Raw genomic sequence first — 72,089 nt, forward strand, 5'->3', positions numbered from 1 at the left:
AGTAACTGGATTATCTGAAATAATTTCAGGATGTTCATGATCATTTTATCCTGGCAGATCACAAAAAGATGTGGATGGGAAGGGACAGAGAGATAAAAAGATTGGTATTTGAACTATGCCAGAATAGACCTTACAGGATATTATTGAAGGGTTCACTATGTATTATTGTTTTTGTTGTGTTTTTGTTTTACTGTTACCTCCTAACCATTTCATAAATAAGCTCTTGCTGTTAAAGACAATTAATTAATGACTAGGCAGCCTCCTATGGCTTCTTCCAGCATTCCTGTATGCACATCTTAAATACATAACTAAGAACAAAATGGCTAACACTTCTTTTATTTATTACAGATCAGATATAAGTCTAAAAATGGATATTGCAGGTTCACAAAATTAATATGCAATATTTGCATCTAACAGTTCTTACTTGAAAAAAATACTTTAGCTATTTCCCATCTGATTCTGTACCTGTAACATTAAGAAATGTAGATCCAGGTGGGGTAGCTGTGTTGGTCTGAAGCAATAGAACACAATTAGAATCCAGTAGCACCTTTAAGACCCACAAAGTTTTATTCAGGGTGTAAGCCTTCGTGTACATGCACACATCCTCAGACAATATGAAATGTAAACAATCTTACATATCTTATATAACTTACATATAATGGGTGGATTATAAATTAACATACAGAATAATGAAGATGCTTTAACAGATTAAAAGAATAATATATGGCCATCTCCTGCCAGAGTTAGATGATACGAAATGGAAATAGAATTTTGCATATCTTATATAACTTACATATACTGTATATAATTACTGAATTACTGCTATTTCGTAGGGCCTGCAAGACAGAGCTGTCTATGGTTGAGGCAGCGGGAGTCCTATTATTCCATTATTTGGCCTCCCTTGTGGTAACATCATGCTTATTACAGTGCAACTGGTTATTGATATGCTGTGCCCTGTCCGCCGATGGTGTGTTTTATTTATTGTTTTTATTGTTAATTTTAACTTGGTGTTTTAACTTTGATATGTAGGCTTTTATTGCTATTTGTATATGTTGTGATCCACCTTGAGCCCGTTACGGGAAAAGGTGGAATATAAGCCTATTAAATAAAATAAATAAATAATTATTAAACTCTAAGAACCCTTTGAAATGCTCTAGGATTTAAAGTGATTTCTTTATCATAGAGATCTTTGGAATTCTTAGAGTGCTGGGGAGAGTGATGCAATTCCACTTCTATTTTTTTTGCCCAAAAGTGACACCACAGCATCAGTGGTGCCATTTTCCAAGGTTAGGCTCTGGCCCTGGAAATCTTCCAGGGTTGCCAGTGGAAGGCTGTTAAGCAACCCATTGTGGGACAGAGTCTGGAGAAGGAGAAAAAACCTGGTAAGATGGAATTTTAAAACTGGCTGGATCTAAGACACAGGGCTGGCCCTAGCCTATCTGGCATCCTAGACAGCAGCGCTGTGACTCCGCCCTGAGCCCATGTGGAGAAAGGACCCTTTTCTGGTGCCAAGTGAGAGAAATCACAATAGAGTAGAAATGTGAACAATAAAGGAAACCAAGCATAATTAGTATTGAAATTCTCATAGAAATATAAACCAGCTCCATCTCAAAATACAATGACCATGATAGGTTGCCTAGCTTTTATCTGTTGATGGACAGCATGCTGGACTCTGCCCAAGATACTCTAGACAGGGCATTAGTGGCCATGGCTGGATGGTTACAACAGAGCCATCTGAGATTAAATCCAATGAAGATATAGGTCTTGTACCTGAGTCACAGGGGCTTGGGATCAGGAATCTGGCTCCCAATAATTGGCAGGGCACTATTGACTCCAGAACCAAGAGTGAAGAGCCTGCAGGTGATCCTGGATGCCTCACTCTCAATGGAGGTCCAATTCACCATGGTTGCCAGGACGGCCTTTTATCATCTTTGGCTAGTCAGGCAACTGGTCCCCTATCTCACTTCCTGGGATTTAGCTATTGTGATTCATGCAATAGTCACTTCCAGGTTGGATTATTGTAACTCACTCTATGTGGGGCTGCCCTTGAACCTGACCCAGAGAATGCAGCTAGGGCAGAATGCAGTGGCATGTTTTCTAATAGTGATGTCTGTGTGGGCGTGCATTCATCTGGTGCTCTGCTAACTGCACTGGCTGCCAACTGAATACCTGATTTGGTTCAAGGTCATGGTGCTGACCTTTAAAGCCTTATGCAGCCTGAGACCAGCATACCTATGAGACTCTGGGGAGCCTTGAGCTCTGCTAATCAACTGGTAGTCTCTGTCCCAAAAGATGGTAGTCCCTGGCCCAGAAGATGTCTGCATAGCTTCAACATCTTAGCTTTTTCTTCCCTTGCCCTGGCCTGGTGGAACGCACTTCCATGTGATATCAGAACCCTGCAGGACTTGTTACAGTTTTGCAGGGCCTGCAAAACAAAGCTGTTTTGCCAGGCCATTAGCTGAGGCGGTGGATGTCCAATCCATCTTGTTTTATTGGTGTTATTATATGGTATTATTATTTATTTGGATCCTAGTTGTTGTGAGCTGCCCTGAGACCATTTTTGGGATAGGGTGGGATATAAACTAAATAAATAAATGGTATTCACACAGAGGTGAGGGATGTTCAAATGTGCACACTGAATCCATGCTGGGCTGTCACTTTCTGTTAACACCCCGCCCGCCCCCCCCCCCCAAACACACACATAAGCAAATTATTGATTCAACAACACTGAACATTGCTCAGCATAGGAGAAAGAACCCCTGTGAGTCCCAGAGAGAATCACATGTTTGCATCAGAGCCCTGGGATTGTGCCCATTTAATTTTTGTTTTTCATTCCATCCTTTCCCTCTTGGGTTCTTCTGAGTGCTCATAGCGTTAAGAGTTTGTGGACTTAGCAGTTTTCATTTCAGACAAAAGCAGAAACTGAAATTCAAGAATAAACTGTGGATTTAGCCAAAAATACCTTGGAGAGCTAGTGCTTGCCAGAAACATGTTAATGCTGACAGCATGATCATCCACTCCCTGTATACTAATAAAATACCAGCTCAGCCTGTGGAAATGTTCAGGAAGAGATAAAGGCTGGTGATAATTCTTACATGGAGACATCTGAGAGAAAATTACCATCAAGCACAACCTAGAATCCAAGGCCATCAAAGCACTCATTCCAATGCTTGAATTTAATGCATTATTTTACATTTAAAGTGATTAACTGCTTCAAAAATAATAAAAATCAGCCAGACCCATTATAACAAAGGAGGTGATAGAGCACATAAATGTTCTAAGGACAGACATGTGGCTTCTTTTTATATCATTACTTCATGCATAGTTAGGAAGAGAGAGAGAAATATACCCATAAATATGAAACATTGGACAGGAGGTATATTTATATAAAATGCTATTGATTTAAGCTCTTGAAATGTGTGTGTTCTGCACATTTGGATTTCATTTGTAAATTCTGAACCCACAGGGAAAAATGTACCAAATAAATATCTGATGAATATGAGCAATGAATATACAATGATATTAAAGACATTTCTCTTTGTTTGGGGTAGGATTAAAGAAACATATAGCCCACTGGATCTAATTGACAGGTAGCTAAACTGCTATTCTCTTTCAGTGTTAAACATACTCCCCCCCCAACCCCACCCCATGCTTGTCTTTTGGATTCTGGGGCCCAGTTACTGAATAAGCCTTGGTTGACTTAGCTGCCCGTTTGGGGAAAATAACAAAAACCTTTTATCTTAGGCTCTGCATATATGTATTCCAAATGTAGTTCACAGAAAACATCTGGATGTTCCCTGGTATGATTAACTCAGTAAAATGAAAGGGCTTGCACTGGTACAGGCCTCAGTGTCCGATCTTTCCACAGTTAAAGCAATATCTGATGTCTGCTTGGTTGTGAGGCATAGGATATTACTTTAATTGTGGGAAGACAGGCCACTGATTCCAGCACAGTTACACCATTTATATAGGGCAAGTTGGAGCCCACAAGCACTGTGGGGGGCATGTCATTTCCCCCATCCCCACTGTTTCCTCTTCCCCTTCCCTGGCAGTCTTCACAGTCTCTCCCTTTTCCTGCTTCCTTCTCTTCTTCCCACACAATGGCCAACCTACCTTTATCTGCTCCATTTGTGACTTCAGCCCTCCCTCCCACAGCCTAAGAAAACTATTGCTTTGTTGTATTATGCTAGCTGCTGGACCAGGCTCACTTGTATGGTAGGGAACTCTTAGGGACTTGTGAAGGGGTGCATCATTTTTTCTTCTTCCCCACATTACATGCCCTCTAAGTTCCACCCTCCCTGTTTCTTTGAAGTTAGGTAAACATTTAAGATTGAGCGGAGACTGGAAATGTATCCATCCATGAACTGGAACAAACCACCACAAACTGTTTGAAAGTTTATAGAAAGTTCATATTGGTTGAGTTTGATGTCTCTAATATGGCAGGGGGCTGGTCCACTGCCTCATAAAACCTCACAAAGCACTAAAAATTGTGACAGTCTGTGGTTCATGAATGGGGCATGTCACGAACCATAAACCTAACCACATTTCCCCGGTTTGTTGCCCATCACTATAGCATAGTCATGCAAATCGGGCAGTAACTGGTCACCCAATAGCTGTGTCAGGCTTGGTCCTGCTAAGTCCTCCCTCAAAAGCCAAACAGCCCAAGAAGGTGCCTCCCCCTTCCTTCTTTGGACAGAAGCTAAGTCTAAAGCACTGTGGTTGCCCAGCAACAGCTACCAAGGTTTTATGTTTCTTAAAGCTACCGGCACTCCTTTAATAGTTTATGGGTTCTTTAAACCTCCCAGTATGTGGAGGGGAGGTGTTAGAATTCAGGTTTTTCTGCAAGCCTGGGCCATATTTCAGGTTTGTAGAAAGATCTGCCAACTTTGCTATTAGAATATACAAGTGGGGACCCACAATTCTTATGGAGAATCCCTTCCACTTCTTAACTTGAACTGCTCCCCCACTCAGTGGCAACTAAGAGAGGGAAGGGATCTCCCTATGAGTATAATGGCTCCTTCCTCCCCCTGCCCCCTCTGTTGCAGCCACTGTCACCAGGCTGTCACACTCCTTCCTGACATAAATGCTGGCAAGTCCAGCACAACTCTAGGCCTCTGCTGCTGGGCCCACTGTGGCTCCTGAAGCCCTCCAGTCTTAAAGCTTCTGTGCGTGTGCTCACATGCGCTAATGCATGCACACATGAGCAGATGCACTCTTAGTTTTTGTAAAAACCATTTCACATTGCCAAGGTACCTTGCTTGTGCCCTTCTGCTTCCAGACACTGAGGAGGCGACTGGTGTGCGGCTCAAAAATTTGCTACCACTTCAAAAATGGTAGCTTTTTGAGCTGTTCTAAGGATGCTGGAGGACAGGGTGAGTATGGGATGGGGACAGGCAGCAGATGTTTGCATTTGGAAGGATTTTTCTAGTCGATTTCTGAGGCATCTCTGAGTCAGCCCAAAGTGCTGGTCTGTGATCATCCATAGATTACTAGTTTGCCAAATGCTATTTAAAAGACGTTTTATTAGTCATGTAAACTAGGGAGGCTAGCAGACTTCCTGGCCTAGACCCCCATTCCTCACTGCTGCTCAACAGGGGCAAGGAGGGGGGATCTGGTATTGTGCCAATGTATGATTTAATTTCTGGCGTAAAACGAGAAGTAACAGCTTTGAATTGGCACGAAGCTCTAGGATTCACCCCAAAACTTTGTGGTTTAACCATACAGTTTTGGTTGAATCCTAGAGCATTGCCCTGATGTGATGATGTTACTTCCAGTTTAATATTGTCACCTTTTCTGGTTGGGATTGCTCTCCTCTTGGAGGATCCAGGCCTACTGCTGGATAAGCAAGAGGCAGCTGTAGCCAGGAGTCTTTTACCGGCTTTGACTAGTTAGCCAGCTGTAACCTTTCTTGGATCTAGTCAATGTGTTGTGTAACATGGTCACATCTAGATTACTGCAATGTGCTGTACATTGGACTGCCCTTGAAAAGTTCAGTTGGTACAGAATGCTGCAGCCAAGACATTGATTGGAGTTGTTCATAGGGACTGCATCACTTCAGTCTTTGCCCATCTACACTGGCTCCCAGTATGCTTCTGGGCACAATTCAAGGTGCTAGCCTTGATCTTCAGAGCACCATATGGTTTAGAACCAACATACCTGAAGGACTGCCTACACCCTTATGAACCCATCTATTTACTGTAATAATCATTAGAGGCCCTGCATCTGATGCCCTTGCCTTCTGAAATTAGGAGGGTACTAACCTGGGAGAGGGCTTTTGCAGTTGTGACACCAAAGTTCTGGAATTCTTCCCAGGGAGATTAATCTGTCTCCTTCTGTTGTCATCTTCCAACAGCCGGTGAAGACTTTTTAGTTTTGTTTGTGTTCCCTCCTTCTTGACCAATATTTTAATTGCTGCTTTTATATCTTTGTATGTATTTTAGCTCTGTTTTCAATTGTTTTAATAATGTGTTGGGCGGGGGATGGTGTTTAAATGTGATTTTTATAATGTAAGGGATGGCCACCCTAAGTAAACAAACAGATGAACAAATGAATAAGAGAGATGAAATCAGATACTGGGGACAAAAGCCATTAGATCTTTCTCTCACAATAATTCTGATGAAAACTGCCACCTCGAAGCAGCTTTTACTTCCTGGGAGGAAAAATATGGATACTCATATTCGGGTTTCTCTAGCATGGAAATTGAGGCTTGTGATTTTTGGCGGGAAAACAGCATCAAGGCAGGAAAACAGCATCAACATATATATTTACCTCCCTCCCTCCCTCCCTCCTCTCTCTCTCTCTCTCTCTCTCTCTCTCTGTGCTTTAGTGGATATAGCCTCCACTATGCAAGACTTTTAAAAGCATACTGAAAAGTGGAAAGACTGCTTATAGTGTTTTGTCAATCCTCCATGCCTGGTATTCCTAAAATGTTGCTGTAGGGCTGTCATTAAATATTTGTTTTCAGAATAGTTGTGACACCCCTCCCACGTTTCACTCAAATCAATTTAATTACTGTGTTCATGACAAGAGTCATAAAAAGAGAGTCATCACATACAACAACATTGATTTTTCCTACAAATTAGCTTGTTTTCTCAAAATCTTTGTGTCCTCCATAACTGAAAATTATCAGTTGCAGGTTATGGTGCTTCACTTTGAAATCTTAAACATTTTTTGTCCACATGGACTCTATTCTGAAACATTCCTGTTTCTCCTTCAGTTCCACAAAACATTTTGTTATCTTGGACCCATGCTAAAAAGAAAGTACTTGTGTGCCTTTTTTCTCTGCGCATTTATTACATCTGTATTTTGGATTGATGTCCTTTTCATAAAGCAGAGCAACAATGGATCATGTTAATTCACAACAACAATTACATGGCTCAGTATCACAAGACTGATATTAAAGATGGTTGCTCATTCGTAAGGTTTACTAGTGTATCAGCATTGTGACTGGACAACAAAATTTATTTATATGAGATGCACATTAAATGTTTGAGCAATGAAATCATTCACTATCCTCCACTACTGTGTGCAAAGAGTGCACCCTGCTGGTTTTTGAACAGAAATCAGTGGCGATATCAGGTACTTAAAACACAACTTGTGTATCAAAAGTACAGGTAGGAGTGCATAACTGATGTTCAATAGGTCATCAGCATCATTCAGGTTTTATGTAGCAGTTTCAAAATGGGAAAATATAATTTACTTCAGCATAAAATACATAAATTACTGTCTTTGCCTAGAAGTGTTTAAATTAACCTAGCTGTTAATAATTTTTAATATTCTCAAAGGGAGAACATAACTTTTCTGTTTCTTTGCCCCAGCAGCCCTCAGTCAGTGCAACTTGAAACCCGTTAGTCCAATTAATTTTTCGATAGATCCTGTATTTCATTTTAAGACTTTACGGGGCTGTTCAGACACACAGTATAATCAGTTGTCACTGCTGTTTCATACCGGATTAAAAGTGGCTGATCAGACAGCAACATCTGCCTTCAGGAATTAACTCATGGTAGCCCCCTCCCAATCCTTCTGGGAACCGGAGTATTTTGTTACCTGCTCCTTTGCAGTGTTTTTTGCATTCTCTGGTTTTACCTCGTAGTTTCCCCGTCTGGATAGTTCTCGACCAGCTTCCGGATGTCTGAAGGCTGTCCTAGAGCAAAAGGAGCCTCATACATCATGTTTACGGTTGCCATTTTTTTTTACTACTTAGCGTTATGCGCATAACTGATTAACCACATAATGGCCAAAAAAGGTCTGCATGGTGCTGTCGTGTGGATGGCAGAAGATGATTTCACCGCAGAGTGATTCAAATTGCAGTATGGTAGTCTGATCGATAAAAACAGGTTGCCTACCTGTAACTGATGATCTTCGAGTGGTCATCTGTGCAGTCACACTGATGGGATTAAGGCGCCTGCGCCGATCACGATCGGTAACTTCAAAAGCTGCGGATTTCCGCGCCCCAGGCCCGGTGCGCATGCGCACAGCCCCCACTGCGCATGCTCACCGAGCCCGGAGCGGACATCCCGCCAGTTCCTTCTGACCGCTGCATGATCCACTGATGGACCGGCAGCAGAGGGGAAGGAGGGCGGGTAGTGTGACTGCACAGATGACCACTCGAAGATCATCAGTTACAGGTAGGCAACCTGTTTATCTTCTTCGTGGTCTCTGTGCATCACACTGATGGGAGACTAGCAAGCCAATGTCCTACCTGGAGGAGGGTGCTCCGGTTCATCAGTAAGACAGCGACTGCAGTACCGCCTGGCCCACCGAAGTGCCCTGATGCCATCTCAGGTCCAACGCATAGTGTCTAACGAAGGTATGCGGCGAGGACCACGTGGCTGCTGCACAAATGTCACTCAGGGGCACTCCCTTCATGAAGGCTGCTGAAGTGGCCATCGCCCTCGTGGAGTGTGCTCTAATGGGGCCAGGCAAGGGCCTCTTATTTATCAAGTAACAGAGTTTTATGGTCTCTGAGATCCATTTTGAGATCCTCTGAGCTGAGACCTTGCTCCCTTGAGACGCTGGGGCGTAGGACAGAAAAAGTCTGGAGTCCCTCCGGAAGGGCCCCGTTCTGTGTAGGTAAAAGGATAATGCCCTTTTGACATCTAGTGCATGGAGTTTGCGCTCCCCATCTGTCGTAGGGTTCGGGAAATACACCGGCAGGTATATTTCCTTATTTAAGTGGAAAGAGGATACCACCTTGGGGAGGAATCTGATATCTGGTCTTAACCAGACACCGTCTGCACTAAAGCGTAAGTATGGGTTGTCACATCGGAGAGCGGCCAGTTCACCTACTCTCCTGGCCGACGTAATGGCTAAGAGGAAAGCCGTCTTCCACGTTAGCAACTGCAGAGGACATGTCGCCATGGGTTCAAATGGTTTCCCCGATAAGGCGTGTAGGACTCCAGGGAGGTCCCATGCGGGGGCTGGAACCCTTACTACAGGGTACAGTCTGGCAAGGCCACGAAGGAATTTCTTAGAGTCTGGGTGTGAGAACACCGAGTGGCCTTCAATGTTCACGTGATTAGCTGATATGGCAGCCAAGTACACTCTAGCTGATGATACTGCTAGTCCCTTGTCGATTAGAGCGAGGATGAAGTCCAACACCGTGGAAAGGCCCGCTGTGGCGGGGTCTGCTCCCTCTGATGAAGCAAACTCCACAAACTTAGACCACTTGTAGTCATAGGACTTCCGAGTGGATAGTTTTCTGCAGTTCAGAATAACTTCTTGTGCCCTGGCTGATAATGGGGCAGTTATAGCCGCCACGCCGTCAATTTCAGGTGTGGTGCATCGTGATGAGTCACCCTTCCCTGATGCGATACTAGTAGGTCTGCGGCTGGTGGGAACTGATGGTAGACCCCTTCGGATATGCTTAGGATTGGGGCAAACCAATGTTGTCTCGGCCACCAAGGGGTGACTAGGATTCCCCGTGGCCTTTCGCTGTGAATCTTGTGGATCACCTTGGTTATGAGCGGGATGGGAGGGAACAGGTAAACGTGCTGTCCCTTCCATGGAAATATCAGGCCGTCTCCCAGCGATCTCGGGTCGGCTCCCCCCCTGCAGCAGAATTTCCTGCACTTTGAATTTCTGCGAGTCGCAAACACGTCTATTTCCGGTGTTCCCCACTTCTGAAAAACTGGTTGAAGGAATTGCCAGTTCATTTCCCATTCGTGGAGTACGGCACCTCCTCTGCTTAGAGAGTCCGCACAAGAGTTGAGAGTGCCCGGGAGATGTGCTGCAGTTAGGGTTGTCCGCGTTTCTCTGCATATCTCCCAAATGCGTAAAGCTAGCAGGCAAAGCTTCCGGGACACTGTGCCCCCTTGCCTGTTTATGTATGCTAGGGCTGTCGTATTGTCTGTAAGAATTGCCACCGATCTGTTGGTGAGTAGTTTCCGGAATGAGATGATGGCGTGATGGATTGCCAACAGCTCTAAAAAGTTTATGTGAAATTCTAGGTGGCATGGAGGCCACCTGTCCCCAACGCACATGCCGTTCAGATGTGCTCCCCAGCCCCATAGGGATGCATCTGTGGTTATCGTCAGGGAAGGGGCCCTCTTGTGAAATGGGGCACCCTCCGTTAGATGTTGTCTCTGGTGCCACCACGTTAGAGAGAAAAGGACTGGTTCTGGAATACGCATCCTGCGTGACGGGGGGTCCCTCAGGCAGTTGAATGCATTGATGAACCATAGTTGTAGCATCCGCATGTGGAACCTGGCAAACGTGATGACGGCTGTGGTTGCGGCCGTCAGCCCTAAAAGGCGCTGTATCTGTCTCGCTCTCACCGTTGGGTTGTTGAAGAATTCTGACACAAGCGAGACTATGTCGTTTGCTCTGCTTGGTGGGAGAAACGCCTTGCATTTCCTTGTATCTAGGATCGCTCCTATGAATTGTATCCTTTGGCATGGTTGGAGATGTGACTTTTTGTTGTTGACCTGTAACCCCAGTTCTTGTAGAAGGGTTAAGGTTATCTGGATGTGGTGTAGTAGACGGTCCTTGGAGTTTGCCACCAGGAGCCAATCGTCTATATAGGGAAATATCACTATCCCTTGCAGTCTCAGATGTGCTGCCACTACTGCCATGGTCTTCGTAAAGACCCTTGGGGCCGTTGAAAGTCCGAATGGCAACGCCCGGTATTGGAAATGGGATTTCCCGATGGTAAACCTGAGGAACTTCCGATGGTCTGGGTGGATACTTATATGGAAGTATGCGTCCTGCAGGTCTAACGTGGCCATCCAGTCTCCCTGGTTGAGCAGAGGTAGAATGTTTTGCAGTGAGGTCATCCTGAACCTGTGATGAGTGATGAAAATATTGAGAGCTCTCAGGTCCATGATAGGCCGGAGGCCACCATCCCGCTTGGGGATTATAAAATATCGGGAGTAGAATCCCTGTCTTTCCTGACACTGTGGGACTGCCTCTATTGCATTCTTGTGTAGAAGAGCTTGTACTTCTTCTTTTAGTATTGGAGAGTGTGTGGTGTAGACGACCGTAGGGACAGTGGGTTGTTGTTGAAACTCTATTTGGTAGCCCAGTAGAATAACAGATAGGACCCATTTGTCGGTAGTAATCTTGGTCCAAGCTGGGAAGAAAGGGTAGAGTCTTGTCTGGTTCCCAGGGGATGGGGATAGGGAAAAACACAGGGGGAGGCAGTCAAAGGCTCTGTTTGGGCTGCCTATTTCCCTTTTGGCGAGGGGTCTGTGTAGAAGTTGGTGAGTATTTCGTCTTTGTACCATACTGAGGCTTGGAGAAAGAGCCCGAACTTTTTGGTCTCCACTGCTGGTCCCCTTGCTGCTTTGAGAACGGTTTCTTGTTCCAAGTCTTTGACCAAGGTCGTTTGGTCTGTGTTTTCGATGAGGTGGATACCCCTAGGTTTCTTGATGTTTTAATGCTTTTATCTAATTCTTGTAAAGCGGTGTCGGTGTTAGCACTGAACAGACCGCTACCATCGAATGGCAAATCCTCTATATATGATTGAGTATCCGGTTGGAGGGCCGTTGACCTTAGCCACGAATGCCTTCTGAGTGTCACGGCCGAGGAGATGGTCTTTGCCCCTATATCGCCGACGTGTTTTGCGGAACTGATTTGTTGTTTCGCCAGTAGGATTCCCTCTTTTTGCAGTTTCCTGACTGCTGTCTTTGCTTGTTCTGGGAGAGTAGGTAAAATGGAGGAGAGTTGGTCCCATAACGCATACTGGTAGCGCCCCATGCATGCTGTGTAGTTCGCCATTTTCACGCCTAGTGAACCCGCTGTATAAAACCGCCTACCCAGGTTGTCCAGCTTCTTGCCCTCCCTGTCAGGGGGGGTCGAATGGGTTTTCCTAGCTTTGGAAGAGGAGGCGACCACCACCGAGTTCGGCTTAGGGTGGTTAAATAGAAATTCAGCAGTCGATTCCTGAATTCTATACATGTGGTCAAGCCTGCGTGACGATATTGGTGTCGACGCAGGTTTGTCCCATGCGGATTTGGCCGTGTGTAGCATGACAGACGTTAGAGGGAGTGCCACTGCCGTGGAGGTGTCGAGTTGCACTACATCGAACACATTGTCAGTGACTACCGGTTGAGGCTGAACAGTAGTCAGGGCCAGTGTCTGGGCCATGCGTTTGATAAGATCCCCATAAGATTTAAGATCTTCAGATGGGGATATAGGTTGTTCTTCCCCGACCTTCTCCGGAGGTGATGGTTCCTCCGGGGAGGAAGGGGTGCCTTGTTCTTCTGAGGCAGACTCCTCCCCTGACTTCGAATCGTCTGGCGATTCTGAGTGCTCTGACCTAGGATGGGGTTCTGGGGTCTTATCCGGTTCTGGTGTCACCTTTTCCTGTCCTCGGGGTCGAGGAGAGCTTTGCTTTGGGGGCTTTTCGATGCTCGGGGGTTTTGCCAGTGACGCCGATGATGCATGCCTCGGTGTATGATAGGAGGTTCTGGATCTCACTGACGCCTCAGATTGCTGGTCCCAGTCTATTTGTCTGGGGGGCAACCAAGGAAAAACTGAAGGCATCTGGTAAGAGCCGTATAAGTATTGCCACTGTCTCTGGTCCCATGGTATCGGGGGTGGTGGCTTCCGGAGTGGTGAAATGTCTCTGGGCTTCGATCTCGGTGAACGATCGACCGGCGATCTGGCCTTGGTCGACTCACGTGATCGGTGCCGACGTCTAGGGCTCCTGGAGCGGCTATGTGATCGGTCCCGACGTCTGCTTCGGGAGCGATGGCGGGGGGTGAGAGGTCTGCGTGGGCTCCGCGACCGACCCCTTGGGGGAGTAACACGGTCATCTCTCTTAGGTTGCGGGGATGGGGTTCGAGGGCGGTGCTCGTCCGTAGGACTCTGTTCCGTTCCCGAGCGTTGGGCGAGTTCGATGTCGGAGTCCGATGAAATCGCTATCTGCGTCGACATGGCTGAGAGTGTCGGTGAGCTGTGACGATGGCTAGGCGAGGCGAATAGCCTAAGCGGTGGAACCTTCCCGATCGCCTGTACTGATGGCGATGTCGGGGCGGAAGAAGCAGAATGCCCACTGGGTTTGGGTTTGTCTGCCTTCTTTTTCTTTGTTTCGGTGTGGGCGACCTTCTCCTCTCTAGGCCGTTTTGCGGGCGTAGAGGAGTCCGACTTCGGTGCCGAGCCCGCTTTCTTGCTGGGGCGATCGGCGTCGGTAAGGGCCCTGTCGGTACCGACCGACTCGGATGCCGACGGTTTTGAAGCGGTCGACATCTTCGGTGAAAGTGCCCTCTCCATTAATGCGGCGGCCAGCCGGGCTGCGCGATTTTTTCTGGTTTGTTTTGAAAATCTCGAGCAATGTATGCAAGAGTCAGGAATATGGGACTCCCCAAGGCAGAGTAGGCAGAGGGAGTGTCCGTCTGGAGGGGCTATCTTGCTGCCACACCTCGTGCACCTCCGGAAAAATCCCCAGCGCCTTTCCATGCGTGGCGGGAAAGGATGAGGGGGGGGGGGAAGGCGAGGAAAAAAAAAAAACGGGAACTGGAGAGGAGAATCCAAATTTCGTTCCCTCCTCTTAAAACGAAAATAATAAACTAAAATAAGAAAGAAAATAAGAAAAACCTCTGGAAATCCACAGTCTACGTATAGATATAGGAGAAAATACCGACCGTAGCGAAAAGATCGACTGATCCGAGCGGCGGTCAGAAGAGAACTGGCGGGATGTCCGCTCCGGGCTCGGTGAGCATGCGCAGTGGGGGCTGTGCGCATGCGCACCGGGCCTGGGGCGCGGAAATCCGCAGCTTTTGAAGTTACCGATCGTGATCGGCGCAGGCGCCTTAATCCCATCAGTGTGATGCACAGAGACCACGAAGAAGATTATCTGGAACAAAGATATTCGGAACAGAACCAGGTCAGTTTAACACAGACTCAACATGGTGTGAACAGGGCCTACAAGTTGTAGATCTGGGGTTCTCCAAAATGTCCCCTATGATGTTTCTCCCTTCCCTCACCCCCACCCCCCTGACCTAATAGAGCATTCTGGACCATGAGATAGTATGATCTCTGCTTTATGATATTTTGGGTGGTCCCAATAAATGGTATTATTGTTTCTGGAATAAAGGAACAGTGTAATCCCTGCAATAACATTGCACACTTTTTTTAAGCATCATAAATATGTTTACTGACCACAAATTATTCAAAGCAATATTCTAAAAAAAGAATATGTTTTATTTTCCAAACATCAAGAAAGCCTCATAGATTGCTGCATCCATTGAGTTAAACCCAGATCTGCCAGCCACAACTTTTGGCGCACCATACCAAATTCAGCCCAGAAACTGTTTATGAAGATCTCTGCAGCTTGGATAAGCCCCATTTAAAGAAGATATGGAGTTTATACTACCCTTTACTACCCAAAGGAGTCTGAGAGCAGTTTACAATCTCCTTTCCCTTCTCCTTCCCACAAACAGACACCCTGTGAGGTAGGTGGAACTGACAGAACTCTAACAGAAACTGCTCTTGAGAGGAACAGCTCTGTGAGAGCTAGTGACTGACTCAAGGTCACATCAGCAGGTGCATGTGAAGGAGTGGGGAATCAAACACGATTCTCCCAGATAAGAGTTCACGCACTTAACCGCTACATCAAACTGGCTCTCAGTTTGTCTTCCTAGAGCTGCCATGGTGGCAGAGGGCATAAAATATCTGGCAGGCCCCAATACATGATTGGAGACCTGTATTGAGGGTAGTGGGTCAACAATTTTGTTTACCTAGCTTAAAAAAAAATGAAAGCATTTCTGCATTTTGGTTATATTTTATTCCTTTTGTTACAGTGCATTGTAAACTGTTCCCTCTAAGCTGAGTTAGTGTATGCTAGCTCACAGTTTTTTAACCTCCAGCTCACACATTTTTGTCTTAGTGTAGGAAAAATGGTCCCAGAGCAAACTAATTTATGTAGTAGCTCACAGCTTTCATGCCAGTAGCTCACAAAGTAGAATTTTTGTTCACAAGTCTCCACGGCTTAGAAGGGAGTATCTGGAAACACCTGTTTCTCCCACCAGACCCAGCTGAAGAAAAAAATTATGAGTCCTGGCTTGGTTAATGGGTGTGGGTGTGCGTGTGTGACAAAAAAGAAAGCAGTGTGCACCTCCAGCCCATTTACATCCACTTCCTAACCAGTGGGGGAGGGGATCGACAGTTGGTAAAAAGCCAGTCTAACCTGAGCAAAAATTCCTTCTGAAGCAGGGCCTTTTTTAACATATAAAGAAATGAAATGCCTCTTAGCTCATGTGAATTCCTCTCTGCAAGGTACTGACACCAGGCTTGTGTCTTTATCATTCTGCTTCTTTCCTCACCTATTGCCCTTCTTGGTAACTCCTCCAATTTTACTTTCCCTCTTCTCAATAATAAGTCCTGTGGATCAACTATGGTCATTAGGCAACCATCTGATGGCTATTTGGCCACTTATGATGGCCCATCTGACATCAAACAGAGCCTGAGCCTTTTCCATGATGGCTCTGGTTGTGTAGAATGGATTCCTTGAGGATGTAAAGGAGGCCCCACCTTGGAAATTTTCAGGGGACACTGCAAGGCCTGCCTGTTTGCCAGGCCATTTGAGGGGGTTTGAATGGCAGGCATCTTGTGAAGGGGGAGGGGGAAGTGATCTGAGGCCTGTTATCTTTGCTTTTAGCTGAAGAAATTTTAATTATTGGTGTATTAGGGTTGCCAAGTCTCCCACGGCCTCTGGCTAGGATACACAACATAACATAACTCTATGGTACCATAGAGTTTTCCTCCCAAATTGCTAGAGTGTCTGGGGAAAAGTTCTGAGTGATGTCATCATGCTGGCGATGTTGGGGGAGGATCCCCCAGCCCACATTAGGCTAGTGGGCTGGGAATCTCCAAAGCAGGAGAACCCCCACCCAGCCCAGGAACTTGGCAGCCCTATGGTGTAAGCTTAGGGTTGCCAAGTCCAATTCAAGAAATAGCTGGGGACTTTAGAGGTGGAGCCAGGAGATTTTGGGGGTGGGGCCAGGAGACATTGTGGGTGAAGTCATGAGCAAGGTTGGAACAAGTACAATTGAACTCCAAAGGGAGTTCTGGCCATCACATTGAAAAGGACTGCACACCTTTTCAATGCCTTCCCTCCATTAGAAATAATGAAGGATAGGGGTACCTTCTTTGGGGGCTCATAGAATTGGCCCCCCGGCCCAACATTTGAAACTTGGAGGGTATTTTGAGGAGAGGCATCAGATGCTATGCTGCAAATTTGGTGCCTCTACCTCAAAGAACATTCCCCTCCAGAGCCCCAGATACCCACGGATCAATTCCCTATTATTCCCTATGGAATTTCCCTCCCCCCTCTTTCTAAAGCAGGCAGAGGGCCTCCAAGCCGGGGAATCCCCTGTCCCCTCCCTCTCCCCCCCCCCCCCTCACACACACTTACTGGGTCTGGTTCCTCCACAACTTTACTTGCTCTGAAAACGAAAGCAAAACAAACGGAGGGTCTGTGCTCTGACAAAACTGATGCTGACCCTTCCACATGAAGCGCTTCCTGTTTCCTGCTCAGCTTTAAAGGCACACATTTTAAAAACAGATCTGTTTGCAGGTTTCTAAACCTGCCAGAGCTCTAGAGGTACATGGTCAGCTGGCTGGGGATGGGGAAAGCCTGTAAAACTGGAGGATCCCCCACTGGGACCTGGGGATTGGGAAGCCTATGTAAGCTGCCCCGAACCAAGAGGAAATGCAGGATATGTTTAAATAAAGAAATAGCTCAACCCCTCTCCGGTGCCCAATGAGTTAGTTGTGTATCTCAGAGTTATGTTCCAATTACAATTGTCAATCCCCTTCTTCAGCAATACCTGCAGCCTTTTCCTCATGTCTTCCCTCCTCATCTTCACCTTTCCCTCCCTCATGGCAGCCTCATCTTTCATGCTCCATCTTCAGCTTTTTTGTTCCTCCCCTTCCACAGTATTCCCTTTCTTATTCTCTTCTTGTGTCTGTCTGTCTGTCTGTCTGTCTGTCTGTCTGTCTGTCTGTCTGTCTGTCTGTCTGTCTGTCTGTCTGTCTATCTATCTATCTATCTATCTATCTATCTATCTATCTATCTATCTATCTATCTATCTATCTATCTATCTCTGCTCATGCAGCTATTGCCTTAAGCAGAAATTAAAATAAAAATTACAATAGAAAAGGCCTAATGTATACCGTTTTCGCACACAGCTTACCACGCAGTCACAATCCTGTTCCCTCCACAGCTTCCGGTCGGCTTTTGCGTAGCAAACATAAACTGGGTTTTAGCAGTTTACATTTGCTATGCAAAAGCTGCGGCACTTCCTGTAACTTCGGCGCAAATGGTGGGAAATCCGACCAGACGCTGCGGAGGGAACAGGATTGTGACTGCGTGGTAAGCTGTGTGCGAAAACGGTCTTAATGTTATTTCCCTGGTATTTAATTACTGCTCCTATAAATTTTGCCACTGAAAGGGTGACAAGGTCGTTTGTGTCCCATGGTAGCCATGTCACCTGGGCTCTCTTATCTTTTCAATCTGTTACTCCCTGCTCCCCATACTAACCAAGGGTTAGAATCTCTGGCAATGTTGGTTTGCCTAAAATAGCTGCCAAGATCTCACAATATAGTTTTTTTCAAAATGGCATTCTTTTCTTAAGGAAGAAAATACTGCTTTTATGTTTATTTTTTGGAAAAAAAATGTATAAGGAAGGGTTTTTAAAAAAAAAAAAAACCAAAAGGAGCCTGAGCAGCAGAAATGATTGAGAGGGCATAATTTTTACTGGGTAAAAAAGTACCAGTGAAAAGGAACTTGCTTTTCACTAGTGAAAAAGAAGACAGACAGACCAAGAATACCTGAAGAGAACTATGTTAGATCTTTTCTGCATGCTTGAATTACTCCTGAGTTTCTATCCACAAGCACTGGAATCAGTTTGGGTAGGATTCTTCTGCATGTCTGCCCTCCCTCTACATTTTTACAGTTTTGGAGTCAGTGTATTTTCTTCCTCATGAGGCCTAAGTACTGAGGATTTTCAAGGGAGGGTGCTGTCATCATCAGTGGCATCAGCGCACCCCACTTATGTTTTTTAAAAGGCCCTAAATATCAATATATCTTTGTAGTTGTAATGCTAGTTAAAGCAGGTTCTCTGAATTCCTAGATTTCATTTTAAAAAGACCGATTCCCCACTAGCCTTGTCCCAGTCTCGCGCTCCTCTTCTCTGCGGGGCTTCCATCCGATTTTGCACAAGCTGCCCTGGGGCTGCAACTCACTCCCCCTTTTTCATGCAGCAAACAAGATTCTTTAAAAACCGGTTTCTACTTGCCACATGAAAGAGGCGGAGTGAGTTGCAGCCCAGGGGCAGCTTGTGCGAAATTGGACGGAAACCCGCGGAGAGGAGGAGCATGAGATCGCAACAAAGCTAGTGGGGAATTAGTCTAAGTCACTAACCTTGGCAGAGATATACCTTTTTCCTTATGTGCCCATGAGAGAAACGGCTAGAAACTTGCTTTAAAATAAGAAAGAAAAGAAAGCCGGGAATTCAAAAAACTTGTTTAAACTATCATCACAACGCTACAGTGATATACTGACATTTTAGGGCCTTATTAAAAAACCCAAATCACTCCTCCTCAGGACATTGAGGGGAGGGAGTAGTTTAACAGTCACAACAGTCCAGTCATTAAAAAGTATGCTGGAAGTGGATGGGACAAAGAAAACAGATAGAAACCTTACACATGAGGAAAAGCCAAATTAAAATCAAGAGAGCCAGTTTGGTGTAGTGGTTAAGTATACGGACTCTTATCTGGGAGAACTGGGTTTGATTCCCTACTCCTCCACTTGCAGCTGCTGGAATGGCCTTGAGTCAGCCATAGCTCTGGCAGAGGTTGTCCTTGAAAGGGCAGCTGTTGTGAGAGTCCTCTCAGCCCCACCCACTTCACAGAGTGTCTGTTGTGGGGGAGGGAGATAAAGGAGATTGTGAGCCACTCTGAGAGTCTGAGTGGAGGGCAGAATATAAATCCAATGTTGTCTTCTTCCAGAAAAATAGGGTAAAAGTGATCTCAAAAGAGCCAGAAAACTAAAATACATGTGGAAATTAGGGCATAAGCTGAAGCAACATGGGGCCAGAAGTGATGAAACAAACCCATGAGGAAAACAGCTTAGTAGCCAACCAGCACATTTTAGCCAAACCCCAATTACTGAAACTGGCTTCAACATGAAGGTTTGCCATATTTAAGCAACTGTGCAAGTTCATCAGCAAGGCAAGAAAGCTAGCACTAGACTCCCTTCCTCATTAGGGCAGAATAACTCTAAATGAACCATTAGCTTAAGAGGTATTAAAAGACAAAACCAGTCATGAAAATAAAAAATCAGCGGTGGAAGAGGAAACAATCCAATTTATAGCATAAATGCATATATGACTGCAAGGCAGAAGTAGTGGATATACCATATAGTTTGTATGGTGAGCGGCTGGTGTTCAGGCAATGAGCTTGTACTCCTGAAGTGAGGTTGGCTGACTTGGAGAAACTAAGAATAGTACCATGTGTAAACAATATTTCATGGATCTGCTAGAGGCATCTGCTTCTGTGGTGACTTCTCAGTTGTGAGAGAGAATGAGGGTCCTGAGGAAGGAGAATGTCAGCCTGCAGAAACTCCTCTGATAGAGAACCAATATCTTTTCATGCTGAATGTACCCCTCTAGAGATGGAGGGGAAGTTATTGTCAGTGGGAGACCCAGTCTTTAGGAACATAAGGAGCTCAGTCTGTGTTAACCCATTTTATCTGCATATTCACTTGGAAAAACATTTTACAAGGTGGCTGAAATGAGTATTAGGATATTTAGGGATGTGCTGGGAGTACATTTGCTGATTTGTATTAACTAAAATGATAACCTTGTTTTTAGTATTTTATCCAAATTTATTTATTTATATGTACTGAATTTTTTTTAAATCATTTTTCTCAGCAAAATGTATTGTACTTTTAAGTTGGGGGAGAGGGCAGCAACTTAAGGAGGAAAAGAAAGCATCCTTTCTGACAATCAAGTCCTATAGGGGCACCAGAACCCTTGAACTTTCTCCCCTGAAAGATTCATCTGCACCTTCTGTTGCGGTCTTCCACCAGCAGAAAACTTTGTTTCATTTGCCATTTCCTCAGTTATCCTTCCTTTCTGACCAGTGTTTTAATTGCAGTTTTTATGTTTTGGTGTGTATTTTAACTTTTTGTTTAAATCTGTATTGGTTATCATGTATGTTTTTAAATTCTTAGCCACATTGGTGGTCTTTGTGAGAGCAGAAATGTGGGATAATAATAATAATGTTGGTCTTTCCACCAGCTTCTTTACCAGTCCCATGGCATTCAGAAAACAGACTGAAGAGCTTGCAGAGAAGTAATGCATTCAGTCTCCACTACATCTTGATCTCAATTACTGGAAAGCAAGGATAGCCTCAGAGAGATCCAGAAGCATTTAGTACTGGGAGTTTTCAGATTGTTCAGCAAAATAGCCATGCCATGAATCTAAGTGCACGTTGACCTGAAGTGTTAACTAATAACAATGGCCAGGGCTATTATCCTAGTAAATTCAGTTTAAAACACCCCCCCCCCCCAATCACTGTCATGGCTATAAAATGGGATGAACATTTTTTCCCCTCAATGGACCATTATTTTAATCATATTGTCATTATTTAAAACTGGTCGTTGGCTGCATTAGAAAAGATGAGAGGGATAGGCAGAGTTTGGCCTGGAGCACACTTTGCACTATTTTGGGATGTCAATTTGGGAGGATTTTCCCCTGGCCAGAAAGGTGTTTAAAAATCAGCTCAGGAACAGACCCTTTAATTGGCCAGAATACCAAAGGTGTGTGGGTGGGTAGGAAATCAGCCACACAATAATCACAGGAGACAGATTCATTTAAAATATCTATTGAAATTACAAATAAAACTCTTCAATATGGTTCAAAATACAAAACAACATTCAAAGGCATTCAATAGCTCTTTTATACATCACAGTGTTAGTGACACAAAAATGTAGTTACATTTCAAATACAGAAACAGATTTTTTTTGTACACTAGTCAAATACATCATTTGTACATAAGCATGATTCCTCCATGCTGCTCTTTACAAGGTTAAAAGTATATCCATGATAAAATGAACAAGGAAGGTTCAGTTATACAGCAGATAACCTGTACCTAATGTTCCTGTAACTCTGTTAAAGAGATACATATACAACAAAGCAAGAAGCACCCCTAGTCTTTGAATAGAAACAGTAGGCTTTCACTTTGTTGAAGGGCATTGGAAAGTAAGCATGAATGGAGGCCTTTGATATATCTAATGCCATCAGCAGCAACAACAAACATCTCCTGTTTTTGTCATTTTCAGTATGTTCTTTAAAGGGATCACATCTGGCTTTGTAAAACTAGCTTGTAGGGTGCTTTTTAATTATTATTCAATAATTACATTACAAAGGCAGCTTCCTGTTGATAACTTTGTAAGTCTAAGAAGAGTTTTGATACAGCACAGATGTTCCCCTTTCTATTTCACTGTTATACTATGGGTTGGCTTGCCACTGCATTCTCTTCTACATGCTTTCCTGTCTAATTTTAAAATTTCTAACATTCTGGAATTGGTGCACTGTGATTTGCTGCAGTGTTGGTTCAGTGTTTTCTCTGACAGGTTACCAAGGCACAGTTCCTTTCTGCATACTGACCAAATGGCTATACAGAAAGGGTCTCAATATGATCTCAGCTTAGTGTCAAGATCCCTTTTAGTACTTAAATTTTAAAAAACTGAATGGCCATGTACACCTGAAACCCACCAAAGGGTGGGGGGAGAGATAGGAATGAAAACTATGATGAACCACACATCCGTAGCAAATTGAATAGTCTGGAAACCAAAGCATGGAAGAATGGTGGATCATTAAACTGATAGTACTATATCTGACTTTGTTTAAAAGTCACAATCTCCAATTCTTGGTTGAAATTCAGATACTGAGAATTTCTCAGGCTTCCCTAAAAACAACATATTTATCCTTATGCCCCAAATTTCTTAAAAAATTAATTATATGTTTTTTTTTAAAAAATCTTTCTGTTTAGGTCCCCATGCATGATTTGTGATGCTCTGCTTCAAGGTAGACAGCCATTTGTGCCAACTGCCATAGGGTATCCATTGTATTAAAAACAAGAACTGGCCCAAACTGTTTCTGGGATACATGTTATCTGAAAATGTCTAATAGGTTTTTTTTCATGGAACAAGAACTTACGATGAAAGTAACTGAAAGATTATCCTAAGACTGAATGGTTATTCAGTAACACCCCCACACAAAAAAAAAATTGTTTACAAGTGGGCAAACTAAGGTTCAATAAAATGACCTGCTGTGTGATGATGCTCAAAGCTCACTCTGACAGCCACCCAAGGAAGCTGAACATTTTCTTTGTCATGTCAGTGAGGGCAGAAATGAGTAGTCCAGGATCAGCGGGGAGAGAAACTTCATAGCCCTTACAATGAGATGTCGGTCACGACTGATAAAGAAATTGTATAACTCTCCATTAAAAGAGTATTTAAGGCAATGTAACCAAAGCAAGAAACAGTACAGAAAATATAAAGGACCTGAAATTCAATTTTCTTCTGATAACAAATCAGAACTTCAACCAAAAATGCAAATGTATGCAGCAGTCTTAAAAAGGCTTCAGAACTCCAAGTTTAAATTAGATGTTAATTACCCTTTCATTTCAGTGTAATACTGCCACTGTCAGAACATATAATGATTAAATTAGTTGCCAACAAATGGCCATTTACTGGTTGAAAGGCAAGGCCCCAAACTTAAAACTCAGAGTTATGTCTGATATGTAGAATAAGGAAGTGATTTTAAAATGTGGTACAGCACTACCCTTCTCTCCCCTCCCCTCCCTCCCCCATTAAAGTGTACCCATTAAAATTCTGATGGAATTCTCTTTGTGTGGCACTAATTCCTCTTCCAAACAAAGGACCCAAAACTGCAATCTGACAGAAGAGGATTCCATGAAAGCTATTTGCTTATGGGGAGTAGACGGGTTAGATTTGTTGTAAGTGTGATGCTGTCAAACTGACAGAATGCCCTTGAAGGTTTTTCTGCACACACCAATCAGAATGGACAAACTGCTGCAGCCAGAGAAATGTCTACGTTCCCATGCCTCTCTGCTTCTGGCTGATCTTTGTCTACTCACTGCCTCTTCTTTAAAAGGGTAAAGAAGAAGAGTTGTCAAAAGAGTTTGCTAGTAGTGCTGATCACAGGGGAAGCCAAGAAAGGGGCAAAGTGTTTATCATTAAGAAGCAAGCAGCCTGTCTAACTGTGAGCAGACATGCTGTCTTTCTTTTGCTGGTGCATCCAAATCATCAGTGGCTTGGATACTGTTGTGTGTTTTAGTAAAAAAAACCCACAATCAATAACAGCAGCAGCAACTGTAGTCAGTGGACTAAGTCTCTGAGAAAAATAAGGATCATATGTGCATTAGAAACATGGAACAGCCCAATCAAAACATCTGCATACATACGCCCTGAAGTTTCTTCTAGTTCACTGCAATGGGACACACTACCTAAAAAATTTCTATTTCCTCCATGCTTTCTCCCGGTCGTTCATAGTTTTACCCCAATAGGCATCAGATATGATTTTAAATCAACAGTATGTTGATTTCCACATTGGACTTCTGGAGAAGTGCAGCACTTCGAATGATGTAGCAGATGAAACAACAAAGCAGCAAAACAATCAGACTTTAAAATGGGAAATGGGTATTTCTTTGAGAAAAAAACACCTTGTCACAGTATTGTACAGCTTGAGATATAATTGTTTTGAAAGTGGACTAAATATTTGTAATGTTTAAACAGATTTTACATGTTATCACTGCAGGCATTTTATTTGATGAAGCAAAAAAAAGTTTAGAAGTTTTCATACTCAGTTAATAGGATGCAATTGCTGACTATTATAAACAAATTTAGTACTCTGGAACACGATCCTTCCCTCTCTAAGTACAGTTCAGTGTTGCTGGGCTAGACAGCCAGAAGGCTCAAGAAAGCTCCCTTCCCACCCCACCCTCCAGTCTGTGTTTGGTGTGCTCTAGATGTCAAATAAAAAATGAGTCCCATTACTGAGCCCTTTCCCTCCTCCTCCAAGGTCTGGTTGTCAAGACAGTCCTACCCAGGGGTTCAAGTAACTTGAGAACTGGGACACTGGGGAAGAGCATGAATAGCTGAGAGATGTCCCATTGTGTGTAGTGGTTAGTGTGTTTGTGTTTGCACACATGCCAAAGGCCAGCTGGGTAGAGGAAGGAAGTTGAGCCCTATGATTGGTCCCCCCTGTTCACAGAGTTGTGCCTAAGTGGGGAAGGATTGTGCCCTGAATTTACTTATATCAATATCTGTCATTAAGACAGATAGGTCATGCCTTCAATCTTCACAATATTTAGGAGAACATCTCTTTTGGTTTCAATAGAATGCCTTATATGTACAGAAAAAGATACCTGGATCAAAAGTTAGGCTGCCCTATTGATGCAGAATGTAGCTAACGAACAGCAAGGGAAAAAAAATCCAGGAAAATAAAACAGAAAAGAGTAGTTAATTCTAACATTTTTTAAAACCAACCTAGATTAGACAACAGGTCTTATGTTATAAACGTAATGGGGTGGGGAACAATACTATGTAATTTTTTTTTAAGTATGTCCGCACAAAATAACTCATAAAATTCCCCAAAACGTTAGCAGGAGCAGTCAAATTTGTTGTCTTTGAAAAGCCAAAGGTGATGGATGGTCTTTAAGTACCTTACTGGGCTGCCATTATTATTGTGTTTGGTGGGTTTGGATATTTTCTAATAGCAATCAGAACAGAAACTTAATTGTAAAAAGACTAAAATTGACTGATATTAAAATGGCAAGTGGTACTGCAAACACATACGTTTAGCAGTAAGACACCTCAGTTTGATACACTTGATATGTGAAAAGTGTCATTTTATGATAAGATAAACTCAGTTCCAAGTCTGCCAAAGGAACCTCAGGGCCAACCAGAAATGACCCGTGTTACCTATGCATACATTTCTGATGTTCAGCTCATTTTATGCCAGCCCCTAAAGACACTGGAACATCTGGAATGCCAGATGCCTACTTTGTACTGAGGGTAAGCAGCTATGGCGGTTGCTGTATCATGGCACCTCAGGTCTTGCTTGAAGTCAGAATTGGGTCAAGTAAGGCTAAACTCAATGTTAAGTGCAAGAAGGGGTAGGAAACATACTGCAAAGAACCAGTTCCATCTTCAGCCGTCTAAGTTGGTAGAGGGTCATCGTCTCCTTTATTACACTTGCACTTGCAGCAGAGAACAAACGGTGTAGCGAGTAAAAGAAAAGGAGAAGCCACTAACAGCAGCAGACCGAAACCGGCGAAGATGCCCACGACCTGAAATGCAAATGCAATAGAAAAGGATGTGAGTTCACCAATGTTCTCAAACTGCTTTAAGGGTGACTGGAGAAGAGTTAACTTTTTCAGCGGACAACACACACACACACGACGCTGCCTTATAGGAATTCAGATAAGTGGTCTTGTCAAGGTCATTCTTGTCTACTTTGATTGAATGCAGCTCTATAGGTTCTCAAGCAGAGGACTTTCTCATCATCACCAATCTGATTAAGAACATAGGAGAAGCCATGTTGGATCAGGCCAATGGTCCATCCAGTCCAACACACTGTCGCACAGTGGCCAAAAAACCAGGTGCCATCAGTGTGGCTAGGACTCTAGAAGACCCCCACTGTTGCCCCCCCTCCCCAAGCACCAAGAATACAGAGCATCACTTGCCCCAGACAGAGAATTCCATCTATACCTTGTGGCTAACAGCCACTGATAGACCTCTGCTCCATATGTTTACTCCCAACTCCAAATCATTACTCCCAACTCCAAAGCAATGGGCCCAGTATTGAGCCCTGCGGTACCCCACTGCTTACAACCGTCCACTGTGAAAATTGCTCATTTATATTCACTCTCTGTTTCCTATTGCTTAGCCAGTTTTTGATCCACAAGAGGACTTGCCCTCTTACCCCATGACTATTGAGCTTACTTAGGAGCCTTTGATGAGGAACTTTAGCAAAAGCTTTCTGGAAACCAAGGTAAACAACATCTATTGGGTCCCCCTTGCCCACAGGTTTGTTCACCCCCCTCAAAGAACCCTAACAGGTTAGTGAGACAAGATCTTCCTTTACAGAACCCACGCTGAGTCTTCCTCAATAGCTTTGTTCATCAATGTGCCTACTAATTCTCTTTAATAACGGTTTCCACCAACTTACCTGGTATTGATGTCAGACTGATCGGCCTATAATTTTCCAGATCTCCTCTGGAACCCTTTTTAAAGATGGGAGTGACATTAGCTACCTTCTAGTCCTCAGGAATGGAGGCAGATTTTAATGAAAGATTACATATTTTTGTCAGGAGATCCACAAGTTCACATTTGAGTTCTTTCAGAACTTTTGGATGTATGCCAACCAGGCCTGGTGATTTATCAGTTTTTTAATTGTCTATCAGTCATAGGACCTCCTCTCATCACCTCAATCTGACTCAGGTCTTTCAACACCCCTCCTGAATTTAGTGGTTCTGGAGCAGGCAAGCGCTTCTCATCTTCCACAGCAAAAACCGAGGCAAAAAAATGCATTCAGCTTCTCAGCCATTTTGCTATCATCCTTCAACATTCCCTTTACCCAGGCCTCAGATTCAGTGGGAGCTCACAGGGGCAGAGCTCCTGAACCTTTCTGAGAGTTCCACCTCCTCGTCCATTGAATACTATGTGCAGCTGCATAACAATCCCTGGATGAGCTCCACCACCTATTTTTCTACAAAATGACCCCTGCCTGTACCCCTTGGTCATCCAAGGGCTCCACTGTCTCCCTGGCTGGTTTCCTACTTCTAATGTATTTGAAATTTTTTTTTATTGTTATGGGTTTTCTTTTTTTTTTTTGCAATATGCTCTTCACATTCCCCTTTTGCCTGCCTGTTCACAGACTTGCATTTTTTTTGCCACAGCCTGTGTTCCCTTTTATTAATCTCACTGAGACTAGCTTTCCACTACTTAAAGGAATCCTTCTTGCCTTTTTCAGCTTCCATTACTTTGTTTGTTAACCATGCAGGCCTTTTTCTATACCTATTTTGCCTTTTCTAACCTGAGGTATATATTTTATTTGAACTTCTACAACTGTAGTTTTAAATAGCCTCCAAGCTTCCCCAAGGGTTCTGATCTTTTTTACCTTTCCTTTCAATTTCCTCTTTACATACACCCTTATCTCAGTGAAGTGACCCCTTTTAAAATTAAAAATGGCTGTGTTGGTCTTTTGGGGCAACTCCCTATTAATACAAACGTTGGACTCAGTAACATTATGGTCACTGTTCCCAAGGGGTGCAATCACTTTTACATCTTTCACCAGGTCTTGGGCATTACTTAGGGCCAAGTCCAGGATCACCTCTCCCCTGGTAGGTTCTGTGACCATCTGCTCCATAGCACAGTCATTGAGAGTATCTAGAAATTCAATCTCTTTCTCCTGACTTGAACACATATTGACCCAATCAGTGTGTGGATAGTAAAAATCATCTATTAAGGCACAGTTATTTCGTCTAGCTGCTATCTTTAATTATTTTGTTATTTTATAATTGTCCTCTATCTTTTGATCTGGTGGGCGATTACCAACTCCCAGAGTTAAGCTTCCATTTGGGCCCACTATTTTGACCCACAGCATTTCCAGAAGTGAATCTAATTCTCTTACCTTCTCAATTTTACTGGACTTATCTGACATACAGAGCCACTCCACCTACAACCTTCCCCCCCATCCTTGTGATATAATTTATATCCAGGAATCACCATGTCCTAGTGATTTTCCTCATTCTACCATGTTTCTACCACAATATCTATGGTTTCCCCTGAGGCTAAGTATTCCAACTCACCGATTTTACCTCGGACACTTCTAGCATTTGTATGTAAACATCTATAATTTCCCAGGCATACTAGGCCCACAACCTTCCTCCAGCTGCTTTGACACCTTGCCAGGCAATCCATATCATTTGTCACTGTCTCAGGGGACAACTCTAATCCATTGCCCTGTAGAAAAGTAACAGCTAACCCTTCATCTCTTTGAGATGAGCCATCCTGAACCAGAGACATTTCATCTCCTGTCAGCTTTCCCCCAAGATTCAGTTTCTTTTCAGGAAAGATACCAAGGATTGAAATGGTGACCTGCTGCATTCAAAATAGATGCTCTGTCACTGAACTACATCCCCTCTCCACAAATAAGAATAGGGCAATTACACAGATTCCTCTTTTGAAGAATTTGCAATCTAAACTTCACCAAAGGGAAAGACAGAGGCAGTGGAAATGGTAGACAACAGAGGCAGTGGAAATGGTAGGTATGGGTGCCAATGCAGTGACATGAATACTTTAGCAAGCGATTAAGACAAGGCTGAGCCAATGATTTGACCAGCCAAACTGGGTTTTGGGGAGGGACTATGAAATATGAATTCTGGTTAGCTTAATGGAGCTTTAAAGTCTTCAAGTTTTGAGGCTGCCAAGAACCACTTGAGTAGAAGGTGCTGTATGAATTAATATGCAGGCTCCCACAGAAGTAACAAAATTTTATACCTTGGGGCTAGAACTCCAGCTAGAGACAGCATTCTGAGAGGCTGTCCTTATATTTTGGTATAATATGCCCAGATACGTTTAAGAATTTTTAAAGTCCAGTGGAGAGGAATAAATTATTTCTCCACATCTATGCCATGTACAGTTTTGCAACTGGAACAGTGATCATTTTTGGTGCTTTGCTTCAGATTTTGTGACCTAACCTTTTCTTTATCGTATCTAATCAGTAGGTGGCGCTGTTGAACAAAATTAATTTTGAAGGATACATTACTGCATTATGTAAGAGTAGACTGAATATTTAGGGTTTTTCATTAAAAAAAAATCTTCAATTTCTACATTTCAGCATTGTACAGAAATAACAAAGATTCAAGACAGTATTTCACATGTGTTCACCACCACTTGTTCTGCTTACCTTTGCTGCCTCTCTGAACTGTACTCTTTTTTGCACTAGGTACAAAGCTCCCTACTGCAACATCATGCTGTTTACGGAATTCAAGCCCAGTTTCTCTTTAGCTTTAATTTGTTTAATACTCCCCGGTGTCCCAAAGGAGAACTTGAAAAGCTTAGTAAATTTCAACAGCTAGCCATCTGCATTGCAGGCTACCTCAATCTAGCCAAGTTCTTTTAGGATTAGTCTGTAAATCCTGTTACTGCTCTCTCTTTTTTCTGCCCATCAAAGATCCAGCAACATACTGGCGCAGCTACAGGAGACAGCTGTGACTGAGACCTCTGTTGTTCATGAATGCCCAAGAGCACTGCAAATCAAGTAGCCACCTCTCCTTCCCCTGAAAGGGACACAGAAATGACTTTGCGTATTTCCTCGTACAGAACCCATGTTCCTATCACCCCTTCCTTAGACTTGCATCAGATCTACTCAGAAGGAAGCAATTAAAACTATTCTCTGATTAAAAAGGGGAGGGAACCCTTCCTGTTTTCTCTCTGTTCTTCCTCTTAGGCCCCGTGATTTTCATAATTCGCTTTAGTTTTGTGCAAAGAATAAAAGGCATCAAATACATCTGGCACCTACCTGGGTTCTATGCCAAATCACCGATGCCCTGGAATGACCCAGCTTATTTCGGCAAGGTCCTTTGTCATAGTGTATAAGGAGGAAATCATCCTATAAAGCAACAGAGAAGATAGAAAATCTTTGTTTGTGAAACTGGTGATGGGGAACTGATCCTTTTCAAAACAAACCATCTAAAATGTCATGGGGCAGGTGCAGATGGCATTAAAGGCGATGGACTAAGAAGGGTTGCATTCTTAGAGCTGTACTGCTAGGATTGCAACCTTTTGGGCAGGGTTGCAGCAAAAGACTTACACAGGATTTTCCTCTGGCTTTTCAGTAGAATACTAAAAGCAGATTAGAGACTATTCGAAAATGGTGGCAACTGTCATGGAGGGATGTGGATGCCACCGAGTGCCAAAAGTAGACAGAAACTACTTTTGGCACTGCGATGCATCCTCCTCCCACACTGGAGTGGCATGGCTTGGCACGGCTTTCACAGCTTTGCAAGGTGAAATGACATCATTCTGAGCTGGCTGCCGATTCTCAAGGAGGCAGGCTGCAGCTCAGGGATGCGGCTCACAGAAATACATGCTTTGGCCACAGATCCTGAATTCCCATATTATACAATGCTTCTCTTTGTCAAAGGATTTGCTTGGAAGCCCAGCCACTTGCACTGAAAAACCCATGAGAATGAGCATAAGCATACGTGTTAGTCTCAGTACACACTGGAAGCTGGGGGAGGGGGTAGCTGGTTCCTGATGTGTCTGCTGGACCAGAATGTGCAAGACCATACGGGTGTATTATTTATTTTAAACATTTCTGTGCTGCCCTACCCATATGAGGTCCCCCAAGGTGGCAAACACCAAAACATTTCAACATTAAAACACTTAAAAGACATTAGCAGCATTTAATTCTGTAAATAAATAAATAAAAAAATAATTATGTAAAAAACATAAATACATATAATACAAAACCAGAGAGGAGGGACAATAACCGTTAATGGGGCCAAACTGAATAAAATAAAGTCTCTACTAGCTGACAGAAGGCAACAATACAGAGGACTTGGGGAGGGAGTTCCAAAGTTCTGGTGCCATCACCAAAAAGGCCCTTTCTCAGGTTGCCACCCGTCTAGCCTCAACAGTAGTGATGGGGGCACCTGAACTGGGGCCTCCAATGATGACTGGAGTGGATGGGGAGGCTGATAAGGGAAAATGCTGTATACAGTACAGACACATGCTTTGTAATGACATACTAAGGTCCTTGCTAGGAAAAGAAATGTGGCCAAAACTAAGATGAGAGGCATTCTGTCCCAGTGAGACCAGCAAATTACACCATCTTTGGAATAACATATGAAATCTTTAATCTATTTATTTTTTAACCATCCAATCAACATGCAATTTAGAATGCATTCAATTGGCAAGGGTATTTACTAGCCCAGGGGTAGGGAATGTTGGCTCTCCAGATGTTTTTTGCCTACAACTCCCATCAGCCCCAGCCAGCATGGCCAATGGCTGGGGCTGCTGGGAGTTGTAGGCAAAAAAACATCTGGAGAGCTAACATTCCCTACCCCTGTTAACTAGCCATTACTGGGCTAATGTGCAATAATCTCTTCGTCTCAAACCCAGCTATGCAAAGTATACTCACGTCAAGCGATTCCAAACAGTACCAGCAAAAGGCATGTTTACAGTTTTTACACATCATCTGAGCACAGCCTTCATCCCGTTCAATATAAACCTTGCATTTGGGGCAGCGTTTAATTGGAGCATCATCTTCTTCCATTTTAAAAACAGAGCTGGAAGAGACATTTTGGTAATACTCAGTATATATATATATATATATATACACACACTGCTTTTCTAGAGTTCAAAGAGGCTATGCAAATTATTATCAGAATACATAAAACAGGATCAAAAACAAATATCATGTTGAAAGCAATCTTGGGTTTGGACACAGACAATGGCTTGCCACCCTGAAAGATGATCTATATCAGACCACTGATATGTTTTTATTGTCTGCTTGGCTTTGTTTGATTGGTATGAGCTGAGTAGATTAAGAGAGACAGCATACACATTTTCCAAATAAATAAAATCAGACCTGTTGGGAGAGACACAGGAAAAACACTACCCGGTTTATTCCCCTGGATCTTTGGATGATTTCAAGAGCATTGACCATGGTGGTACAGAAGTGTGGTACTACCCCAGTTCACATCTCAGCTTGTAGGTCCAAAAGGATATATAAGAGAAGCCATGTTGGATCAGGCCAATGGCCCATCCAGTCCAACACTCTGTGTTACACAGTGGCCAAAAAGACCAAGTGCCTACTGGTGGCAAGCAAGGTGACCAAAAAAAATTTCAGGTCTTTCAAAAAAAGCTAAACTTGAGTTCCTTCTATCTGCCAGATATCCCAAGATTACCTACCAAGCAGCCAGTTTCTGTTTGGTGATACTCAGGTTATGGAAAATACATGGTAGTTAAAAAATAGAGAGTTACTAAATTTTAGATGAAATTTTAAACAGTTTTTTTATGCTTTACTTAAGTATTTTAAAACTTTAGAAACTTCGTATGTTTGTATTTTCCTTGTACTTGTTTGGTTTAAGGACTGCAATAACAATAAACAAACAAGAGGCACTTGCAATAGATAACTGCTGAAAATACTTAGCATCACAATTAAATTTCTCGGTACCATGACATTCCAGCTCCTGGGATATGTCAAGCCCTGCGTTATTCCTTCCACAAACTTGGGAAAATTCTAGCTCACAGAACTAAGATAATCTTATCTGCAGAGGTAGAGCTATGTTTACTTTCTATAACAGGATGGAAAAAATAGCTATAAATAAAAGTTAGCTAATGACACACCCAAACAAATGACGGGGGCGGGGGAAGGCTGCTATTCAACATGTTAGGAACTTTGCCTCCAACCTGTACCTTGTCTCCCCTGGGAGGAAGCTGATTGGCATATTCTCTTGACAACCTTGCCCAGGATGCCAATTGGATTTGCATGCTGAACAGAATTCTATGTCACAAGACTGGCATTGTACCAGCTGGGGATTCTGAGGTCCTGATTCCTGAAGCTGGCAAACTGCTTGGCAGGATGAGGATGGGCACCAAGTCCGACAGGGATCCAGGAGCACCTCTGTATGGAAATCAAATTAATGGCCAAAGTGAAAATGCAGAATTGTTTTTGAATTATAACATGCATACAGGATTGCTTGGTATCTCACTAGATACACGTCAATATAGCCAAGGCCATAGCCTGAGTTGCTTTGGACAGTATGGAATGTGTGTGGAAGTGCAAGTGCACCTCTTGTGAGCAAAGGTATGAAAATTCTAGTTGGTTTTATATGGAAAAGCAAAGGAGCAGAGAATGTGTATCACTTTGGATTTCTGGCCAAGTCCCCCCGCCCCGCAGCCTTCATAACTCCACGTTCAAACCAACTACCTGCAATATGGATACCCGCTTTATGGATGGCCTGAGTTGTCTTTGAGAATTTCTACAAGCAACGCTAAGACTGTTACTGAAGACCAAAAGCAAAATTCTGAATGTTGGCAATGCAACATAAAAGGCAGCCAAAAAGAACATTTAAGCCAAAAGTACAATTGTGCACTTGAAGGAGATACAAAAACCATCCTTAGGATTAAAGCATACAACAGGAGGAATTAACCGCTATACTTAAATCTAAATGAAGAAACTTGTGCCTGAACATTTAGGCTCTATTTTTCTAGAAGTTTTATTTTTTAATTATCTATGTTTACTCTATCACTGAAATATTTCTTCCTAGAAAATAAGAAAAAGGTCTTTGAAAATTCAACAAGGCATAAAAAGTCCCAGTTTAAGTTAGGCACAACTAATCCCCACAGAAAGGTTTGTTGCAAATAACTTACTTTCTATTATTTTCAATTGGATTCGGACACTTCTCGTTATAGCTGGATTGGAGCCCTACATGACTTTTCATGAGAATTCAGTCAGCTTCAGAGACTCCAGGATATAAACAATGCCAGAATTAAACTAACACAACACTGTACCCCTAAAAACACTAGGGATCCGGCTAGCCCAATCTTGTCAGATTGGCCCTGGCTAGTATTTGGACGGGAGACCACCAAGGAGTACTAGGGTCATGAAACAGAGACAGGCAATGACAAACCACCTCCAAATGTCCCTTGTTTGAAACCCTCATGGGATCACCATAAGTCAGCTGTGAACTGATGGTACTTTCTGGTGCTACCAAAAAATTAGTATTTCACATTTCTACAAACTCAAGTGTTGTTACAATCCTATATAGAATTCAGTGACTTAAACTGGAGAAGTGTGGTACAGTTGTTGTTTGTTTTTAAATACAGTTATAAAACACTCTATAAAGTTGTTATAGACTGCTGTACCGTGACAAGGAGACTCAGTTTCTAATCTCCACATAGCCATAAAGCTCAATGAATCATCCTCTCTCAGACTAAAGTACCATGCAGGGGTGTTGTAATCATAAAATGGAAGGGAGATAATTGCGCAACCTGCCAGAGCTGGGACAGGACAAAAAATGTGAGGGATACAATACATCTAAAGTTGTGCTGGCTTCTGGCCTGTGTCTGTGAATGAACATAGTAAAGGAAAGGTCCGCTGTGCAAGCACCAGTTGTTTCCGACTCTGGGGTGACGTTGCTTTCACAACGTTTTCACGGCAGACTTTTTACGGGGTGGTTTGTCATTGCCTTCCCCAGTCTTCTACACTTTTCCCCCAGCAAGCTGGGTACTCATTTTACCGACCTCGGAAGGATGGAAGGCTGAGTCAGTCTTGTGGTTAAATCAAACAAGAAGCAATACTCCCCTTCTGTCCGCACTCATAATGCAATTCTGTGACAAATGCGTCTACTTAAAGCTCTTGAACATATTATAGCAACAGGCCACAGCTTAGGGCCCAATGAATGTTCTGTAACAAAGTCTGTTCCTGAATACTATACCTCTCTCAAACTGTAACTTCTTGTACCTCTGCATGATTTCTGTCGCAACCATACACTCAATCTGTTGTAAAGGGAGAGACAAAGAAGGAGCAGATTAACGACACCTATTACCAAAGTCTTGCTAAACGGAAGAGACACAATGAAATGAATGACACAACAGCATTCTCTCCCCACCCTGGCCCCCAAAGGGTTGTGATATAACATACCAGGACTTTTTATGCAATGAGTTGTTTGTACTTGGACACCTACTTCATTTTCTTGCAGGTGACCTCGCTTCGGGCAGGCAGCATCAGGGCAGCTAATTGCAGTTTCTAGACCTTCCTTGATCAAAAGCTCTACATACTGCTTCAGGCACTGTAAAAAAGAAAAGAAAAGACAAAAACAAGTGTTATAAATAATCCAGTCAATTAAGCATGATTTGAGAGTGGCGTTAGATTTCTCCGATAAACTGCCAAGGATGTAAAAGGCCTACCTGCCTTATATGTCTGGCTCCCCTCAAGCCCTTTTCATGGAAGAATCAATTGTGACTTTCTGTGAATAGGACCCCCTTTATAAGAAGATACCATGTATAAAACTTATTTGCACTTATTAGTTAGGTTCTGACAATGTCTTAACCAGGAGTGGCCAAATTGTGGCTCGGGAGTCACATGCGGCACTTTCACACATGTTGTAAAGCCCTCAAAGTTCCCACTACTCCATCGACCAGCTTGGAGAAGGCAATTCTCTTTAAATCACTTCTCCAAGCCAAGCCAGCTGGCGGCTTGGATAATGCATTTAAAGTTAAAGTTGCTTTCTTTCCACCTCTTGTTCTCTCTGCCCATCTTATCTTCAAAGATTTCAGGTTTTCACGGCTGGTAACATCATTAGGGCTTGTAGAATCTTTCAGGCTCAAGTGTCGTGTTCTACTGGAGAAAGTTTTTCTTCCAGACGTTTCGTTCTCGGCTGCGGAGAACATCCTCAGAGCGCCTGCTCCGGTTGCAACGCCACTGAGGATGTTCTCCGCAGCCGAGAACGAAACGTCTGGAAGAAAAACTTTCTCCAGTAGAACACGGCACTTGAGCCCGAAAGATTCTACAAACCCTAATCATCTTATCTTCCTTCCTTCCTTGTGGCTCTCAAACATCTTACGTTTATTCTATGTGGCTCTTATGTTAAGCAAGTTTGACTGCCCCTGGTCTACACTGACGGTGCTGGGGTGATAGTTGGGATCTCATCTACTTTAGGCTTGAATGTGCCCAAGAGGACTTTCAACAGCAGAACACCCATGTCAAATAGCTCAGTTTTACATGTTTAGTGGGGGGCAGGGACAAGCGAACAGGAGTCCCTGCTCAAAGCTGTAACTATTTATGCAGTTCTTTTAGTCTCAGCCTTTGATCAGAGGCCACTACAAGCTTACAAAAAGTTAACAGCAAAAAACAAACAAAGCATTGCTGTAGCTTTATTTTGAAGTACCGGTAGAATCTCTCCCTCCTCCCCCCACCCCGCCAAATTTCCTAGAGTTCTTTGCAGGATGAACTTAGAAGTATTGTTACCAATTTCAACTATACAGCAATGGAGCATTTTATTTGCATAGCCCCTTTCATCCACAGTGGTTTACATAAAATGCAAGTGAAAAACATTTTGAAAACTATTTTGGAAAAGGTATGCTGGTAATGCACCCACATAGAATTCACACTCTCTGGTGATCTCTACCCTCCCATTCTGTATACTTAGATTTGTATAATTACATTTTATCAATTTTACATACTTCTTTGCATGCACAGACAACCCCCCAATCTCAAACAACTCCTCACGCACAATAATGCAACATCTGATTTGAATAGTGACACTGGTACAAGACCTTGCAATAAACCCAGATGCCAACTTTGCTACCACATACACCCAGACAACATAATCACTGGACCGAACAACATCAATTGCACCATCTCAGGCTCATTCACTCGCTCAACTTCTAACACTGTGTATGCCATTAAATGCCAACAGTGCCCATTGGTTCTCTACACTGGCATATGTTTGTCCTAAGGATAATCTGACAAATCTGACATGAGGAATCACATGACTGAGAAACGTGTAGGAGAACAGTCTCCTAGGACATACAATCGGTGACCTGAAAGTAGCTGTTATATTGCAAAAGAACTTCAGGAACAGACTGGAAAGGGAAATTACTGAACTATACGTTATTACAAAACTTGAAACTCCCCCCGACTTAACAGGGATATGGGTTTCTTATCTCATTACATATGCTAAACTTGTTCAGTCCTTACATGTGTATTCTCACCAAGAAGGGCTAAACGTCCTCTGTATTTTAGTGTGTTTGTTTTTTGGAATAGTATATTCATTGGAATAGTGAATTTAATGTAATGCAATGCATATTACTATAACATATTAGTTTCCTACTTTGACGTATTTATTGCTCCCAGTTTTCATTGTAATTAAATCCAAATGTATTGTGACCTATAACTTTAGTTTTTTAATCTTTGTGTATGTCAAAACATCTTCATTAAGTTGAATGCTAATTTGCTGTTCACCTACGCAGAGGCATATATATATATATATATATATATATACACACACACACACACACACACACACACACATACATACATACATGTTAGTGTTCACTTCCGTGTATCTGAAGAAGTGTATGTGAACACCTTGAATAAACTTTGGTTGGTCTTAAATGTGCTACTGGACTCAGAAATTTGTTCTAATATTTTGCAGACAATACCATACACTGCTAGATGACCTTTGAAGGGGGGCTGCCTGTCAATGGTGGGAGCTGGTGAGTGAGAAGAGAAAGGCCTGGAAGTGTGCACACACAGGGCTTTTTTTTTAGAAGGAATGCACAGGAACACAGTTCCAGCTGGCTTGGTGTCAGGGGTATAGCCTAATATACCTGCCCTGAGCCTGCTTTGGCGGGGGAGGGCGGGGTACAAATAAAAATTATTATTATTATTATTATTATTATTATTATTATTATTATTATTATATGCAAATGAGTTCCTGCTCGGCTTTTTCTACAAAAAACCCTGCATGAAACAATGGTGATGCCAGGGGGTGTGGCCTAATATACTAATGAGTCTCTGCTGGGCTTTTTGCATTAAAAAAAGCCCTGCACACACATATACACACAAAATCCCTGAAGCATCCCCAGGGCTGTTAAAGTCTGAGCACAAATTTGAGAACTTTTTTTCAGCCCTCACATCACTCTCAATTCCTTCCATAACACATTTAGTATTTTTAGTCAAGATTTAAGGGTAAATTCTAAACTATGATTAACTAAAATGAAACTACCTACATGAATAAATCTGCATTCTGCTTTAGCTTTTTCGGTTGGCAGGGATGCATGTTAAATGGTACTCCTTGGGTGATAACAGATGGGCATTTTGGGATGGATGGGAGGTGTCCCAAATTGGGACGGCTCAAAAAGAGCCATCCTGAAGCCTCTGCACGCTCCCCCACAAGCCGTCCCCATCCTATCCATGGGGCAACATGGGTGTGTTCAAATGGCTGTTGCGTACCATTCCTGTCACTCAGCTTGGGTTTCCCCCCCATACATTTTCAGTAGTCATGCACATGCACTCTAAAGAGTTTCGTTTTTAAAAAGCCGGATGCAATTTGGGGCAGTTTGGCAGTTTCACACCGCCAAGGTGCCTCGCTTGCACCTTTCCTCTTCCAGACGCCAAGGAAGCGACTGACATGCAGCTCAGATATTTGCTACCACTTCGGAAGTGGTAGCTCTTTGAGTCGCACTATGGAGGCCGGAGTGAGTACAGGATGAGGACGGGTGGCAGATGCTTGTGTTTGGAAGGATTTTTTGGGGTCGATTTCGGAGCCGCCTCTGAGTCGACCCAAAGTGCCGGTCCGTAATCACCCCTTGTTTTTCTTTTTATTATGTATATGGGCATAATTAATTTTCTTCACTACTCCAATGGGACAGAAGTCTCTTCAAGACATCTCCAACTGGGGCTTTGGAGGCAGTTTTACCCTATGCTTCAAGACTTTTCTCTCCCCTTTAAAACCTACTCACTACAATTATGGCAGGATCAGCCTTGCCCACCCTACCCCAGTCTCTCTTTTCTTATTCCTGTCAGAAGAAGAGCTTTGCGCCAATCAAAAGCTTGCCAGTATATCCTATAAAATAAGTTTGAAAAACAAGCAAATGCAGGGAAGTCACCTACACCTAAGCAACTTAAGTAATCTTTTCAGAAACTAAGGCAAAATTTACACAGAATTTTAAATAACTTAATAGTAGCAGAAAGCCCTGTACTTTTCATGTTAAGTTTATTACAAATTTCATATTGCACAAACAACCCACTTCCAATTGACTATTCCCTTCCCAGCTGTCTGCTATCTCTAAACGCTGCTTTTTAATAAATACTTACTTTTAGGCCCTCCATTTTGAGAGCAGAGCCCCTGGATTGCAATACAGTTCTTGTGCCATTCTTCTTTCGAGGAATTTCCTTTGCTTTAAGGGAATGAGGCAATTTCCTTTACCAAGACAATATACCCGAATATTTTTAAAGCAACAGGCAATCTGATCTTTGATAGGTTTCTGAGTCAGCCCCATGTTCTAATTTGATAAGTAAGCACTAAGGCAGAAAACTAGGAGAAACAGTTTAGGATACATATGTGCACTATGTTACTACACTTTGGTACAAATTAGGAAGAGTCAGAGCAGCCCCTGGAGATAAGGCAGGTTTTTACCCCACATAGATAACTTAAAAGCCTTCTAAATACACTGCATATTTTATTGTAGGTTCGGAGAACTGGAGAACTCAGATGGCCTATTTATGCTTCAGTGCACACACAGCGTTCTGTACATTCACCCATTATGTAAACAGAGCTCCCCCCCCCCAAGTACCTGGAAAGCACTGGCAAGCTGGGAAGCTATGTGTAAGCATCATGATCCACCCCCATCAAACAGAAATCACTAGACAAAAAAAAGTGTTAATTGTAGTCAGCCACAGTATCCTGCATTGCAGGTTCAACTGAGGAGGTATAATGGGCATCTATGACAGGGCTGTATTTTGCACTACTACTCCCATTTCAAATGCTGGATGTTTAATTAAGAGGGAACTGTATACATTTTTAATGACAACATTTAGTGTTCACAGAGCTCACAGAGCTTTTTGAGCTCTGAGTCTAATTTACAATTATGAATGATTAATTTTTTAAAAGCCTTTTCCCCATGTTGATTAGTAATATTGCTGATGTTGCCAGAATTTTCTGTCATCTTCAAGGACAGGAGGAAAATAGACCCCCTTTTAATACCTGACCCACAAACCGCATCCAGATAGCCATGGGATGTATTCAGATAACCGTGTTTCTCATAGGGATGCTCAACAGTAAGGAAATGTTGTGAAATTGCCACTATTTGTACACATAGTTGTAACCAATATTCCAGTTTACATTGATATCAATCTGCTGTTGTGCTCTCTTTCCCCTTCAAAGTTCTCCCCACCCCAGCTGTTCTATTGATTTTTTTATTTTTATTTTTTTTTGCTTTTGTAAAGAACGGAAGTGCAATCTCTGTGCTGTGTGGACATGCTTTGTGCTCTTATTTCACCATGTCCTCAGGATGATGTGCTTTGGCACATTAAAGAGTAGCCCCAGAAGTCAATCCATGATTGCCATTTGTTATACATTTTTAGTACTATTATTACACCAGTTTTCATATGCTATCATTGGATAATACTGCTGATCAGTTCAAATAAAAAATGAACACACTGGTGAGCAAAAAAAGGAAGTGGATTCATGAATCTAATATAACAAACTCTTTCAAAATGAGAAAATACAAGAGGTAAATATTTCAGTGGTGCAACAGTTACCAACAAGTGGATCCTGTGGAGAATGGTCCTAGTGAATTACTCATAATCATGCACGCAATTCATAACATGTTTCAGTCCACTGGATAACTGCCAAAACAAATATTGTGTTTTCACTGCACACAGAGTACCATGCTTCTACAGTGACATATGAAAAAAAATACCCACAGTATGTTTTGAGACAGCTTTGTTATCTATCAGTCAGTCACATTTTTATCCCATCCTTTCTCCAAAGAACTGAGGGCAACTTATCTAGTTCTTCCCTCTTCTACTGACACCACATTCATTTTAAAGTATTTCTTCTATGAGATAAGCCTTACAAATGAAACATCATCTTCACTGCATGTAGTATTACTTGTGTGGTCAAATTTACGCTGTGGAAATTATTCTAGACAGGGGTGTTGAACTCATTTGTTGTGAGGGCTGGATCAGACATAAATGAGACCTTGTTGGGTCAGGCCATGCCAGTACCTATTTAAGATTAGGTAGCTGAGATATAAACTTTATAAAGGACACAAACACAAAGATTTTTTTAAAAAACTTGAAATAAAAACATGTTTAAAACATTAGCACTCATTGGTCTTAAAGGTGCTTTCTTTGCATTTCTCCCATGGGATCCAGGGAACTGGGCAAAGGAAGCTCTGGCTCTTTCCTTCCTTCCCCAGGGGACCAGGAGGAGCCTCAGCCAACAGAAGGAAGAGAGAGGCTTGGATCAGTAGCTCTGCTGTGTGATTGAGAGAGCCTAGTAAAGCAAGCTATTCCTCCCCCCTTCCTCCCCAAAGAGGCTACTTTTGGTCCCCACTGGGACTTGTTCCTTCCATGGTAAAAAGGTAGTACAGATAGAGGAAAATACAACAACAATTCCTGACAGGCACCTAAAACCTGGCTCCTTATCTGCTACTAGCTTATACAGAAGGGCTTCAAACATATTGATTATATCACAGAAAGAGAATTATGCATAACCTATGGCAGAGCTTTGTACATAGGTCAGCTGTTTAACCATTACCCCCCCCCCCCCCCGTGCAGTTATTGTGGTTTGAATATCAGCCATTGCATTTGCCAGGATAACCTGTGCCCTTGGGCTAGTATGCCACTATCAAAGGAAAAGCACAATATAAAACTCCACACTGTATTATCAGAATCACACCGTTTCAAGGAGGTGATTCACTAACCAATTAACTTATATATAAACTGTGAAAAAATGTCTAGTCTCACACCTTTATTTTGAATGTGTTAAGTTTCCAACCAGTTTCAGCTCTGAGAACATAAAATGTAGAATATCACAAACTATTGTATTCATTGAATGAGAACCCCCCCCCCAAAAAAAATAAAAAAATAAAATACCCTCTGTCCTCTAAATAATTTTCATTAAGTCACTTCAGGAGACTTGTTACATCATTCAGGCTAGTGTCCCAAGCTAATGTTTCAACTGTATGAGTTTGCATATAAAAAGTTACCAAAGAATATATTTTATTTTAGTATATTATGGATTTATATATTTTAATAAAACATCACCAGAAGTTCAACTCTTCCCTATCTTTTTAAGGGCAATACCATATAACACTGTTAAGATCTAGCAACAATTTCACTATTTCAAAAGTATTTGTAGGGAAGTGTAATCATCTGCAACTTAATTAAAGTTTGCAGTCTTTTACTGATAAAGAGCCAAGCTACACCAATGTTCAAAGCAAGAGATCAACTCATAGACAGTATAAGAAAGCCCATTTGTGTAACTGAAACTATACAACTTAGCCCATTTGTGTAACTGAAACTATACAACTTAGCTCCAGGTGTGTAGCCATGTTGGTCTGAAGCTGCAGAATGAAGTTAGAGTTCAGAGGCACCTTTAAGATCAACAAAGTTTTATTCAAGGTATGAGGTTTTGTGCGCACACATACTTCTTATCATAGAAAGAGGAGAAAATTCAATCTTATAGGCAGAGGCTGAACAGTAAATTAGCATATAACATGATGAAGATATTTTGAGACAAAACAGGAATAACAAGTTAAGTGTATAGCATCAACAGCTGTATTGATTTAATTAAGGGGGAACAACAACTAAAGCAATAAAAATATGTCAAAATAGGAGATAAATGTGTAAAAGAATCTTTTTTAATTCTGGGAAGTTAACATGAGACTCCTTTACAACGCCCCATTCATCCCTCTCAAGCTTGAAGGTAACAAACAGCATTCCTTCCCCTTTTGTTGGGGTAGGGTGCATTGTTATGGAGGGAAATATATTTCAAGTATTAAATTTTCACCACATAATTATGGCCTTTGATGAAGAGACTACAGTTTTTCAGTCTTTGGCCACAAAAAAAAACACAACCTTTTATACCCCCAAGCAGAAAGTTGGCTTCAAATACGAAGATGAAGTTACGTGCTTTGCCTCTCTAGTAAGAAATTACTTCTCTGCCAAGTGTTTAGGCCTAATTGTGGAAATTAAAAAGCATGGCCTATTTTAGGCAAGAATCTGTAGTTTTTAATTATATTGGTCCCTTTTACATTAAAAAAATCTCAAGGAATGTACATTTTTCATTTTTTTCCCCTTGAGCTTTTTAGGAAGTAATATTTACAGCCTGGGGTTAGTCTTGCAGAAAAGATACCACACAGAAACCTAATTGTCTCAGTTCTATGAGTTCAGAATAATTTCGTCACACAGCTTCAAAATGCTGTGTACTCGCACTGAGGCTGTTACCCCCTCAAGGCCAAGCTTGATGTGATGACAGCTGCATACCTTGTTTAACTATAGACTCTGGGATGATGTCGCATCACATTTTCATGGTAGACTTTTTACAGGATGGTTTGCCACTGCCTTCCCCAGTCATCTACGCTTTACACCCAGCAAGTTGGGTACTCATTATACCGACCTCAGAAGGATGGAAGGCTGAGTCAGCCATGAGCCAGCTATCTGAACCCAGCTTCCACTGGGATCAAACTCAGGTCATGAGCAGAGCTTGGACTGCAGTACTGCAGCTTACCACTCTGCGCCACAGGGCTTACATCTCTGAAATTTTCTCTTAATCAGAGACACTTTTACTAATGGAGAATAAAAGAGGAGATAAAAGTGATGGGGAGATAAGCCACAGGCAAGGGGAAGGTTTTGCATGCATCACAGGAATCTCTCGTTTCTATCCGATGTTTTGCTACTGCATATCCAGACTGTTATAGCCTCTAATTTGACTCTACTGTCTGAGGGGATTCCCCCTCCCTTTCCATCCGCATTGTTTTTACAGTACAGCTCAGCACAGAAATGAGATTTTCCTGTTGAAGCAATTATTTTGCTTTGCTTTTTTTGCAAACCAGCCCAGCAGGCAAAAATCAGATGAGGCCGTCCAATTTCTGTTTCGACCGGCACAGTTAAGATGTGACACATGATGTATTTTTAATATGCACGTAGAGGCTATTGCAGTCTTAAAAGTAACAACTTATTTGTTGCCTATTATTCTAGATGGGGCTTGGAAGGCTGCTTCTTTTCCCACTTAGAAAGGAAAGGGGGGCGGGGGACCAGAACCCTGTGTACGCACACTTCCTCTGTTATGAAGACATTCTGCTCTGAAGGCTGCCTGCTGGGTTGTACGGATGGGAGGGGAGAGGAGAGAAAATAGTCGCACAGCACTGCCTCCAGGACTGGGCAAATGCTGCAGAACAGATTTCTGTCTCCTTCCCTCTGCTAGACAGTGAAAGACAAAGATTCAACAGTCTGCCAGTCCTACTGTGTCTGTGAGGGGACTGGCTGGACTCAAGGTTTCTTTCACCCTTAACAAATGGAAAAGGAGAGAAAGGAAAAGAACCTATAGTTCTACTTGGGAGCAAGAGTCATACAGGATCAGTCCAGCCAGGCCCTGTCTGGCAAGCAAAGCAGAGTTCTTTCTCTGTGGCAAAAGGAAAGGGAAGGGGGGTGAGGGAGAGAGTCAAAGCCTGCAGTCTCCATAGCAATGCTATAGTTCTTTTTGCCTTTATAGTCTTTTGCTCTATGGCCTGGCCTACACCTGCAGAATAAGGTACTAACAAGCGGAAGAGCATGGAGGTGACAAGAATGGATTGTTCCACTTCAGACTGCAGGTGAAGGTTTTAATTTTGTTTCCAAGTTCCCCTATGCTGTTATGTAACACCGTGACAAATTAGGTTTGATGGTCAGGTAACACAATGTAATTAATGGAGAGAAACTTCCCAAGTATTATGTGGAAGGAAGCAAAATAGCAATCAGTACATGAACCTCTGAAAGGAGATCATGAACAAGTGCCATGGAATCGGCTGAAAGAAAACATATGAATCTACCAAGTCAGGCAGTAATGAAGAGGGGGAAAGGTGAAATGTGAATGAGCTATAGTGTAGCCATGTCTGTAAAGGTCAAATAAAGAACTGAGGAGAATATTTGACCCAGTGATGTAGACCCAGATAATAGTCTGCAGCTTGTGTTGTGCTTGTCATGTAACATAGATAAGGTAGTTTAATTCTGTGAAAATATGCTAAGAAAGAAGTATAGATTGCTCTTCTGTTAGTTTAGACTTGGTGCAGTATTGACTTTCTGTTGGTTTAGATTTAGTGCAGTATTGTGCAATTGGTGTAACAGTTCTGCAAGATCCCAATGTCAGTTTGCCTATATATGCTTATGTTTTTGTCTGTAAAGCTGTCAATGTCTTGAACTTTTGTAGGATACTTTCCTTGATCATAGTCAACTGAATAAAGATTTTGCTTCTACTGAATATAGTTTTACTTATTTGGACCCCTTTGACCCACATTTCTCCTACAGAAGTAACAGACAGAGTCATAGTGGATTGGTTTACCCTAACTCACCATGGCTTTTGAAGTTTTCCATCAGAGGTCTTCCCAACTGCTATTACCTGAGGAAGTTTACGAATAGAAGAATGGGCTTGAACAAGAGACTTCTGCATGAAGAATATGTTCTTTACCAGTGAACAAGCCCTCTCCAAAACATTACCTAGTGGAGCCCTGCCCTGCTTCAAGATTGGACACCTTAACCAATACATTCCATTACATCAGAAGCAGAGAGCAAGTACACTGCCAAAAGCTGCCTGCAGAGCAAGCTGTATGTGACAAAACTTAGGAGGCAGAAGGCAGAGAGGCGCTTTTTTGGCAAAAGAAAATATTTGCTAGTTTCTGTTACTCATTAAAAGAAAAAAGCAGAATGGATTGTGGGGCGCTTTACACAATATTTTTCATTTTTAGGTGCCAGACATGAACAGGATGGGGAAAATATTCCAGATCCTGAGCGCCAGCTGTCACAAACAGTAAGCTTTAGCTAAAGAAATGTCAATTTTGTATTGCTTTAATTGCTGCTCTAAGTTTGGTGAGGTTGTTTCCTGCTCCATCCTGAGACTAGGCCAAAAATATCTAATTTCCTGTGTTTGCTAGCAGACCTGGTATGTGGAAAGTGCAATCTCCTGGTGCCTAACAATCTCAAATCTGCAACCTAGAAATCTTAGCTATTTTAAATGATAGGACAATAGTAGATATGTCATGGAGTTTCTGGTAGTTTCCTAGAAAACAAATTCATTGTCAATAATCTGTCTCCTTCAAATGGATGGCCCAGCCATTTGCTGACATTTTTAGAAGTCACTTTGCTGGGTACTAAGCAATGTTCCCTCTAAGCTGAGTTAGCGTGAGCTAGCCCATAGTTTGTTAGCCTCTGGCTCACACATTTTTGTCTCAGCTCAGGAAGAATGGCCCCAGAGCAAACTAATTTATGCGGTAGCCAAATCACTCCCTCACAATTTTGATGCCAGTAGGTCACAAAGTAGAATTTTTGATCACAAGACTTCTCAATTTAGAGGGAGCATTGGTACTAAGGTACAATCCCAAGGACTAGGATTTCCAGCTCCAAGTTGGGAAATACCTGGAGATTTTGGGGCTGCAGCCTGAAAAGGGTGAGATTTTAAGGGGCAGGGACTTGGGTGGAGTATAACACCACAGAGGCCAACTACCAAAGCAGACATTTTCTCCAGGTGAACTGATCTCTGTAATAGCCGGAGATCTCCAGTCACCAACTGGAGGTTGGCAACTGTACCAAGGACTCTTTCCAGGGAATCAGTCCTATTGAATAACACTGGACTTACTTCTGATTAAATTTGCTTAGGATCACTCCCTAAATGTTTTTATAATCCACATCTTATTGATTATTTAGCTATATCCATTATTGGGGAAAAGAGCCATTTGAACCCACCCCAAAGGGATGACCCCTCCCTAATTTTTTTAAAAAGAAATTTCCTCAGACTCTCTGGGAACTAGGGTTTGTATTGATCTTTTTAGAATTTTACTCTGAGGCTTTAGAACTCTGCAGAGAGTCCAACGTGCATGATTTAACTTCCTGCTTTTTCTCCTAGTTGGAAGAAATGAGGCTGAGATCATTTTGGAGAATAATCTGACTATACTTGAAAGTCAATTTGAGAATTCAGTCTGGATCTACATCTGGCACCAGTCACTAGAGAAGTGCTCGTATTTTTCTACCTTTTGCCATTTTTAGAAGTTTCCTACTTTCCACCTTGTAAAATACCATGTTAATTTTATGATTTCCCATTTGTAATAAATATTTCTTTTTGAATATAAAACTGCCACTTATATTTTGTCTTCCCATATCCATACTGGGTCACTGGACTCTTAATACTGGATTTCTTTTGCTACTTGTACAGCAATATTATAAAATAATCCTCAGGTTGCCTTAAGAACTAGATAAAAGTGTTCTAGATACTTGAAACCTTCTTAGACAGTGGCAGCTTATGGATCTAAAAAAATTGGGCCCTTGCTTGGATCAAGCAGAAATATTATGGCTGGGCTGCAGGAACCTGACAGAAAAAACTTAGTGTGCTTCCACAGGCGGGTACATTTGTCACACCTGGTCTCATTTTCTACGCATTCAAGATACTTGGGATTGTTCCAGGCCTCCCCACTGGAATGTCTGATGACATGTAGTATCAGTGTGGACTTCTTTTGATCTCTAACTTAAGCTTCTTCTTCAGAGCAGAAAAAAACAGCAACAAAACAATACATGGCATTTCCTGACAGGGTTTCTAAACTAGATACCTATCTGGCCATTACTGGGTGTCTGGGAATTATTTCAATAAGGAAATGAAAAGTTTTTAACTTCTTTCTGCAACCATTTTAATCCCCTTGAACAAAGAGCACAGGCGCGGATGCTTGGCCTAGGGATTCCAGTGCTCTTGGGGAGGGGAAAGTACGACGGTGGGAATGGACAGAAATGTAAGGGAAGGGGACGGAGACATCAGGGTGCTCGACCCCCTTCCAGTCTACTTCCCATCCCAACGGTGACAGGTAGTGGGGCCAAGAGGAAAAGCCCGTCTCCGTCATTGGTGTTATGCAACGCCAGGTCCGTAAATAATAAGACCACGACCCTCAGGGAGTTCCTGCTCTGGCAGGACATGGACCTGGCTTGCGTGACCGAGACCTGGGTACGAGATGGGGAGACAGTGGTTCTCACCCAGATGACCCCCCCAGGGTACTCGGTCTTTCACCAATCGCAGAATAGCGGGCGGGGGGGAGGGGTGGCATTGTTCATACGGGAGGGTTACTCCTTCCGGGCTCTCCCGGATCCAAAGATCGACGGTATTGAATGTGCCGGTCTAGCGTGGGATGTCGGAGAAGGGTTGGCGATCTGGCTGGTGTACCATCCGCCTAACGCACCGGCCAGCGCCTTACCATCCCTGATGGAGGCAGTGGCAGGCTGGGCGTTGGAGTATCCAGGGCTTATGGTCCTCGGGGATTTCAACGTCCATGCCGATGACATGGCCTTTACTCAGGCGATGGATCTAGTGTCTTCCATGGCGACACTGGGACTCTCTCAATTTGTTACGACCCCCATGCAACAGGCCGGGCACATGTTAGACCTGATCTTTGCGTCTGAGATTTTGGTGAACGATATCGTGGTTGAAGCGGTATCATGGTCGGATCACCTAGCCCTCAAGGCCCGTATGGAGATACCACCCCAACCCTGTATGGGCGGAGAGCCTATTTTGGCTCGCCCCCGGAGCCTGATGGACCTGGAACAGTTCCAAATGGCACTGGGGGATCCCTGGCCCCCTGGCGATTCCCTCGATGACCTGGTGGAGGCCTGGCAAGGCCGACTATCCAGGGCTATCGACGAGATCGCACCCCGACGTCCTCTGCGCCCTCGCAGGAGGCTGGCTCCATGGTATACCTTGGAGCTACGTCAACTGAAACAAGGGCTTAGACGACTAGAGAGGCAGTGGCGGCATACTCGGGACGAAGCGACGAGAACATCCTATAGAACGTTTATGAAGTCTTATGAGATGGCAGTCAAGGCTGCAAAGAAAGACTGCTTTGCAGCCAAGATTGCATCTGCAAACTCGCGCCCAGCACAATTGTTTAGTATAATTAGAGATCTCACCACATTGCCCCAAGGCAAACCAAATGTTAGAGAATTAGAGATAGGCTGTGAGGCTTTTGCGAAATGTTTTGCAGATAAAATCACATCGCTTCGCCAAGACCTGCCTATCACATTTGAAACAGTACAGGAACTTGAGGCTCCGTGCCTGTCTTCAGGTTTAGTGTTGGATCGGTTCGACCCACTCAGCCCGGAGGAAGTCGATGGAATTCTCTCTGTTGCACGACCAACAACTTGTGATTTGGACCCTTGCCCCTCTTGGCTGATTAAATCTTGCCAGAGGGAGCTTAGATGTCCTTTACAGGACATAATAAATAGATCCCTCTTAGAGGGGCGTTTTCCATCACCTCTGAAAGAGGCTTTAGTCCGTCCCATCCTGAAAAAATGTACAGCAGTTCCGGCCGAATTGGCAAATTACCGACCGGTCTCTAATTTACCGTTTTTAGGTAAAATTATTAAGAGGGCAGTGGTGTTGCAACTGCAGAGGTTTCTGGATGACGCTTCCGTCCTAGACCCTTGCCAGTCCGGCTTTCGCCCGGGCCATGGGACGGAGACAGTGCTGGTCGCCTTGGCGGATGACCTCCAACGGCAACTGGATCGAGGCGGCGTGGCGGTGCTGATGCTGTTAGATCTGTCGGGTGCGTTTGACACAGTCGACCATCAGCTACTGACCCGCCGCCTCGCCGACATAGGGGTTAGGGGGCTGGCCTTACAATGGCTTTCCTCCTTCCTCAAAGGACGGGGACAAAGGGTAGCAATCGGGGGTGAGCTCTCCCGGAGGCACACACTAGACTGTGGGGTGCCTCAGGGAGCGGTTCTCTCTCCAATGTTATTTAACATCTACATGGGCTCCCTTGCCCAGATTGCCCAGAGGTTTGGGCTGGGTTGTCATCAATATGCAGATGACACCCAGCTCTATCTGCTAATGGTTGGCCGGCCTGACTGCGTCCCAGGAAATTTGGACCGGGCATTGCAGGCCGTGGCAACCTGGCTTAGGCTGAGTGGGCTGAAGCTGAACCCAACGAAGACAGAGGTCCTTTGCGTGGGCCGTGGTGCTCTGGGAAGGGAAATACCTCTCCCGGTTTTTGATGGTGTGCCGCTGAAAGCGGCGTGCCAGGTCAGGAGCCTGGAAGTTCTACTGGAGCCTTCACTATCGATGGAGGCCCAGGTAGCTGCCACTGCCAAGTCGGCGTTTTTTCATCTGAAGCAGGCAAGGCAGTTGGCCCCTTTCCTGGAGCACCGGGACCTAGCAACAGTGATCCATGCGACCGTCACCTCAAGATTGGACTACTGTAATGCCCTCTACATGGGGCTGCCTTTGTGTCGAACCCGGAAGCTGCAGCTAGTTCAGAACGCAGAGGCCAGGCTGCTACTAGGACTCCCGAAATGGGAGCATATACAGCCAAGGCTGCGCGAACTGCACTGGCTGCCAGTTACATACCGGATTTGCTACAAAGTGCTGGTTATTACCTTTAAAGCCCTATATGGTCGAGGACCTGCCTACCTGAAGGACCGTCTCTCCCCATACGAGCCCCAAAGAGCACTGAGGTCAGCAGGGAAGAACAAACTGACTGTCCCTGGGCCAAGGGAGGCGAAATTACAGAGCACTCGTGTACGGGCCTTCTCTGTGGCAGCCCCGTGCCTGTGGAATCAGCTCCCGGAAGAGGTGCGGGCCCTGCGAAGCCTAGACCAATTCCGCAGGGCCTGCAAGACCATCCTCTTTAGGCAGGCCTTTCTAGACTGCTGACAAAGGATGGCCGAACTGATGATCCAACAAGTAACTCTATAGTGATCCTTGCCATTATATAAATATGTAAATGGATAGAATAGCGCCCGGAATATCTCTGCTGCTGTTAAGTGATAAAGTTATAATTTATATAAACTGGATTAGTCTTAAGATCTGTATTTAACTATTGTATAATTTTAATGTCATTTTTAATTATTGTATAATGTTTTATTTGAATGTTGTTAGGCGCCCTGAGCCTGCCTAGGCGGGGAGGGCGGGATACAAATAAAATTAATAATAATAATAATAATAATAATAATAATAATAACCAGTATCCATATTCTTCTTTACCGTCACCATACTGAATACATGAAACTGCTTTTAACTGTGTTAGACCACTGGCCCAACAAGATCAGTATCCTCTACTCTGACTGGTAGTGGCTCTCACTGGTCTCAGACAGAGGACTTTAACACCATCTACCGCTTGGCTGGAGATTCCAAGTACTGAAACTATAACCATTTGTGGGCAAAACATATGTGCTGCCACTGAAACATGACCCTGCCACAATTTTTTTTTTAAAAAATACTGTATGTCTGTCATTCTCCCAGAAAACTGGGGCCAAACGCAGGTAACAAAAATAAAACAATTCAAAACAATAAGACCAACAAAGCAGTAAGACAACTCAGAATAAAAGGCAACCCCCCCCCCCCAAAAAACCCAAACAAACCAGAAACCAAAAAAGCATCCAGGATCTCTGGGGCACTGATGCCATGTATGAGAGACCCCTCTCTTTCAGCTCTCTGCAATTCACAAATTCTGTACTCTTGTGACCATCCCGCCATGCCAGAAGCGGTTGCTCTTGGCAAGCTGATTTGTGAAAGTCTGCCTCCCATTCTTAATTTTTGAACTGGTATAACAGAGTGGCTCTGGATTTATATTCCTTATATATTCGTATTGCGTTTGACATTATAGGGAGTCTAATTTAAATCCTGAAGTTGCTTGCTTAACTTGTCAGAAAGTCTTACTTAGAAAGACTTGCTTAGCTTGGCTTGTCAGAAAGACTGGAAGATGAATTTTCTATCAGTGTGCAAGGTCTACTGTCTGATTAAATCAGAGTCTGCTTTAGGTTCCAGGCACAGTTTGCTAACGCTGGAACACTATGGCCATGGCTATAGATGGTGGCAATGTCTGGTTAAGAAAATGCACTTTTATACTGTCAGTTTTCTCCATTAGTGTCTGTACATGAAGATAGATCCGTGGGCAGCCATGTTGGTCTGAAGCAATAGAACAAAGCAGTAGACAAGTTTCACCTTTAAGACCAACTAAGTTTTATTCAGAATGTAAGCTTTCGTATGCTTTAAGCAGACTTCATCAGACAAAACTGGAATGGCAAGCCATCTTTAAATACAGAGAAAGTGGGCAGTGAGTTAGTATGTAGTCATGGGAATGTTTTTAGCAGATTAAAAGAATCACAAATTGGGGTCTGTGTTTGTTAATTGGGCTGTAACAACAGTGGAGGGTGATGAAAACTAGACATGCACTTCACACCTATGACAGTTTTGTCTGATGAAGGCTGCTTAAAGCATACAAAAACTTACATTCCGAATAAAACTTAGTTGGTCTTAAAGGTATGACTTGTCTACTGCTTTGTTCTATGTCTCTACATGAGTTTGCATCTAGGGTGGATTGAGGTGGTAGACTGTATTTGTGGGAAAAGGCTAGACTGGAGAGATACTATGATTTAATTAAAAAACAGGAAGGCAATACAATATAGCACAGGATCTGAATGTCGTAATGGAGGCAGACTAGTATTCTACTTTCTCCAAATAGTTTGATTATTACAAGAAAGCATAAGGGGGAACTCGGAAGAGAATTGACTCCCTTTGAGGCTCTCTTTATTTCAGAGAATCAGTTATAAATAATTCTTCTGGCATGGTGGCAACTCTGACCATACTGATTTGTTGGGGCTCAGTGGGACTGTAGGGCACAAGCCTTTGGCCCGTCAAACGTGCATGCCATTGGTTGAGTCTGCTCCTTTCTCCCACCCAAGCGGCTGTTGCCAGCCAGCAAAGCTGATTCTGTCAGTAAAATACAACCAACCTTAGTTCTGGCAGTTACTGTGGGAACACACTATTGGCCCATCACATGCTGGTCACCAATCTCTGGCTTCCCATTGGCTGACTTCCTTGCCTCCACTCCTGCAGGTCCAGAAATGTTGAACACACTGCCCAAAGCAGTCTTACTTCAAAGAGACACACATCTCTTAGCTCTTCTCTGTCAACCAGCCTCAGCAAGGGCTGCAGAGCTCCTGTGCCCTCACAAAAAGTCCTATTAACAGCCCACACAGACAGCCTCCCAGCACACGCAGCCTCCGTAGGCCACTGAAATAGCCAGAGAGCCTGGCACCGCCTCACCTTTACTGTCTTTTACTCCCTCTCTCCCTCCTCCCCTCAGCCTCGTCCCAAGATGGTTGCCTAAGAAGGAGATAGGGAAGCCTCACAGGGTGGTTGTTCAGATCAACAGGGGAGAAAGAATGAGAATTATCTAAGCTGCTTTGGTTCCCCCCCCCCCCCCCCGCACATACTGTGAAGACAGACTGTCCTTTTCCTTAGAGGCTGCAGGGTTCCAACTCCAGGTTAGGAAATTCCAGATGGCAGGATCAGCTCCCTTTGTGGGGTGTGTGTGTGTGGGGGGGGATTAATGCCTTCACTTGGGTGGAATGGGAAGACAGCAAAGCTGGGGGGGGGCCTCACCCAAAAGTCTTTAATAGTAGCTTTCCAGGTTGGTAGAAAATTCCTAAGGTACCAATACAGGCGTCCGAGGGAGAAGCCTTTCCTCCTGGGGAACCACTGTTGCCAACTTCCAGATGAGGGCTGGAGATCACTCAGAATTACCCTTGTCTCAAACCTGGAAGCTTCAACTAGTGCAGAATGCTAAAGCCAGGCTGTTAATGGGCCTTCCCTTACGGGAGCACATTCAATCTTTGCTGAAAGCACTGTATTGGATGCCATCGCATACCAGGTTCGTTTCAAGGTGCTGGTTCTTACCTTTAAAGCCCTATATCACCAGGGACCTGCATACCTTCGGGACCACCTTTCCACACGTTTCCCAGAGAACACTTCAATCAGGGTCTCAAAACCTACTCTTAATCCCTGGCCTCAAAGAGGCCAGGCTCATGATGACGAGAGCCAGGGCCTTTTTTGTTGTAGTTCCATGCTGATGGAACGAGCTCCCTGAGGAGGTTAGGGCCCTCCGAGAGCTCACACAGTTCCAGCACTCTCCCATCAGGCATTTGTTAATTAAGATCACAGACTACAACAGACTGAAACATCTGGACCACCTCTAGCATGAACCTAAGATCTGTTTTTATATAGAGCATCCAGCTGGAACAGCAGAATAGCAAAACTTGATATAAAACAGAATAGGCAGCTATCCATCTTATCAAACAGATTGCCATCCAAAGATCACTATAGCACTTGAAATGTTCTGATATTTATATGATTTTATGTCTTAATGTATTTTTATATTTCATGTATATACGTGAACATGTAAGTCGTTCTAAGCCTGCTTTGGTGAGGAGGGCGAGATACAAAACAATCAAAAAAACAAATAAATAAAGAATTACAACTGCTATCCAATTTTTGCTGTGGAAGCTGACTGGGTGATTTTGGACCAGTCACACACTTCCAGCCTAACCTGCCTCACAGCGTTGTTGTTCAGATCATACAGGAGGAGCAAAGAATGATGTATGCTTTGGCTCCCCAGCCCCCGACTGTGAAGAAAGACTGTCATCTTCCTATGTAGAGGCGGCAGGGAGGGGGAAGGCGATGGAAACTTGAAGTCAGGAGGGCAGGTAGAGGGAAGGAGATAGGGTTGCCAACTCCATGTTAGGAAATTTCTGGATATTTAAGAAGTAGGGCCTGGAGAGGGTGGGGTTTGAGATGGGGTGGGGCTTCAGACAGGTGCAATGCCATAGAATCCACACCAACAATTTCCTCCTGGGGAACCATTGTTGCCAATCCCCAGGTGAGGGCTGGAGATCACTCAGAATTACAACTGCTATCCAGTTCTTGCTGTGGATTTCAGACCAGTCAAACACTTCCAGTCTAACCTGCCTCAGGGTTGATGTTCAGATAACACAGGGGGGGAGGCGAATGACGCATGCTTTGGTTCCCCACCCCCACCCCCCTGTGAAGAAAGACATTTCCTCCTGAGGAACCACTGGAGATCACTCAGATTTACAGTTGCTCTCTAGATGGCAGAGGTCAACTCCCCTTGAGGTGAGGTGGAAGAGAGAGTCAGTGCCTTCACTTGGGTGGGAAGACAGCAAGGATGGCGGGCACTCACCCAGAGCCTCTTTCCAGAGCCTGTTGTATTTTTTCTTCACAACATAACTTACACCTAGTAAGTATATAAACTAATATTTATGAGTATATGGGGCCCTAATCAGAATTATGCAAAGAAATGGAAGAAAGCCTTAGGGTACAAACTTAGATGGTGAGATATGGATGGTAGCTAATGGAGATTCTTGTTCTCAACAAGACTATCCTCTTTTTGTGAGTCTTAGCCTACATGACAATGCCATCAAGAATCTTCCATCGATGGCATTTTTCTCCAACCAGCTTAGCAAGGATGGAAACTCATGAAGTTTCATCCACATGTGGTAGGAATGTTCTAGAGCAGTGGCTCCCAACCTTTTTGGCACCAGGGACCGGTTTCGTGGAAGACAATTTTTCCATGGACTGTTTTGTGTATGTGTCCATGATGCAGGGTTTTTTGCCGCCCCAGGTTGCCCCCACACCATGTCCCTGCCCACCCCCAGGGTCTTCAAATGAGAAGTAGGCGAAGGTCGCCACCATTCTGCCTGAGACTCGGGCGGATGAAAGATGTGGTGCTTTGGAGCAAGGCCGTGTGGGTGAAAGGGGTGGTGAGGCTGTGCTGCCTCTTTTGGCAAAAGGGGCTGCAGGGTTGCTCTGCCTTACTCCACAGCCCAGTTGCTAACAGGCCATGGACCGGTATTGGTCCACAGACTAAGGGTTAGGGATCCCTGTTCTAGAGCACAGAACTATTGTAGGATGGTTGAAGGCTCTCCAGAATTTTTTCTCCTCTCCTATGTTGCGTCCATACCATGGAAGTTAAGGACATTAACAATTTGTACCATAACTGCTGTTATTGTTAGTAAAATCATGAAAGATTAAAAACACTGAGAAAATCCTTTTTTTGGATAAAATAAAGGACTTCTATTTGAACATGAAATTACTCACTTTTTAAAAAAAAAACACCAGTATTTTGGGGTATAAATCTCATTTGGCTATGAGTTATAGGTCAGCTAAGAGTTATTCAAAGACTTCAGTGTAACAAATATTACACTATTTGTTTTTTAAGTATCCAAAGGGGAACCAAAAAATTATAGGACAGTCAGTATAATGTATGTTCCAGGCAAATTAGCAGAAACTGTAATCAAGGACAGATTAGGCACACAGAGGAACAAAGCCTGTTGAGGGGAAATCAGCATGGCTTTTGCAAAGGAAAGTCCTGCCTCACCAACCAACATAATTCATGGACCATCAACGGCTATTCACTAGAATGACTGTACAGTCATTTTCAGAACCAGAATTCACCTGAGTTGTCTGGGAGGAGAACAAAGGGTATAAGAGAAGGCCTTGACCTTGCAGATATTCCAGGAGCATCTGGTTGGTCATTATGTGAAACAGGATGCCAGATTAAATGGACCACTGGCATGTCCCAGCAGAGCTCCACTTCTCTTAATTTAGAAGTCACTCCTATTAGGATTAGTCACAGCAGTCAGAAAATGAGCTTCTCTAGTTTTGAATTCTCTCTTTATCTAATTTGGTGAACAAGAGATGCCTGTGGTCCTCGCTCAAGCAGAGTACGTTAACCAATCAAGAGTGATTGCTGATGATAGCATACAGAGAATTAATTATTTCTTGAAAGCTCATGTATTTAAATCTGAATGTGTAATCTGAAAAGCTCACCTGTCCTTTGAATCTGAAACAAAAAAGCTTGTCATTAAACTCTGCAAAACACTGAAAAGAAATTCAAAATATAATGCTTTGATTAAAGCCTACTGAGCTTCATTTAAATCACCAGAGTTACACCTTCCTAAACACACTGAAGTCAATGAGTTTAGAAGGGTGTAACTCTGTTTAGGAATGCAGTGCAAAAGATTTTACCTATGTGTTTCCCTGCATGTATGGGCAGAAGTACGCAGATCAGGAGAACAACCTCCCTTCCATTCCAACAATGCTAACATTATGCAGTTGTATAAAGGCAATAATCCCTTATAAACCCCTTTACAACAACATTTCAAGGGTTGCCAAGAGAGTGAGAACTACTCGGTCATCTAATAGTTCTCTTTCCATCCAGGATAGAGAATTAGTGTAAGGTCTGCCTTCCTTCCAGCTGTGCCGTTTTCAAAGCTCTCTTTGTGGAGAACACATTTGGCTCTTTCTCCATACACAGGATTTAGAACAGCAACTCAGCACTAAGTTCAAAAACCACAAAACCGAAAAAGACATTCCAGCATCTCTAAGCAGCACAAAAGTGAAAAAAAAGATGTTCCAGATCTTCTAGCCAGTGCACTGAAATATATCATACTCTTGTTCATACTCTTCACATCTTAAAGGCCACTAGTGATCCTACTGTTCTAGAAGAACAAATGTAGAAAAAGCAGCACACCATGGGTACCTGCATGCTAACCACAATCCACTATGTGCGACCCTCTGATTGTTCCTTCACTTAATGTTGTCTGCTTGGAGTCTATGAGAGGCTGATCCTTTTTAGTAGCTGCTTCCACCTTGTGGAACAGGCTCTTGGAGGAGATGGGGACATGCTTCCTTAGAAGTTTTCAGAAGATGCTATTTGCAGCAGCCGCCATTCTATTTGCAAGGGTTTTTAATGAGCTGAAGGAGGCAGGCATTTTCATGGGAGATGGACTAATGGGGTTTTACTGTATTGTGCATGTTTTAAATTTGGAACATGTCAGCTGTCCTGAACTGCAAAGGAAAGGCAGAGTTTAAGTATCTTAATAGACACAAAAATCAACAAAATATTTTCAGATTCTATATGGAGAACAGAGCAGGAGACAACAGGTCCATTTGACTAGTTCTTAATGAAAATAACTGCAAAATTAACTAATTTTTTAAAGATAAAAAGTCATCAATTTAGAGAATAAAAGACTTGTAAACACCATGGTCTGAGTACAAAACGCACTTCAAGGGTGATGAATTATGAAGTTTTGTCCAGGTTTTTTTTTCTTGAAACCAGTTACTTCTTACCCATCTGCATTCTTGACCATGTTTTCACCACATGAGCACAAAATGAAACAAGCCTTGTTTTTTAATGGGCTGGGTACAGTGTTGCCTCAACTCCTACTCTTCTCCCACACATGCTGTACTCATGCACTTATGACCTTAACCAGATGGCTTCGCTTTTCCATGGCATGCCACTTTTTTTTTTGCAACTCAGAGGCCAAAGTTTTATGTAGCTGTCTAGTCAATTTCTGGTCGGCTTCCTTGTTTGAAATTTTCTGGATGAAGCATGCAGACACCCCCATGTTTGTCCTTTTGCTCTCTTTAATGCCAGATGTGCTTTTACAAAAGACAAGTGATTTAACAAATACTATTTAAAACATACATTTATCATTATAACTGGAGTTTATTCACTTAAAAGTCTGATGTAGGCATATATTATTAAATTTCTATCATTCTTCTCTTTTAAAGAATTTTGAGTTGCACACTTGGGTGTTATCCTGTTATACAGACAGCAAACCCCACCATGAGGGTGTTTAGGCTGAATATTAGTAACCAGTCAAACTCAAACATTAAGCCTCATGGCTGGGTGAAGAACTGAACCCAGGTCTCCACAGTTCATACATACAACAACCTACCCACTGCACCAACTAAAGCCCAAAAGATTTAACTCCTTTATTCTGCCAGGCTCAGGACTGTCACAGAAAAGAAGAATGTATTGGTTTTTATTTATTTAAACCATTTTATTAGCCACCTTTCTATCTTGTAGGAACTCAAGACATCTTACAATAATAAAATATCCCCCCCCCAAAAAAAAAACCCACCTCCAACCCACACACCACACAGTAAAAATCCCTAGTTAAGATCAATAATTTGAAACTGCCAGTAGGCAGAAAAACCAATGAAATGCCATCATGAATAAAACTATCTTCAGCTGCCTCCTAAAGATCAAGAGTGAGGGGGCCTTTGGAGGTTGTGCCATAACTGTGGGGCTGCCACTAAAAAAACCCTCTGCTGTGTACCCACCAGACAAGCTTTTTTGGTTGATGGGCAGTCAAGAGAGTCTCTCTTTGCGATTTTAATTCCTGCACAGGAAACTGTAGCTGGCTTCACAGATTTTGCGATATTTTCCCATCCCCAATAATTCCTATTGAAGGCTCCATGGTGGCTAGTGTCCGATGAACCTGAATAACTTCAAGCATACAGGGTAAGCTTTGAATCCCTGTTAAAGAGCTGGGACTGTTCAGTCTGGCAAAATTTGGTGCTGAATGCTAGATCGTCCTTTGAGGCCACAGCACAGCTCCATCTTGGACATGGGCCTGAAGTCCCGCTGAGAACTGTCCATTAGGTACATAAAATTTAATTGAGAGTAAGAGAAACAAGACGTTCCACAAATACAATGCTTTCTGTAATCAGTGGGAGTTAAAACTGCGCTCTTAGACCAATTTGCAATTAAGGTACAGAAATATTTGTTTACTAACCAGAGTGCAAAAGATACATTGGCATTGTGCTATCCTTGTCATCTGTTCCACAGGATATTCCCCAAGGCAGAGCTTACAGGATACAAGAGGATCAAGCACCAAGTCCCAAGTCGGCCTGTACCTTGCAGTAGTCATTGCAGAATAATCTATAAGAGGGGAAAAGAAGCATATGAAGCAGAAGGTTTTACGAAAGATCAACATTCAAACCAGCATCATGCAAGAAGAGAAGAAGGGATTTAACCGTTCAAGGCCCACTTCGTTTTGCTAATCGAACCTGGACTCCCTACCCTGTTAAAAGGAAGAAGATACAGGTTTTAAAAGGACATATTTTTCCTTCATATACAAGCAGAATTTCAAGAATTAAATCCCCTCTTCCCTTTCTCTACGGCTTCAATCTGAATCACAGCTATGCAGGCAATTTGTTTTTTATGGACTGACTGAGACTCATGATCTTCATTGCCTGAGGTCAGAGTCATCAAATTCTGTTCAGTCTGCCAGTGGAAAAAATTCTTTACCTACTCTGGCAACACAAAATTATACATTCCCAGTGTATCCAGAATTATCCCAGTATCCTGTAACAGCCAAAGAAACGGGCTATGAGTATCCTCCTGGTGCTAAATAAGCCCCCAGCACGACATAGAGAGAGAAGGGCGGGGTATAAATCTGCAATTCTTCTTCTTCATAACTGAATATGGTCGTGGTGATGGGGGGGGGGGAATTGTGTTGGGAAGAAAGGTTGCAGCGACCCTTGCAAGGAAATTCAGGAAAGCCATAGTACAGGTGGAAGGGTAGAATTTATTCTCTTTGCACAACACTAAGTTTTACTATTTGAGCCTACAAATAGCAGTATTAACAGAACAAGGGGTGGTGGAGGAGGAGGAGATTGGATGAATACCCCCGCCCTTCACTCGGAGTCTCAGAGCAGCTTACAATCTTCTTTCCCTTCTCCTCCTCAGAACAGACACCCTGTAAGTTAGGTGGGGCTCAGAGAGTTTTCAGGGAATTGCTCTTGAGACAACAGCTCTGCTGAGAACTTGTGGCTGACTCAAGGTCTCATCAACAGGTTCATGTGAAGGAGTGGAGAATCAAACCCGGTTCTCCCAGATTAGAGTCCATGCTCCTAACCACCACCACACCAAACTGGCAGGACACTGGCTGTATTCATCAATACTTTTTGAGCACAATGGAGCACCTGATATATAAATTACTTCTGCTATATAAGAATCACTTACCTTAAATGGGAAATGCAAAATAAATTTAATAAAGCCAAGTCATTATTTGGCTTTCTCAAGCTACATTCCTTTTCAAGTACCTAGAAGCAAGGGCCTGATTCTTTCCCAGGTCTGCATATTTTGAAAGGGGGAAGTGATTATTTACACATATTCACCCGTTCAGTGCAGCCAGTGTATTTTTGCCTTGCAAAACCAATGCTCTGCCACTATCATGGCACACAACACAAGCTGCCTTTAGAAAGGAATTCTGTCTTCCGTTGGTGAGAGAAAAACATGCGCAGAGCAAGTTTAAAGCAGAGAACAAAGAGGCTTGTTTACTTGTCAGCAAGCAAGTGGGAGTAGAACATTTAATGTTTTGAGATCTAGGGTTATGTTATTTCCGGTTGAGAAGAACTTTAGGACTAGACTGTATGGATCAACAAACAACAGTTACAAGCACAGAATCTAAGGGTGGGGGGAGATGTCAGTCTTTTTGTTTCTCATCAGGAGGTATTCCCTACAGGGACCAACACAGAGGAATCAAAAAGTCTTTTGAAAAAGACAAGTAATGCTAAGTGGAATGGCATGGAGTATACTATAGCTTGTTCTATTTAACAACCCAGCAGTCTAACAGGCTGTGCTTTCACTGGACCATACTACCTTATGCTCCTCTGCTGACTTCTTCACTTATGAAACACCCTACTCTAACTCTTCCTTCACTACCTACTCTGCTTCCCTTAATAACCCATTTGATCAGATCCAGTTTCACAGCTGGGATCTGCAACAGAGATAGGATGGTCCTTCAGCCTCCACTAGCCTAAAAGCAAATTTGTCATAAAGGGCCTGAACTCACAAAACTGCCTTATACCGAGTCAGACCATTGGTTCATCTAGTCAGTACAGTCTACTCAGATCACCAGTGCCTCTACAGGGTTGTGGTTTTTTTTTGTTTTTTTTTTGCAGAGGTCTTTCACATTACCCGATCCTCATAACTGGAGATGCTGAGGACTGAACTTGGGACCTTTGACATGCAAAGCCAATGCTCTGCGCCACTGAGCCACCATCTCATCCCCTAAGCCTGAGCACACTAGTCTGAGTTAAACAGCACATCACATCACCATGCAGAAAATCAGTCCAGCAAAAGTCCTTTAGATGCGGGTAAGATAAAAGTGGAAGAACAAAGCTGTGGGCAGGCAGAACAAAACTGTCTGGCAAAGAAAGAGCAAAGCACTTTCTCCCCATTCTATTCCAGCCCTGCTGCAAACGGCTCACCTCCTGAAGGTACTGCAAGGGAAATGCAGCCATCTGACTTGCCTTGCACATGGATGTCTTGCAACATTTAAATTGGCCCTGAGCACTAGTACATTTACTTATTTAGATACTTATAGCCTGCTTTCCACCCCAGTGGAGATCCAAAAGGGCTTAAAATGTCACATTCTCAGGGTGCAGGCAGGCAGGAGTCCAAAGTCAAAGTCCAGGAAGTCAAGCAGGAGCCAAGTCACCAATGTAGAATCACAAACCGAAATCAGAAGTCAATGTCCAAAAGCCAAAAGATCAGGGTGCCAAGGAAATCAAGCAGGTCAGGATCAGGAAGGAGCATGGATGCAAGCCAGAGAATAGACTTGTTGCTTCCACAAGGTTACCAGGTCCTGGGTGGGAGCTATATGGAAGTCTCAATCAGCCTGCTCCCTGGGTGGCAGTGACTCTGCTAGAACACAGGGCTGAGAGATCTGAAGCATCGGCGTGCCTCATCTCTTCGCTCTGAAAGTTCTTTCCAGAGCCTGCTTCAAACTCTTGAGATGGGAAGAGAAGAGCTTGGAGGAGATTGATAGTCAACAGCTGACAATGGTGCCAGGAGAGTGATTGATGGGTCAGCTGCTGTTTGTTCAGCTGAGGGACTGGCTGGCAACTTTTCCAGGTTTGTTAACTCTTCCAGCTCTTCCTCGTCAGGGCTCATGACACTATCCCCCCCGCAGGACCCTCCCCACACACACAGATGGGTCAGGCTGGTCAGGGTAGGCTGTGTGGAACTCCTGCACGAGGTCAGGGGCATGTAGGTTGTCTGCAGGTTCCCATGAACAGTCCTCGGGGCCATAGACTTCCCAGTCCACGAGGTACTGGAGGTCCCCATGGTGGATTCGGGAGTCCAGGAGCTGATGGACCTCGTATTCATCCTTGTCATCGGCCAGGACAGGAGGAGGCAGCGCTGGAGGTGGCAGTCGGATGGGATCTGGTGGTGTAGCAGGAACAAGGAGGAACCAGTGGAAGACCAGGTGGATGCATAGGGTGGCCGGAAGCTATAGCCGGAAAACAACAGGGTTGATTTGGTCTGTAATCAGGTAAGGCCACACAAAGTGAGGGTCCAGCTTGTGAGACCGGTCAGGCCGAGGTGGAGAGCCAGACGTGGTCCCCAGGCTTCAGTGGGGGCCCCACCTGTGACTTTCGATTGGTGGCTGTCTTGGGCCTCTTTAGCCTGTTGGAGCTGCTCTTGGAGCAAGTCCTGGAGAGCTCAAAGTTCCTGCAGGTGCGCATCAGCAGCAGGGACTGCTGTGGGGGGCAGGACTGAGGGGAAGAAGCGAGGGTGGTACCCATAGGTGGCAGCAAATGGGGTCTGTTGTGTGGATGCATGTACGACGTTGTTGTAGGCAAACTCGGCCAGGGGTAGCAAGGCGGCCCAGTCATCCTGCTGGTAGCTGGTGTAACAATGCAGGTATTGTTCCAGCATGGCATTGGTGCGTTCGGTCTGCCCATCTGTTTGGGGAGGGTAAGCCGAGGACAAATGCACCTGGGTGCCTAAGCTGGAGTGCAGGGCTTGCCAGAATCGGGAGGTGAACTAGGGGCTTCGGTCTGAGATCAAGTGTGCTGGGAGCCCATGCAGGCAAAAGATGTGCTGGAGGTAGAGCTGGGTTGTTTCAGGAGCCATGGGCGGCTTGGGATATGGAACAAAGTGAGCCATCTTGGTGAAGAGGTCCACCATCACCAGGATGCAAGTGTGCCCCTTGGACCTGGGGAGCTCGGTGATAAAGTCCAGGGAGACGGTGTCCCAGGGTCCTGGAGGCATGGGTAGGGGATGCAAAAGCCCTGGAGGCTTGGCCGGTACATCCTTGGCCCGCCGGCAGACCTCACAGGAACTGACATAGCGGGCCATGTTGGCACAGACGCGAGGCCACCAGAACTCCCGCATGAGACATGTAGGGTCTTGTGTTGGTCGAAGTGCCCCGCAGGAGGGAAGTCGTGGAGCACGTCGTTCCGGAGGCACATACAGGCACCCATGCTGCAGGAGGAGACCTTGGCGGGTAGAGAGGTCCCCGGCCAGGCCATCTTTTACTTCCAGGAGGCGTTGCTGAGCCCAGGGGTCTTGGGCATGGCTGGCCTGGATGTCTGCAGCCAAGGTTGAGCGAGTTGTGGTGGTAGTGAAGACCGAGGGTGCAAGGATGAGCCCAGTTGGGGTCTCCTCCGTTAGAGGCACAGCGTACTCTGGTTTTTGGGAGAGGGCGTCCGCTTTCCGGTTCTGGTTATGCGGGATGTCGGTGATCTGGAAGTCAAACCAGGAAAAGAAGAAGGACCACCGGATCGGACGCTGGGTGAGGCGTCGAGCAGTCTGTAGATGCTCCAGGTTCTGGTTGTTAGTCAGGACCTGGAAGGGGTGGCGGGCCCCTTCAAGGTGATGCCTCCAAACCTCGAAGGTGGTTTTGATGGCCAGGAGTTCCTGCTCCCAGATAGTGTAGTTGCGCTCTGCAGGAGTCAGCTGCCATGAGTAGTATGCACAGGGTTGTAGTGTCTGGGAGGAGTCCTCCCACTGGGATAGCACTGCGCCGAGGGCCACACTGGAGGCGTCAGTCTCTACTGTGAACAGCAGCTGTGGGTCTGGGTAATGCAGGAGCGGCTCGGTGGTGAAGCAGGTTTTCAGGGTGATGAAGGCATTGTCTGCCTCTGGAGTCCAGTGAAATGGCTCTTTGGGCTGGAGGAGCTGGGTCAGAGGCGTGGTTACATCAGCATGGGCAGGGATGAACTGGTGGTAATAATTGGAAAAGCCAAGGAATTGCTGTTCGTCCTTGCGGTTCCGCAGCATCTGCCAGGTCAGGACCTCCTTGACTTTGTTCGGGTCCATCCGAGTCCCATGGAGTGAGATGATGTGGCCAAGGAACTCGACTGCTGTTAAGTCGAAGGCACACTTCTCTAGCTTGGCATAGAGACCATGCTTGTGCAGGCGTTGCAAGACCTGGTGGATGTGCCCTGCATGCTCGGCTTTGGGAATAAATTAAAATGTCATCTAAATAAATGATCACAAAGCGGTCAAGCAGGTCATGGAAGATGTCGTTCATCAGCCTTTGGAAGACAGCGGGGGCATTGGTCAGGCTGAAGGGCATCACGAGATACTTGTACTGGCCATAGCGGACTCCAAAAGCTGTCTTCCATTCGTCTTCTGTGTGGATCTGCACCAAGTTGTACGTGCCCCGGAGGTCCAGCTTGGTATAGACCTGGGCCCCCTTAAGGCGATCCAGTAGTTCTGGGATCAGTGGCAAAGGGTAGCGGTCCCGGACAGTAATTTTGTTCAGGGCCCGGTAGTCATTGCAGGGCCGGAGCTCGCTGGCTTTCTTCTTCACAAAGAGAACAGGGCTGGACAGTGGGGACGTGGATGGCTGGATGAAACCCTGTTCCAGGTTTTTGGAGAGGAAGTCTTGCAGGGCTGCTAGCTCCGGTTTGGACATGGGGTAGAGCCGCCCCATGGGCAGGGGTGCCCCTGGTACCAAATTGATGGCGCACTCATAAGGCCGGTGTGGGGGGAGCTGGTCGGCCCCCTTTTCCTCAAAGACATCGGCAAGGTCTGTGTAGGCTGGGGGAAGTAGAGGACCAGCAGCCAGGGCGGCAGAGGCCAGGGTGGCCAACCGGGCCTGGTGAGGACAAGGGTCCTTGAAGCTCAGATTTCCCTGTGCCCAGTCCACTAGGGGGTTGTGCTTTGCGAGCCAGGAGAGTCCCAGAATGAGGGGAAAGCGGGGCATGTGAGCAACATCAAATTGTACTTGCTCGTGATGGTGTTGGATCTGGAGTGTGACCACTCCCCCAGTGATGTCAGTTAGAGTGGGTGTACATTGGCCGGCCTAGTTTACCAAGCAAGCTGCCACATCAGAATGGGAATTTGAGCAAGGCCAGCCCTGCCACTAGGCAAATTAGGCCATTTCCTAGGGCGCCAGCCTTCTTGGGGCACTGAATTGGGCACCCCCCTGTGACTCAGTGATGCTATCAGTGCAGGGGGAGGGGTGCCGGAAGTTAGCCTTGCCTAGGGTGCCAGACAGTCTAGGGCTGGCCCTGCATTTGAGCCAGTGTTTCCAGGAGCCTAATCCTGACCATGGCACCATGCTGGCCCAACTAGACTATAGAGTATTTAGAAGCTGAATTCCAAGGTGCATGAACAATGCATAAGTTTTGACTACATGTGATGAACTTTTTAACAGCACTTTGTTAGTGGAGATTGCCTGAGCAGTTTCAGAGCCTCACAATTTAAGAAATCTAGATGAGAAGAATTTGCTGCTTTCAATATATAATGAATTCTCAAACAGGTGAATGTTCATGCTGCGTGTATGTTATTTGAGAAACTGACAGAGGAAACTCAGGATTCAGCAGGAAAAGAGACTCTGGTTTGATGTCCTCCTTTTACGGTACACGATGGGCTCAGAAGGCATGCACAGATACAACTATGTATGGAGTCAGACTCATAACATTTAGGTTGAGCTTCTGATTTGTTTCCTGCTCACATTTATTTAAGCCTGGGTTTGGTCAGAAGCATCAACCAATGGGCATCAGTCAAAAGGCTCTTGGCACTTGGCCTTTAGCCAAAAAGCTCTTGGATCATAGCTTATGCCTTATAGCTTTCAGTGAGTCAGCCAAGGGAGTCCAGAACCAGCCAAAGATGTAGTCTACTATAGTTCTCCCCCACCTTCCTGTTTGTTTACTGAAATATATTTTTGTGTTCTGATACGGTGCGTGGGTCCCCACTGGGGAGAAAAGTGAGGTAAAAAAAATAAAAGAACAGAAGTTAAGAAAATACCTTTTGAGGGGGTGAACCAAAAGGATGCAAAATAGTGTGCAAGCTTTCAGGTCCTCCAAAACTCTTAATCAGGCTGGGTATTACAGAAATCAAAGAAGAGGGGAGCAGGTGAATCAGGTCAGGACACACTCTTAAGACATAAGTCCTTCTCAGATGTGTTTGGCTGCTACGCACAATCCTCCCAAGGGTTATGGTACAAGTGCACCAACACTGAAGTCACATTGTCCCTTTCAAACAAACTGGTGATCATCCATATTGGGAGGACTGCCTGTAGCACATTCTCTCCATATGTTCAGTCAAATGTAATACTTGAAAGGGGTTCATGTCTTTTCAGCATCTGCTCTAAAATACTGAGGAAGTGTGCAGATTTTAAATGGTACTAGTATCAGTTTGCACTCCTAAAACATTCAGATTCCTTCCACTGGAAATACAAAGGCCAGCTATAGTGCAAATATCTCTTTTAACACCCGGAGATACACAGAGATCCTTCAATTTTACCTGGGGCTTGCCAAAGGTGGGGGCCAAAAGAATGGAGCATTATTCTGAGCAACTGGCTTGTGACACCCATGCACAAACACATACAAAGATTTTATACAGCCAAAAGTGACATCTATGGATAGCCATGGGACTGCCTGACCCCAACCCGGAAAAGGAAAGAAGATCCTAATAAAAGATTCCATTTTGTAAGACATGCTAGAAAAAAAACTTCTTTAATTATTTTTCAAAAATTCTATCCTTGTAAGATCTAGATTTTTATCATTTGACAGGTTTTGATTCTAGTAGGTTTATATTGGATCCATTGGTCCCAATGGAGCATCCTTTCCCTGTCAGGCTGTGAAGGCCAGGGAAGCATCACTGGAAGGAGCTGAAAGCATAGAGGAGGGTGAGCCACCCAAATGGGGCAGCCTCATAGTGTTAGAGCACCTGCTTTGCACGCACACGATTGAATCTCTGGCATTGCCAGTTTAAAGGCTACTGGAGCAGGGATGTGAAAGACCAATGGCTGAGATCCTGGACAGCCACTTCAAGTCAACAGTAGACAAAGACAGCTTCATATGTTTTCACATTCCTTATCAAGATACGACAAACCAGAATCTGGTCTGAAGTTATATATTATCTCCAAAATTTCTAGGTACCATTAAAAAAAATCCACAGAATGCACTACAAGCATAAGCATGCTGCAACAGACTTTTGATGCTGAGAACCACCAAAGAAGGGGGTGGAATTGTCATGGAAACAAAGAGAAATTACCTCCAAATTCTACCATAATAAAATATCCTGCCAAGAGCTATACACAAGCAAAGCAAAATTGTGCCATCTTTGTGGATGGATTTGCAGACATGAAACAGGTGCCCAAGAAAGCATCTATGCACAACATACAGATATTCTTCCAAAGACAAGAGCAATTTATTTTAAATAGTCAAAAAGTAATTTTATAGCATATGTGGTACAGAATGAAGATTAACTCTACTGTTGCAATGCCCTAGAGAGAGAGAGAAATCACCAGATGCCTCTAACAAACAAACTGCTCCTTGACGGAAACAGTCAGACATGGGAAGGGAGGAAAACATAAAAATATAACAGAAAGAAACTGTACTTTAATCCGAGCCTTGTAGGCTTAAATATACAAATGAAGTGAAGGATGAAATTTCTATGAGTTGCTAGAGTTCCTAAATATCGCTCACAAAATTCTTTTTACAGCACTGTCCCAAACTAGGTGTATCTCTTCTAAAATACGCAGAATATTTTCATTGCATGAATTTGCCCTGATTCAACAAGAGTGATTGGTGTTCAGTGCGCCTTCCTATATATAAGAACACATATGATGCATGCAAACAAACCAACCCAGTATCCAGCACCCTCCCGAAGATTGTGCACTTAGACGCTGGATTCCCATTTAATGGGTAGCTGATGTTATGAGTCAGGATTGAACATAACATAAGAACATAAGAGAAGCCATGTTGGATCAGGCCAATGGCCCATTCAGTCCAACACTCTGTGTCACACAGTGGCCAAAAAAACCCAGGCGCCATCAGGAGGTCCACCAGTGGAGTCAGGACACTAGAAGCCCTCCCACTGTGCCCCCCCTCCCAAGCACCAAGAATACAGAGCATCACTGCCCCAGACAGAGAGTTCCAACAATATGCTGTGGCTAATAGCCACTGATGGACCTCTGCTTCATATGCTTATCCAATCCCATCTTGAAGCTGTCTATGCTTGTAGCCGCTGCCACCTCCTGGGGCAGTGAATTCCATTGAATCCAGGACTGGTGTTATTGGTAGGAATCCCTGCAGATATTTGCCCAGGGCTATTAAAATGAAAAGATCCTAAGAAACACAAGTACTTTTATCTAGGAGGTGCAGAAATCACCCACAACCATTTTCCACAGTTACCAAACATCTCAACACAGCAGGATAAAGTCCCAGTGGACTGTGCTCGCTGGAACCTGTAACTGGATGTACCAAACTTGGGAAACACATGTCATATTATGCTGACTAGGCTCTATGAATAAGCACAAGTTGTCCTGCCAAGATGCTATTCTGGGAGGAATTTTCCTTCCAGACTACGGTCCCAAGGAGGTTATTTTACCTTTCTAAGCCTACCTATGTTGGCATTACTAATTATTCAGAGCTCAAATACTGTGGATTCCTGAGCAAATTCAAGCACTCATCACAAAGCATCCGCTTGTATGTTCCAGAGCTTCACATTCCAAGCAGCCACAGTGGTTGTGGTAGAACATCAAACAAAAACCTCCTCCAGCCATGTCCTGAAGTGACATCCAATGTCTCTCTACTCAAGCAGAAGCCTCCTTCATAGATGATACCAGAAAAGAGAACTGGCAGGCAAAAGTGGCTATTAAAACATGCACACACACATGCTTTTGGCTGCTTACAAATTTAAAATGGTGCCACTTTAGAATTTCAATATTCTTCCACTCTATATAGAGCCTAAGAGCCCTGTGGCGCAGAGTGGTAAAGCTGCAGCAGTACTGCAGTCTGAATTCTCTGCTCATGACCTGAGTTTGATCCCGGCAGAAGTTGGGTTCAGGTAGCCAATTCAAGGTTGACTCAGCCTTCCATCCTTCCGAGGTCGGTAAAATTAGTACCCAGCTTGCTGGGGGGAAAGTGTAGATGACTGGGGAAGGCAATGGCAAACCACCCCACAAAAAGTCTGCCGTGAAAACGTTGTGATGCGATGTCACCCCAGAGTTAGAAACGACTGGTGCTTGCACAGAGGATTACCTTTTTATATAGGGCCTAGCTCTTAAAAATCCTAGGATTTTGAAATATTCATCAGTATCCTTGCTGAAAACATTACAAATATATACAAAATTATAAACATTTGTTTCAAGGGTCTCTCTCTCTCTCTCTACTGAGGCTTATTTTTTACCTTAATGCTCAGAGTGAGCTTGTATTATAATTTTTTAAGCTTCTTTATCCTACACAAAACTAGCACTGAGGCCGCTACAATTAAGATGGAGGAATTAACAAAGCAATATCCCCCCCCCCCCTTCCAGTCCATGCCTTTGAGGCCATGCCAGCAATATTTATTTCACAGCTGCTGCAACAGTCAGGAAAAACTATCATGAAAGAGCTACTTGCACTGAAAAGTTTAGAAACCCATTCTTACAACCCTATTTGCGTCTGACATCCACTTGTGCTTTGCTTGGGTTGTCTTTCTCTATGCTGCCAAGCCTGGAGACAGTTATGGCACAATTATACACACACATACACACTGTCACAAGCACTTGAAAAGCTACTGCTGGGCACTGTACAGAGTCAATCTGGATTGAGTTGTGCATATGGCTTGAGTATGACAAACTCAGAGCAGAGAGAGTGGTTCAGTGGCAGGAAGACCATCTGTTTTGAACACAGAAGGAACCAGGTTCAATCCCTGACATCTCCAAGTCAAAAAGATCAGGTGGTAGGTGATGTGAAGGACATCTGTCTGAGACCTTGGAGAGCCACATCCAGTTAGAGCAGGCGGTGCTAACCTTGACAGACCAATGGTTTGAATCAGTATAAGGCAGCTTCATGCATTCAAGTCAGCCTAGACTGAGAAGAAACCTCAAATGCAGAAAGGATTGCATTAACTGACCCAAAACTGAAGCACAAGAGAATATGGAACAGAGAAATGTGTAAGCATACTACTACTCTTAAATCTAGTTGCTAAACTTTGCCAGGAATGGGATTTAGGTTAACTACTGAAAGCTACTCAATTCAGAGCATCCCTAAAGTTCTTACCAAACCTCACAAACCCTTTTGGTTAACTGAGCTATGAAACTGCTAGGACATTTTCACTATTTTAGTAATTTACTTCAATAAGCACTCCACAATGCCTGATCTGGATGGCCCAGACTAGCTTGATTTTGTCAGATCTCAGAAGCTACGTACAGCTGGCCTGGTTTGTACCTGGATGAGAGACCACCAGGGAAATGCAAGGTTACTTCACCAAGGCAGGCAATGGCAAGCCACCTCCAAAGGTCTGACTGGAAAACCCTACGGGGATGCCATAAATTGCAGCTTGATGGCACTTTCCACCTACCACCATGTTCACAATATCTATATTCTCACAAAACTCTTATTCTTTCATTGCGGTGGCTAAAATCACCACCAGCAAACAGTCACAGTACACCATATACACACCTGATTTTCAGGGAACATCATGCCACTAAGGGCAAAACTAGGAGTGAAAGCATTCAGGAGCTTGCCATTGTATGCCACCATCATTTTAAAGCAATTTAAAAATGCTGCAAACTCAGTGGATTGAGGCATTCTTGTTTCACCTGCCCCCACCCCCCGTGTTTTCAATACCGAAACAGCCACCATGGGGTGTGGGCGGCAGCTTCAGCACTTCAAAGAGGACCAAATATAGGGAAAACACAAACATTTCAGCCTGCTCCACTACAGGCCCAGGTTGGTCCTCATGGCATTTTAAAATTCATTTAAAATGATGGTAGATTCCACAGGGCAGATGCCATCACATCTAGTTTGGCCTTAACAGACAAATCAATCAGGCCTTGAGCTGAAGCTTTTTATCTAACAGATCATCTTTCCAAAATGCTTCCCTTTTCTCAATATATGCAATACATAGGAATGGATGTCACTTCAAGGGATGTCATCTTCCAGAAAACTAAAATAAACACATCATT

The 72,089-nt window shown here is 43.8% G+C and overlaps 1 protein-coding gene across 1 annotated transcript; it reads right to left on the minus strand.

Annotated features, from left to right (window-relative positions):
* Positions 1–24,155: 24,155 nt before the first annotated feature.
* Positions 24,156–59,835, minus strand: RNF144A (ring finger protein 144A). Its single transcript, XM_060234271.1, has 7 exons — positions 59,679–59,835; positions 35,239–35,343; positions 34,990–35,050; positions 32,966–33,173; positions 31,686–31,833; positions 30,063–30,152; positions 24,156–25,824 (listed from the first exon to the last, which is right to left on the minus strand). Exons 1-7 carry the CDS (start codon positions 59,811–59,813, stop codon positions 25,693–25,695), a joined length of 879 nt encoding a protein of 292 aa, XP_060090254.1. The 5' UTR covers positions 59,814–59,835; the 3' UTR covers positions 24,156–25,692.
* Between the last annotated feature and the right edge of the window lie 12,254 nt (positions 59,836–72,089).

Source organism: Heteronotia binoei, chromosome 1 (assembly GCF_032191835.1).
Source record: "Heteronotia binoei isolate CCM8104 ecotype False Entrance Well chromosome 1, APGP_CSIRO_Hbin_v1, whole genome shotgun sequence".
Lineage (NCBI taxonomy): Eukaryota > Metazoa > Chordata > Lepidosauria > Squamata > Gekkonidae > Heteronotia > Heteronotia binoei.

Bases quoted from the DNA above. Each gene is read 5' to 3' on its own strand.
- RNF144A (XM_060234271.1), bottom strand. From the start codon at position 59,813: ATGACTACTGCAAGGTACAGGCCGACTTGGGACTTGGTGCTTGATCCT. The intron at 33,174-34,989 runs GTATAGTATTCA...ATTTCCATACAG, and splicing joins GAAGTTACAGTTTGAGAGAG to AGGTGCTCCTGGATCCCTGT. The intron at 25,825-30,062 runs GTAGGTGCCAGA...TTTGCATTTCAG, and splicing joins TGATTTGGCATAGAACCCAG to GTCGTGGGCATCTTCGCCGG.